The sequence below is a fragment of the Leuciscus leuciscus genome (assembly GCF_965113295.1).
Source record: "Leuciscus leuciscus genome assembly, chromosome: 10".
NCBI lineage: Eukaryota > Metazoa > Chordata > Actinopteri > Cypriniformes > Leuciscidae > Leuciscus > Leuciscus leuciscus.
In genome coordinates, this window is record NC_138734.1 from 7947934 (window position 1) to 8020022 (window position 72089).

A 72089-nucleotide genomic window follows, 5' to 3' on the forward strand; every position below is an offset into this window, starting at 1 on the left:
AACTAAGTTCCTACACGCCTTTCCCTTCCACAAGGGAAATGATCTGAACTTTCTCGGTAACGTTAAATTCAAGTGAGCCTTTACATCGTCTTGCGAAACGACCCAAAAGACGAAGCTAGACCCAAACCAGCCGGACACGCGCACACACGCCTCTTCAGCACCGCACTGAAAGAGCACAGAATCTTGCAAGTAACGTAACTCTCTAAACGCTGATTTCAGGTGTCCAGTTCTTAGGTCTGTGAATTAAGTTACCCTCTATCTCTTCTCTCTGTCTTTCTGTCTTTCTTTCTTTCTTTCTTTCTTTCTTTCTTTCATTTATTCTGACCATGCGATGTTTTGTTTGGTTAAATGTTGTCTGTTTTACTGTTTGCATTTTTACGTACGTTTATATTGTAGCTCATATAATCTCTCTAGTGTACATTTATTAAAAATTCATTTATACTTTAACTGTCTCTGTGTTTGAAAACCCACCTTGTAAGTCAATGAAACTAAAAGATCTAAGCTACAAGCTCGATATCGACTACCTTGAGTAGTTTTAATTCATAAACTCAGGAAGTTATGTTCGTGGCCAGAAGATAAACTTTCTTGGAGTTTGTAAACAGGAAAACTCCTTCTTAACTGATAATCTTACATTTATTCGCTGGACGAATGACTGATGTCGAGATCAGTTACAGAACGAGGTATTTCCGAAAATTAATAAAGTAGGGGAGAGCAGGGGCGAAAGTACCATTTTTCAGAAAAACATAATTTGAAAAGATGATGTTTTAGACAGAGATATATTTTTGCTGTGGTCAGTCACTCACAAGTGTGGTCTATCAATACCAGGTGGTATTTTGTAAAAATGTAGAAGGACTTCAGTATAATTTAACTTTGAACTTAAGACTGCTCATGTTACTTTCGACCCCGTCAGTTGGGACGAAAGTAACACACAGGTGGGTCAAAAGTAACACAACAATATACAAGCTAGATTGTTTGTGTTACTCTTGTTTTTTTTGTTTTTTTTTATTAGCCTAAATATACCTGAGTATATGACCTTGTTAACATGTAACTGCAAACATATTTTGGCCTTTATATTTGCAAAAAAAAAATTTATTTACATTTTCATTTTAAATTTCAGTTTCATCAATGTTTCAAATAACCCAACAGTACAAACTTGAATTCTTTAGAATATTTTTTTTTATTGGCAATGTCAATCTATTTTATAAAATGTGTTTTCAACATGAACAATATGAAAATTAAATTAAATTACCATAATATAAATTCTCAACATAATGTAACAATAGTCATGTTTCCATCAATTTTTTATGCATAAATTTAAAATCTGCATTAAAACATCAGGATGGAAACCCTGCAAATACATAGGTGGAGGTGGAAAAGCTATAAGGTATGGCTAAAACCTAAATGTGACTAAGGTAAATGGAATGGTGACAGAAATCAGCTGATTTAAATGTGAATGCACTCTCTTAAACATCTGGCTGAATCAGACCTCTATCTGTCTTACTGACCCTCACTCTTGCCATGTTCTGTTGGTATAACATGACATAAACATGTTTTAATAAATGCTGCAACACAGAGAAAGTCACCACATTAGCAGCGCGACAAAAGAAACACTTGTTTTCACTATAGCGGGACAAAAGTAACAAGTGTTACTTTCGTCCCGACAGGAACTCCTGACGTTTAAACCCGATTTACTTTTATAATGAAAAACTCTAACAAGGCAAACTTCAGGATGTGTTACAGCACTCAATAACATGTAGATTGATCATTACTGTTTGACATGAAACGAAAAACACATCTTGTAATTAGAAAAAAAGTACCGCTTCAGTAATTTACTTATCGAACTCGAAAACTGCTTACTGGACCTAACTGCGGGAAACGATGACGAAATCACGTGATATTTGGCAGCTCCGTCAAGGGTTGCGTACTGAACGTGCTGTCATAGCTTGAAATGCTAATATAGTCAGGGCTCTGAGAAAATCGCTTTGTTACTTTCGTCCCGCGTTACTTTCGCCCCGGTTCTCCCCTAATGTATATGCGATTTATGAATTATGACCATGAGTTATGATTAGTAATATTTCCCAAATTCCCTATATTCTTGAGCTAATTCGCATTGACCCAGAGTCGTTTACGTTACAACGCTGAGGGCCAGAGTAAACCATCACTGCTTTAAATAACGCAGAACATAAGCTGACCTGACTGTCCATTAAACAACTTCATTTGAATGGTTTGTGTTTTTTGTTTTACTTTCAGACCAGCACTGGAGAACGCCTGACAATGGGATGTTGAGACTTCTTCCTCTGGTTGAGAAAAAGCTACACCACATCAGTGATCACATCTTCTGTTCTTCAACTGAACAAACTGTTTAGACGAGGAAGAAGAACACGAACCTGATAGGGACGTACAGGGAAGAGCAAGAAACCAGTTTAGCTGTGATAATGAATCATTATTTTCCAACACAATATCAAATCTGTTTTCTGTAGGTGACTGAATATGATTCTCTGGCACGCGTTTTGTGGCTTCAGCAGCTGTGAATGGATTCATATGATGTTGACGTATTTTTGAAGACACATTTTTATTTATCTTGAATCTCATTTTTCTTTATGCTACTTTATCAACTTTATGCTTTGTCCTCCAATAAAGTGTTGTTTAATAAAGTATGGTGACTATTGTGTATTGAAAGTGGTGTTTGGTACAGTAAATATAAATTTTTATTTGAGAAATTTTAATTTCTTATTTCTTTAGTTTAATTAGTTTAAAATAACTACATATAATTAATAACTTCTAAATAACTACATATAATTAAAAATAATAATAATTAAATAACTGGCCTGTTGGAGTATGCTTTTACTTCTACAAAAAGGGCAGATTAGGTACCTAGTCTTATTTTTTATTGCATAAATTAATCAGATGATTTAGATTAATTCACAAATAACACACACGTAAATGCGGTGGACAAAAAATAAATAGGGGTGCACTATCTAAGCTTTCACATTGCCTTTTAAGTCTAGTAATTTACATAATCATAGCAGATGCTTTTGTCCAAAGCAGCTTTAAAGGAGAACTCGGTAACTTTTTTAACTTAATAAAACTGTCTAGAATTCATTTGGATGGTTAAACAACCTGTTCTGGTGATATTGGTGACTTTCCCCGCTGGAAAACCAACCTTGCAACTTGGGGACTACCGTCCCGGCAAGATAGAAATTGGAAGTCTCGTGAGAAGCGAGAACGAGAACGAGCGCGAAACACGAATTGCTTTACGGCAATTCGACATAAACACACACGCATGTATGATGTATTACCAGATGACCCACCTCGGTAGACATAGCTCCACACGATACAGTTGGCTTGCTCCGATCAAAACAAATGCACATGAGCAGCGGTAGAGAGGGGGAGGAGGCCGCCGCAAGTGAGTTTTTTACGACCGTGTTGTGAAATATACGCCCCCCCACAGCTGTAGGGGGAGCTCGTGGGGAAAACATGCGACAACAAAAGGAAAAATCAGCGAAGAAGTGACTAGAGTTCGCTAGAGTTGCCGAGTTCACCTTTAAAAGTGAGGAAAACAACGAAACCGTTATAAAGATAAAATAATAGGCTACATAGATACGTTTCAACCGTTTTTAGAAACACACACACAGTGTGAGCAATGTTCTTATTAGGTGTTTACGCGTTTGTCACAGAAACGATAAATATTTAATCATAATCACGACAAATATTAGAGAAAAATACAATATGATGTATGCCAGCATCTTGCGCATCAAAACAAACTTGTCCTTCCTCCATCACGGTTGAACTCGCACTAGATCCAGCAAGGGTGAGCTAGAACTCTAGCTCCTCCCATTTGACTCTGCATCGAGCATTGGTCAATGACGTCACCCGCCTATTACGTCTCGTCTTTCCATTGGACTGGTTATACACGTGCTTCACGACGCAATCACGCAGGGCGTTCCCACCGCGTCTCGACGCAGCTCGAGTTCCCTTGAAAGGGAAGCTGATGTTTCGCCATGTAATCAGACAGTCGATTCCTAAGTTCCGATACAAAATATTAGTAAGTATTTCAAAGGAAACTTTTATAAAACCGTAGACAGGAATGTGTGTACTAGCTACTTGATGGAAAAGATGGAGGAGTTTGTGAATCGGTTGGATATCTAGACTAAATTTGGATCAAGGGGACTTTTTATGTCTTGAGGCCCTTTACAGGTGACGTCCACATTAATACTTTTTTTCTGAAAGGACGTGTTTGACATTTTTCATCCTGTAGTAAAGGAACGGGGTTTCTTTTGTGTATCGTGCTGTAAGTTAGGCTATGTGATGATTTTTCAAATTACTTTTTTGAGTGAACGCATCGATGTCATTATCTATTTACCTCCAACTCTCATGATCAGATCATTGATAAAGATGTTTAATTAAGTTTAATTACTTTAGTTTTGTGTTTGTTCGTCATTTACATCCAGTGTCAGTGGAGATCAGACTGTTTCAACTGTTCAGCTTCATCATGGATGACAGACAAACATCCAGAGATGAAGATTTTTCTCCAGTTTGCAGGTACTTTAAATGAATACATTAAATAACCCTTTATAGACCCATAATAAAAGAGATGTCTGTTTTAAATGAATTTCGTGAAAACAATGTCTAAACCCTCCTCAAGTGCTTTTCATCCAAACAGTATGAAGATCTTACATATGATGATTATCATCAAAAACTAATTAAATCTGTTCTGTTATAGTTCAGTTCAGCAGGAGAGATCAGAACCAGCGCCCAGCTGTGTGTCTTTGAGGAGTGACGGGTCTATGGATTATCCAATACATTTTAAGAATGACAATACACAGACTGATCTCAGGTAGGCTACAACATTTCTTAAAGACATGATTAACATTTTAATATTATGGTGTTTTGTATTTTGTATTTATGATATTCATAATAGACATTGTCTTCACCTGATGCAAGAGAGACATATCTATGAGTGTTCCAATTTCATGGCTTGGAATCAGATAAATAGCATTTTATTGAAAGAGATGCTTATAATATTTGAAACACCCAGCTTTTGTGGTCATTTTAAATGGACTGCAGTCCTTTTTGTTTGTACCTGGGCGTTGTGGAATTGCAGGTAATGTGCAGCAGTGCTGCTGTGGCCTTACATGTATATTCAGAGCTCAAAAAAATACCCTATTCTATATTCTGACCTCAAACCCATTATAACCTCCTCCAAAATGACTCCTCCAAAAATGACCAACAGATGGTATCAATGTAATACAATTAAAGGGGTCATATGACGGTTCTAAAAAGAACATTATTTTGTGTATTTGGTGTAATGCAATGTGTTTATGCGGTTTTAGGTTAAAAAACAAACAAACTCATTATTCTACACATACTGTACATTATTGTTGCTTCTCTATGCCCCGCCTTTCTGAAATGCGTTGATTTTTACAAAGCTCATCGTTCTGAAAAGCGCAGCGTGCTCTGATTGGCCAGCTAGCCAGTACATTGTGATTGGCCCAATAACCTTAAAGGGGTGGTATAATGCTCTTTTCACAAGATGTAAAATAAATCTTTGATGTCCCCAGTGTGTGTATGTGAAGTTTTAGCTCAAAATACCCCACAGATATTTTATCCTTTTACCTCACACAGACATGCACTGAAAATGTCAATGTTTATGTTCAAACCAGAGTCAGACAATAATGGAGAGACTCAAGAAGTGACAACATGTAGAATGCAACAGTACATTTCTGAATGGTTAGTTGATGAATTTAGGTAGCTTATGTGTTATCTTCTATTCATTGATTAGCATTTTTTAAGGACTTCAACATTACACACTAACTAAAGTTAAAAAAGTGAAATCATAATCAACCACCCCTTCAAGCGTGTGACGGAAATGTCTCGCCCCTTACCATATTTGGAACATCAGCTCCAGAAGCAATAATGGCAGTAGGCCGCTGTCGGTAGCCTAAAAGAGGCCTAGAAATAGGGTTTCGTTCCACCAAGTGGGGCACTACCTACTTTTTTTTATATTTAACATCAGAAATATATAGAGATTCCTTAGGAAAAAGTTCTCCACACACAACCTTGCAGTTTTTGAGAAAAATGATGCTAAAGGTGCCCATTTAAAAAAAAAGGGAAACCATAGGGAATTTTGCACTTTCAAACCTGTTTATCATATAAACCCAAAAATGCCGAATTACCACTTGAAATACAAAATAAACCAGTTTGAAATGTGTGATATACCTGAAGTTGCTATCTAGGGACAGTAAACATTATAAGATTATCAAGAAAATTTCTAGTGTAGCATTAACATTCTAATTACTTCTCATTATGTTGTTCCAATTCAAAGGTAATATTTGAGGTAAAATCTGAATAACAAATAGAATTAAGCCAAAATATAATAACAGACTATAAGCTGTAAGCTATAAGCTGCCAACTCTCATGCATTCACCGTGAGACTCACGCAATTGACACTTTTCACACGCTCTCACGCCACACATCCATTTTCTCACGCACAGAAAAATCGCGAAGCAAAGAGGACACGGAGACCGACAGACAGAGCAGGTCAGCCACGCCTTCCTAAAACTCTTCTTTCAAACACGCCCCAACAAATCTAGGTCAGAGAGTGGGGGCAGAGTTTCATAAATAAATTTATACGCAAAGAAAGAAGGCGTAACTTTTGTTCTCGCTGTATTATTGTTGCCGCCAGCGCCGCCATGTCGTAGAGACACTGTGTTTTTCGCTGTGAAAGCCAAACTAAATGAGTTTGGCCTTCCAAAAGAGGACACAATTAGAAAACAATGCTTAAACTTTATTTACAACTGTTCCAGAACAGTACAACTAAAATATTCGACTGTGTGCTGCGCAATTTTCGGAGGACTGTTTCCAGACCCTGCGAGAGTACAAGGCAGGCTGTGCACAAAGCTGATTCTAAAAAGTGGGGCAATTCCATATTTGCATGTACATTCTGGCGCTTCTGACTCACACACAGCCTGTAAGTATGTTTTCATATTTTAAGAATTTGCTACTGACTATTCAAAAATCTCTTTCATTAAAATATTTAAATGTCTTTAAGAAATGTTGTAGCCTACCTGAGATCAGTCTGTGTATCGTCATTCTTAAAATGTATTGGAAGACCCATAGACCCGTCACTCCTCAAAGACACACAGCTGGGCTCGGGTTCTGATCTCTCCTGCTGAACTGAACTATAACAGAACAGATTTAATTAGTTTTTGATGATAATCATCATATGTAAGATCTTCATACTGTTTGGATGAAAAGCACTTGAGGAGGGTTTAGACATTGTTTTCAAGAAATTCATTTAAAACAGACATCTCTTTTATTATGGGCCTTTAAAGGGTTATTTCATTTGGAAATATGTTCAGATGATATGGTCCCATGAATTGTCTGAGTAGAAACAATGTCGTAACTTTTGTTCTCGCTGTATTATTGTTGCCGCCAGCGCCGCCATGCAAAGATGATCGCTCATCTTGGACATCTGCATTTTCCGGATCAGAATCGAGCTTGAATTGATAAGGTAGTTCTGACATGATCACCTGCCATTATTGCTTCTGGAGCTGATGTTCCAAATATGGTAAGGGGCGAGACATTTCCGTCACACGCTTGAAGGGGTGGTTGATTATGATTTCACTTTTTTAACTTTAGTTAGTGTGTAATGTTGAAGTCCTTAAAAAATGCTAATCAATGAATAGAAGATGACACATAAGCTACCTAAATTCATCAACTAACCATTCAGAAATGTACTGTTGCATTCTACATGTTGTCACTTCTTGAGTCTCTCCATTATTGTCTGACTCTTAGGCCGCTGTACGTGAGCTGTATCGTTCAGTTTCGTTCCGACAAACGGGGCACTACTTTTTCTTTTGCTCAATATGTTCAACGTAAATAAAAGGTATCCAAGCAAAAAGTTCTCCACGCATTATCCTGCAGTTAATGAGAAATTGTAATTTATTGGCGCACTATATTGACTGCGTATTGAGACATATAAAACTGTTGAGATTGATTTTCAACCAATCAGCATAGAAAATGTAAGTAGGTCCCAGCCGAAATCAAGCCAATATCACTACGCACATGTAAACATGGAGGAGGACGTAAGCAGCGCATCTTCATCTGATAGCGGCGATCAAGCTCGATTAACACCCGTAAAGTGTATTCTTCATGTCGGAAAAGATGGTGGGAAAGGTCCGCAGCCCTTTACTGAAGTCCGATGGGGAAAAAAATCAAGCAATGTGCGTAGGAATGGCTCAAAACGTCGGACACTTCAGCTATTGCTAATAAACATGTTTCCCTCCTGGACAAACCGGTCTCTGATGTCCCAACAACTACGGGTTTCACCCGGCCTGCTATCTGCGTTTTATAGACAAAAAAAACTTTTTATTTTTATTTGCAAAAAAAACTTGCATCACAATAAGTGTATTGTGATTGTCAAAACATTTTAGTAACTAAACTGAATTTTATTAGGTTTAGTGACAACATGTTACAATGTTTATATGGTACAATTTCTGGAAAGCTACTTTTTTTTTTTAAAACAAATTTCTTGAAACAAATGTCACGATTTCAATTCAATTCTTGCGATTTGATTTAATATTGACTCATTTGGATAAATGTTAGGTACACAAGATAGGCGTTCATTTTTCTCAAGAAAAAAAAATACATAGGCTAGACAGCCCTATCAGCTGGTAGTAGGCCTATTATTTAAGGTTAAAAATAACTCAAATTAAATATAATGCGTTTTTATTATAATAACAACTTTATTTAATGATATAAGTACAAATATAATAAATATGTAATATAGTACACATATTTAGCAAAATACTCTCTATAGCTCTTTTTCTAGCCAACTAACGTGCCTATATTATGGTCATTAAATGGCTTTCCTGAGGTAAATGTTATGTGACATAATTGTTTCCAGCTGTTTTATTGACCCCTTTGTTTGATTGATTGATCGATATTATGTATGAAGAATATAGGCTACATTTTGGTAAGCTGTACTGTTTCTTTCAACATTGTTCATTCGTGTTTATTTACTATAGCTAGTAGAGATGATCGGGTCACGTGCCGCTAGGGATCTGTCGCGTCACAATTACAAGCACCAAAACGGTATTTATTGTTTGAATTTCGTAATAAAATTGACAGAATCTGAGAGCTGAGATTTTTTTTCATATCATAACTAACAGGGCCGGATTCAGCCAGCCCCACTAGGGGGTGCAGGTAGAATATCAGGGGGGGCAAGTCATTTAACGGAACATTTAAATTTGACAAATATAGTGATTTGATTTTATATTGTGATATATATCGATATGGCCAGAAATGAAAAAATATATTGTGAAATGAAAAAATCCTATATCGCCCAGCTCTAATCTATCAGCTCCTTTGATCCATTTGATTTGTCTTATCAGGTTTTATGTTGGATGCCCTTCCTGACACTACCCTCTGCATTTACCCGGGCTTGGGACCGGCACAAATAGGACACTGGCTTGTGCCCTGTTGAGGCTGCATTTATCTTTTTTTTTTTGTCTGTCTGTTTGTCTTCCTGTCTGTCTGTCTTTGTCTGTCCTTTCGTTTTTTATTTCAATCTTTTTTATTTCTTTTTTGGGGGGGTTTTGTTTTCATTTCTTTAGCTCTGTACACAGCATGGCTTATATCAGTCATTATAGCATCAGTCGTCTGCTTTTCTGTGCAAAAGTCCTAACAAATGCGTCCATATCTAGACCTGTTGTTATGGCCTTCTCGTGAGCCAGAATTGAGGCTGCATTTATCTCTTTTTTTTTTTTTATCTGTCTGTCTGTCTGTCTGTCTTCCTGTCTGTCTTATCTGTCTGTCTGTCTGTCTGTCTTCCTGTCTGTCTTGTCTGTCTGTCTGTCTGTCCTTTCGTTTTTTATTTCAATCTTTTTTATTTCTTTTGGGTTTTTATTTTTATTTTTTTTATCCGCAACAGCCACGGATGGGCTGGGAACGACGGGGGCTGCGGGTCTTGTGCAACTAGAACTAGGTGTACTGGTACTGGACTGGGCACGGGGGTTAGAAATTGTAGCGAGTCGAGGAGCAGTATCACCCGACGAGCCGGGTGATTCGGTCTCTGCTGCAGCTAATGCCCTAGCAGCCTCGTTGCTGCTGCCAGTGCTAGCTTTAGCAACCAGAAATCGGCGCATACTCGACTCGTCACTCGGTGCAAATTACAAGAGAAAGCGATAGAGAGATATGGAGGGAATGAGAACGCTTACAGAAAGAGTAACCAAATAATTTCAGTGACTGACGGCGAAGGAAACTCAAAACAGGGGCTGAGCTCAGCTGACGACAGTGTGTCTGCGTACTCCGCTCTGCAGTGACTGACTGAGACGTGAAGCTCAGCAGGTTCACCACAAGCCGGTGAAGCGACTGGCCACGCCCTCCCTATGCATCTACCAATCAGTAGCTACTTTGAATGAGGGATAGAGAGCAGAGAGCGCTCACTCTGACCATTTTTCTTGAAATATTTTTTAAATTTGGGATCTTTACATGCCATCACGTTTGGGGGGCAGTCACGGCATTTGGGAGGGCATTGCCCCTCCTTGCCCATGCCTATATCCTGCCCTGTTCTGACCTCTGCGAGAGTGGTTAGATGAAGTGGACGGACGTCCAACATCTGGGTTCTGCTTCGCCCTCGTCCCGTGAGCCTGACCTGTGGACACAGAAACAGAAAACTCAGAAGACAGAGATGGTAAATATCCAGGACGATCCTGGCTCTGTGTCTGGGTCGGGTCTGGCAGCGGCAGAGGTGGACAGTAACAAAGTACATTTATTTGAGTACTGTACTTAAGTACACTTTTTGAGTATCTGTACTTTACTTGAGTACTATTTTTTCTGGAAACATTTTACTTTAACTTCACTACATTTGAAAGACAAGTATCATACTTTTTACTCCACTAACGTTACATTTATGTCAAGGTCCTTGAGTAGAAAGTAGTTGGATTCTGACATCAATCTGACTTTCATTTTCAATGTTGGGTTTGGTCTTTTAAATGCTCATTTTGTCATTGTTTTGGAGCACACTAGCTTATAACAGTGGCTGACATATTCATCCTAAAAGCCAAAAATCTTTAAATAGGGCACTATTTGAGGGAACAGCCCGAAACTATTGTGGACGTTATTGAGAGCACTTATTCAATCTCACATTCAATCCCACTACAGGAACTGTGTTCTAGAAATAAATTATATATTGATATGAGGGTGGGTAGGTAGGCAGGCATAGATTCAGAGGCATAAGGTACTGTAAGTATTACAAACAATAATAAAACAGTGCATTGACATTTACTTTTAACTTTTGATACTTAAGTACTTTTAAAAACAAGTACTTCTGTACTTTTACTCAAGTAAAAATCAGTCTTTTCAACTTTTACTTGTAACTGAGTAATATTTGACCAAAAGTATCTGTAACTTACTTTCACTCAAGTAAGGAAATTGTGTAACTTACTTTGTCCATCTCGGGGCAGCGGATCCTGATCACGGTCATCAGAATCGGACGTCCAAACCTCCCGACCAGCCGTCTGACCGAAAGCAGCTCTCCTGGATCTGGAGTGCTCTAAGGATGGAATATTTCACATATCACATAACGTTAGTTTAATCATAATAATCAATAATCAATGTCTGTGGTCAATTACAGATTTTTACTTCAGTTAAGTTACTCAAATTCAATTCAAGTTTATTTCACATGCAATGAATCAAATAAATGGGATCAAATGGGATCAGTCAGTCATTGTACAACACACCATAACAAATAAATTAAAAATTAAAGCACTCACTTCCTCTTCCACCCGTAATCCACTTCATGCGATTACGAACCATCGACAACCTGCAAGAAAATCAGTACAAAATACAAGACAAGACAATAGAAATCTCCTCAGAAATAGCGTTACTGTTTCATTTCATTAGCCTCCAGACTTGCTTAAAAAAAAACAAAAAAACAGAACCATTAAAGCTATTTTTGTGACAGTAACGTCATATAATATATAATATTATAATATTGAAAGTATTGATTTTAGAAATACATCTTATTACTACGTATGGTATACATAACATATTGTGCTTTTTATTTATTTAGTTAAATTACAAACATTTCAAGTAGCCTACAATGCAACAGAAAAACAAAATGAATACAAGGCACTGTAAATACAATTCAAAATGTATAAACCAAAGAATAACAACAACAACTAAAGTATAAATGTACATAATAATAATAAAATAAATAATAAATGCAGAAATTAAAGTTTATAATATCAGGGCAGTTATATGTATTTGAAAAGCTTTAAAATTTGTATTGTTTTTATAAGCTTTTTGTTTTGTGATCTCATGTTTAAAAGATATTCTAAGTATATTGTGAGATCAGTGTTATAAAAGGTAATATAGGAGGGTTTCTTTTGAGTTATTTTTGTCTTATGGATTTAAAACTTTGCCAAAATAATTAAAAGATTAATGATATAATTTTGTTTTTCAGAAAAAGAATTCACAAATCTAATGACTAGGCAATTTTAAATATTAATATTACACATATTAATTCCATTGGCTGGTCCAGCAACCAATCGCATTGCATCTCGCGTGGGCCGAGGTTCCGTATCTGCTTTACTTTTCGAAATGGATGATCCCCATGGAGAGAGAACCTGGATTTGTAAAGTTGGGACGGTTGTTTTATTCTCAACGATATGAAAAGTGTTGCCACTCCCATTTATTGCACATGTTCCCCCCGAAATGATATTGCACGACACGTAAATATGCAGGCAAACGCGGTTGCCTACTATATCAGTCGAGCCAATAGTGCGGCAAGATACTGAAATAGGATTATTATTAACCAATCATATGTAGCTTATTTAGAACAGCTGTGATTCAGCTTTCGGATACGAGCAGCAGCAAATTGACCATCGCCAAGGACATTATTTCTGTGATTGTAAGTATTCATTTAATTAGAATATGATATCTATATAAAATGTTTGTTTTGTACGCTGTGTTGTTAAGCGTCTCGTTAGTGTCGTTTTAACCCTTGTATGGTGTTCGGGTCTGTAGGACCCGGTTTCATTTTTTATCAAGAGAAAAATTATACGATTAATTATTTTTTCAAACTCAGACTCATTGGCCTTGGCTCATTTTCTGTGAAGAATATATATCTGAACACATTTTCAATGACCACACCACACACCCACACCCACACAGGCTGTCCGGCTAGACCCGGGGCTAATAAAAAAATATAGTGTGTTATTGTGTGTGTGTGTGTGTGTGTGTGTGTGTGTGTGTGTGTGTGTGTGTGTGTGTGTGTGTGTGTGTTCTTGTATATGGTTTATGAGGACACAAATGTGTATAATGACATGGGTATTACAACGTAAACATGGTTTATGAGGACATATGTGTCCTTCTAAACCAAACGGCTTAAAAAACATACTATCTGTGATTGGTAGGTTTAGGGGTAGGGTTAGTGTAGGGGGATAGATTATACAGTTTGTACATTAGAAAAACCATTACGCCTATGGAGAGTCCTCATAAACCACATATCTGTGTGTGTGTGTGTGTGTGAGATTGTAAGTGTGAGTGCAAGAGTGAGTTCTGTGTTTCTTAAAGGTATACTCCACCAGACAGTTTTAGATACCATTGACTTCCATAGTAGGAAAAAAATATATACTATGGAAGTCAATGGTATCTAAAACTGTCTGGTTACTGACATTCTTCTAGATATCTTCCTTTCTGTTCAGCAAAAGAAAGAAATTCATACAGGTTTGAAACAACATGAGGGTGAGTATATGATGACAGAATTTTCATTTTTCGGTGGAGTAACGTTATACCTTTTAAAGGGTCAGTAAGAAGCCAATATTCTAACCGGAGAGCTAAGAGCTCAAGTTAGAACTGCATGTAATAGAAACAAAATTATAAGTATAACTATCAAACATAGTATTTTGGTTATTTAACTTTAAAATATATATTTTATTAGATATATTTAATTGTATTTTGGTTATTCAGGGTGGCCGCGGGTCCTTAAAAAGTCTTAAATAAAATGTTCCTAATAAAAGGCCTTAAAGTATTAAAATGTCCTAAATTCAGATTCGATAGGTCTTAAATATTTCTGGTCACATTACCGCTAAAATTTCTCCAGTCTGACGGACCTAATGTCCGTCAAATAACCAGTGAAGCATCGAATCGCGAGAATGATTCAGATTTTATTACTTAAACAGCTATTGATAATGATAATGTAGGCTTTTTCTGGTAACGCTGTTGAGGCTCGCTCTGCTTGTCTCTGTGATAGATTTTATAGTAAGAAATCAAAACAAATGAGCATAACGGCACACATAAAAAAACTCACAGAAGAAACATACTGAGGTAAAAATTCTAAATGTTGTTTTTTTATTTATTTATAACATGTGATATAGTTAAGTAACATAACATGGCGGGAGCTATTTTGCTGAATATTCTCACGATTGCAAATGTTACATTGATTTTAGTTCAATAAACAAGTAGTTAATATTAAATTATTTCAATTACTTAGGTTAAATATTACATATACGTATGCAATATAATGTGTATTTCCATCACAGGTTTGGTCTTAAATTTAATTCAAAGTGGCATTAAAAAGGTCTTAAAAAGTCTTAAATTTAACTTGTTATCTGTAGACACCCTGTATTAACTGGCCGGAATTTTGAGATCGCAATAGACGTGAAGGACTATAATGCGTTAAGAGCTCGCTCAAGTACTGCGGAGCTAAACCATTTAGTGCTTTGTAAGTAATCAGCAGTATTTTAAAATGTATACAATGTTTAATAGGAAGCCAGTGCAGTGTTGACAGAACCGGGCTAATATGGTCATACTTCCTGGTTCTGGTAAGAACTCGAGCTGCTGCGTTTTGGACCAGCTGTAATTTGTTTATTAAGCGTGCAGGGCAACCACCCAGTAGAGCATTACAATAATCTAGCCTTGATGTCATGAACGCATGAACTAATTGTTCCGCATTTGTCATTGAGAGCATATGACGTAATTTAGATATATTTTTAAGATGGAAAAATGCGGTTTTACAGATACTAGACACGTGACTTTCAAATGAAAGATTGGTATCAAAGAGCACACCCAGGTTCCTAACCAACGATGAAGACTTAACAGAGCAGCCATCAAGTGTTAGACAGTATTCTAGGTTATTACGTGAGGGAGTTTTTTGTCCAATAATTAGAATCTCTGTTTTTTCAGAATTAAGTAGTAGGAAATTACTAGTCATCCAATTTTTTATATCAGGTATGCATTCCGTTAATTTTGTGAATTGGTAAGTTTAGTCTGGGCGTGAAGAAAGTCCTACTATTATTCCTTTCAATAATTTGTTACATTAAGATATCACAATGCAGAAGAAAAGATCTGTCTATACTTCCGTTTCATTGTGACTTTTAAGGCCCTGTTCTAAACGGCACACTTCATGTGCATCTGTGGTGTACCACAAGACTGCAGGGTGTCCCATTTGTCATTTTAGGTTTCAGAAGGAAGCAGACTTACACCCGACAGACAAAGCAGCGTTATGTCATGAAAGCGTGGAACTGGAGAAAGACGTCGAAGGCCTAGGGTTCCATTGGGATGGGCTGTGTCTTTATTAAAACAAATCTTTACATAGATTAAACCAATAGGCCTTTATCTCATTTCCTGGTTTTGGAACGTTCAAAATCACCAAGCAGTGTACTCGCACTTCCGGTGGTTAAGTAGTTACACCTTTAGATGAAAAGCAATTTAATCAAACCATTAAAATGGAATCAAGAAAACAAAACAAAAAAAGAAACTTTTGGCAGATGCTAGAGCGAAGTAGTCCAGTGCAATAACCGGAAGACGCCGTACACTGCTTCACGGCTACTTCCAGCGTTCTATTGTGTTGCGATAAAGGCCTATACAATATCCCTCAGTTTCACAGACAAGTCTTAAGATAGTCCCAGACTAAAATGTATGTTTGAGCTGTTTTAACTAAAAGCATCTTGCACTGACATATCTTAAAATATGTCAGTGCCATTGTTTTGTTTCAAGATGCACACCAGTCATGTTTTTTCTAAGACACGTTTATTAAAGCTACTCAAATGCTCTAATTTAACTAAGGCCTAATCCTGGCTTACTCTAAGCCCTGTCTGTGAAACCAGGCCTAAACATTACATTTTGTATTTTAGCAAATTATCTGTAATCTACTGACATGATTTTAATTCTGAAACATATTTCTGCTTCCTAGATTATTTGATCTTTTTTCCAAGATGATCCCTGCAAGTTTCGGCCAGCTGTTGGCTAAAGTGAGCAAGCTGAGGACCCACCTGCTATTTGCTCCTTCATACTTCACTACAGCACGGCTATCAAATCAAAACTCTAAACCGCATGAAAGAAACATTCTCCTGATGGGTCCTCCTGGAGCAGGGAAGACCTGTGTAGGGCGGATTCTGGGACACAGACTAGGTATGCCTGTTATTGATATAGATGACGATGTTCTCGAAAGGACGTGGGGAATGAGTGTGGCAGACAAGCTCTCTGAAATTGGTGGTGATGGTTTTATTGAAGAAGAAGGTAAAGCAGTGTGCAGGTTTGCAGCCACAGGAAGTGTCATCTCTCTGACCGGCTCCAATCCCCTGCATTCGGACGCCATGCGGCACCTGAAGCGCTCTGGACTGGCCGTGTACCTGGATGTGGACACAGAAGATATCATGCAGAGACTCTCTCGAATGAAGGTGAACAGGATTGTGGGTCAGGATGCTGGTGTTTCTATGAGAGAGATATTACATTACAGGAAGCAGTTTTATGAGAAATGGCTAGATGCGAGAGTCCTTTGTGGGACGGGAGACTCCGTGGAGGACGTGGCTGATAAAGTCCTGAGGACCCTGCTCAGATATGAGGATTCAGAATCAGAGGTGTTTGTTTCAACGAGGAGCCAAATGTCAAGTGACCCCAAGTTCTTCAGTGATGTCGTCATAGAGGGTCTTGCACCAGATGGAGGGCTTTATGTCATACCTGTCAAGTATCCCGTTTTGGCTGGGAAAGTCCCGTATTTTACCCTTCTTTCCCGCCGTCCTCCCGTATTAGTATTTACCCGTAAATCTCCCATATTTTAACCTGCGTTATTAAAAAAAATTTGTTTACGTTTTTAAAAAATACTTTTTTAATAATTATTAAAAAATAATAATACCCCGGGCCCGGGCGGAGTAAAAAAAAACAAAAAAACATTACCAATCTGAGCTCTGTCACTAGTCTCGCGATAACTGCCACCTGCAGTAGCCTACTGTAGGTGGCAGTTGTCGCGAGGTTAGTGTGTGAGGTCAGATGATGAGTGACAACGCGGGAAAAAACAGAAAAAAAAATACAACTGAGACGAATGATGGACGCTACGACCTTCTCGGAAGGCACTCCTGCCAAAAAATCTAAAATCGCATGTAAATACTGTGATCAATGGGACGGCGAATTTAATTTTCTGAAGAGGAGCAGGGTGGGGGACAGTCACGCGTTTTGCAAGTTTTGTAACTGTGATTTTAGCATCTCACACGGGGGAAGGAATGATGTTTATCAGCACGAGAAATCCGCCAAGCACAAGCGCGGGCTAGAGGGACAAAAACATGCCCAGGCGATGTCAGCATTCGTGACGAGAAATGCCACCGATGCAGACCAGGTCATACGTGCAGAGGTAAAAATGGCAATGCTGTGTGCCAAAAACAACATTCCTTTCTCCTTCCACGACGACTTCAACAAGTGTGTAGCTGACATGTTCCCGGACTCTGCTATTGCACGAAAATACTCAACGGGAAAAACTAAGGCTACTCAAATCATCAAAGGTAAGTTAGCTAACATACCTATCTTTCTTACTGCTGGGCTACTGTACGTTTGCTAAAACGGTATCAAATGGGTTTGAAATGTGTTTGAATATTCTAACATTTGAGCATAGGCGTTGAGTTCGGTGGGGACATGGAGGCGCCGGCGAGTGAACTGGAGTTTGTCTCATAAATGAACCGAAACTCAGCGTATAATGCACATTCCCATTCACAGCGTATTTAGACACATTTAGACGTCTTATGAATGACTTAAATGAACAACTAGCCTACTAGTCGACTAGAAAAAAAACTTTTAGTCGGAAGCAGCCCTTATTCCACATATTTTCTGTGTTGAGCGAGCGACCCTGCGCGAAAGAGAGAAAAAAATGAATGCGTCATTGTACCCAGCACTTCTGAAAATGCGCTTCCGAATGCGTCTCTGTACCCAGCACATTTCAAACCAAACTGACGCCCATGCATTTGAGCATTAACCCATGGCATGTGTTGTAGGCTAACTTACTAGCTAATTACTGGACACTCAACAGGTGCCATAGCAGCAGAACTAGAGGACGAGTTGGCCAAAACATGCCGATCTCAGCCCTTTTCACTGATGTGCGACGAATCGAACAATAGAAAAACAGAAAAAGAATTCGTCATCCTGACTAGACTCTACGATGAGGCCAGTCTGCAGGTCTCTACAAGATTCCTGGAGATGCCTACATGCAATGTAGGAAATGCAGAAAATCTGTATGAAAAGCTTAGTGAAGCATTAAGGTAAGGGGAACTGCACTGTGTTGTTGACATGTTTAGTAGATTGTATTTAATTACAACCTTACATTTTGTCTGAGACGTTTTGTGGCATTTTTTTCCTGTTTCCAATAGAAAAAGAGGCATCCCATGGGATAACCTGATTGCCTTTAACTCTGATAATGCGAGTGTTATGAAAGGCCGCCATAACTCGGTCATCAGCAGACTGAAGACCAGCCAGCCCCACGTCCAGGACCTTGGCTGCATCTGTCACCTGGTACAGCTGGCCACTGGCTGTGGCATCAGAGCAGCCCAGGTACCAGTGGAAGACATCCTGGTGGGGATATACACCCACTTTGATAGAAGGTAAATGCATACATATAGGCCTGCTATTTCTCTCACCTAATGTTGTGTGTTACAATGTAACAACATTGCATGTGGCTAACTCATGCACAAGGTAGCCTTGTAGGCCTGCAGTTCATATTCTTTACACACACACACTCACTCACAATTCCAACCACTAACAGAGTAATTTTCTCTCTCTCAGTGCAAAAAGATGTGAAGTCTACAAAGAGTTTGTAGACTTCACTGATTCAGACCACCTGAAGCTCCTCAGGTACTGCAGCACCAGATGGCTGAGTCTGTTAACCTGCATCCAGAGGGTGCTGAACCAGTGGGATGCACTACAGGTAGGATGGTAACTCCACTCAGCAGATATCTACACAGTTTACTATGCTATATTTCAATTTTAACCATGTATTGCCACCCTGTATCTCTATGTACTGTAGGCCTACTTTAACAGTCATGAAGAGGTGGAGAGGAGTGTTAAAGTGCGTGATCTGGCAAGCCATCTGCGTGATCCAATCGTGAAGACCTACTTCCTGTTCCTGAGTGCTGCCCTTAAGCCTTTATCTGAATTTAACATTGCCTTCCAGGTGGGTGTCAATGATATTGAGTGAATGAGTGAATAATAGGATATAACTAAATGTTTGTGCTTATTGTAGCATTCTTATTTCACTGTTATTTTGTTGTGACCATTGATATTATCTGCAGTCAGAGGGAATACAAATTCACAGACTTGAAGAGGAGATGTGCAGGCTGATGAAGAGGATCATGGGCTACCTCATACCAGCCAGAGCAATCGTGGCTGTACCTCTCAGGGAGGTGGAGTATGGAGATGGACATCAGTTGGCTGATGAAGATCTTTTTATCGGAGCAGACACAAAGGCATTCATGAGAAGCGCTGAGCTCCCTGTGTCAGCCGAGAAGAAAATCTTTCAGTGAGTATATTACCCAGTAGTTATATTATGATATCATCTTTTAACAGTATGAGAGTATAGGCTGTAGTGTGCCTAAAATATTACCACTAATGCATTTTTTTCACTCTTATGCTGTTGTAGAACTGTGAGAAGCTTCTATGAGGCAGTGCTTAAGAAGATGTTCTCCTCCTTTCCCCTCGACCATCCACTCCTGAGGGACCTGAAAGTGCTGGACCCTGCAGCTCGTCTTAACATAACTCCAGGGACAGGTAGATAATAAAAACAGTTTCCAATAGGCTTTATGCCCAGCTCCACTACTTACCCTAGCAACCACCCTAGCAATGGTCAGACACACCTGGATTAATCAGTTTGTCCAATAATGTAAGACAGGAAATAAAGGAGCTGGCTTAAGTTCAGGAAGTAATGCAGTTGTGCATAAAGCCTATTGATATTAGGCAAGGCAAATTTATCTGTAAAGCCCATTTTTTTCAAACAATTTGTCTCAAAAGGCTTTACATCGCATCATAACAACATCCTCTGGGGACAGTTCCCCATTGATAACCAAACAATTAATTGGCACAGTATACTTGATACTTGTTTAGATCTGCAATGTTCAGTCAAACACTTGTTTTACTTTACAGTGGAAAGGCTAGGGGCCCTGTTCCCTCAGTTGAGGTTGAAAGAGGATAAGATGAGAGAGGAATTCACAGACTATCAGGTGACAGATAGTAAGCAACTCCCCCAAGAAGAAAGAATCGACAGATTCTGGGGCCTGGTAGGAAAGGACATGAGGTTCAGTGAGCTGCCAAAACTTATGAAGGCTTTACTATGCATTCCCCATAGCAATGCAAGTTCAGAAAGGGTGTTTAGCATGGTACGAAAGATTGTTACAGAGAATAGGATGACGTTAGACAACAGAACTGTTTGCGCTCTACTCTCATGTAAAATTAACCACTCTGGCCCAGCCCACAAATACACTCCTTCCAAAACAGTCTTAAAGAATGCAAAGTCTGCTACAAATTTGTACAACAACTCACTAAAAGACTAAAGAAAAGTTATGTGAAATGAAAAGGAAAAACTGTAAAACAAAAACAATATGAAATGAAAAGAATGTGTGGAATGAAAATAAAATGTAAATGTAAAGACAAGCAATGTTAAATGAACAGAAAATATGCAAATAAGCCTTTCAATAAAATGCTCTTCATATATACCCTTTTGTGTTTTCATTTAGGATATAATGAATGTTCACAGCATGTCAATGTCAACAAAGGTAGGCCTATCATTGGCTTCATGCACAGCTGCACTACTTCCTGAACTTCAGCCAGCTCCTTTGTTTCCTGTCTGCCATTATTGGACAAACTGATTAATCCAGGTGTGCCTGACCTCAGTAGTCACAACAACAATAATCAGACACACCTGGATTAATCAGTTTGTCCAATAATGGCAGACAGGAAACAAAGGAGCTGGCTGAAGTTCAGGAAGTAGTGCAGCTGTGCATAAAGCCAATTGTAGTTTAAAAGTGGTGATTTTAGCTTTCTTGTACACCTGTCTTAAAATGTAAGGGATACTGGAGCTTGGTTGGGGTGGTGGGACTGCTCGCGGTGGGCGCCGGAAAATTTCCCTTATTTTCATATCCAAAACTTGACAGGTATGCTTTATGTACCAAAAAAAGGTTTCCCCAAACTGGAACCTTCAGAATGGTTGAGAATATCCAGCCATGCCACGAGAGCTGTGGCCATACTGGAAAACTGTATCCATCCTATGGATGTGTCCCCTGTAGAATTGAGCACAATGGTGTGTCGTGCTTACGGCCAGAACTTCGCCGATCAGTCGGTTGTGCCTCTAAAGCACCTCACTGATCATCAGTATCTTCTAGAACTCTTTCACGGCCCAACTGCCTCGTTTAAAGACCTGGCACTGCAGTTGATGCCTCAGCTGTTTGCCCACTGCCTGCCACAGATGTGCAACTACCTGATTCTAGTGGCCACATCTGGAGATACCGGAAGCGCGGTGCTGAACGGCTTCAGAAATCTTAAAGACAGTGACCGGGAGAGGATCGGCGTGCTTGTGGTTTTCCCTGAGAACGGAGTGAGTGAGATTCAGAAGCTACAGATGACAGGATTTCAGGAGGGCAATGCCAAGTCCATCAGCGTCCTGTCCAATTTTGACTTCTGCCAGAGGAGCATTAAACGAATGTTTGGGGACTCGAGCTTGATCGGACATTTAGCTGTGGAATATGCCACGGTTCTCAGCACCGCAAACTCGATAAACTGGGCCCGACTGCTCCCTCAGGTGGTCTATCACTGCTCGGCGTACATGGACCTGCTTAGAAATCGCACGCTGACTTTCGGAGACCCCATTGACGTGTGCATCCCTACCGGAAACTTTGGCAATGCCATGTCAGCCCTGTATGCCAAACAAATGGGAATACCCATACGGAAGGTGATCTGTGCATCCAATCATAACTGCATCATATCCGACTTCATCGCTAGTGGCAAGTATGATCTCCGCAACCGGAAGCTGCAGGTTTCAAACTCTCCTGCCATTGATATCCTGAAGTCTTCCAACCTTGAGAGGTTCATCCATCACGCTTCCGGTGGGGATGGAAGTCTTGTCAGAGATCTGTGTTTGAATCTAGAAAGAGAGCGCATCTTTAAAGTGTCGGAGACTTTACGGCAGAAGATAAATCTGGAACTTCAAGCTGGTTGGTGCTCTGAAGAAGACTGTTTGAGGGCCATACAGGAGGTGCACACTACAACAGGCTTCATAATGGACACTCACACAGCGGTTGGGAAAGTAGTCGCCGATCGTATACATGACAAAACCTGCGATATGCTCCACTGCACCTTGTGATATGCTCCACTGCACACCACGGGAAGTTTGCTCCGGCTGTCTTAAAAGCCCTTCAGTGTCAAGATATCCCACCGGATCCTGTTGAGCAGTTGGATAAACTCTGCAGCATTGGAGGCCGAGAGCAGATGCATGACGCTCTGCTGAAGTGCATGGGAAACAGTGGACATCATCCACATAAAGTATGTCAGGCTGACTATAACAAGCTCACAGATGAAGTAGAAACTATGATACAAGACTCATTTCTGAGAGTCCAGTGAAACCTGCAGTACCTGCACATGTCCACTTGATGGCAAAGTCTGTCAAGAAACCCCAAACATTATACTTCCGTCAAATCTAAAGTCATGAGATATAGTTCAAATGCTTTTCATGTAAGTCCATAAACTAGTCTTAATTGTATGCAGCGCCGGCGGTATGGGGGGGCATTAGGGGGCAATGCCCCCCCAAATGTCTTTTATGCCCCCCCAAATTGAATTATGATATAATTTACAAAATAATATCAGTTTAATTTACATTTTAGTGAGAAATAATAAAAATATGTCTACAAACTGCTCATTAGCTGAAAATATAATAAAGCTTAGCCAACATAAAACCACAGTGAGGAAACCCCCCTGCCGCCCCCCCAATCACTTGCACGTTAATACATGAATGAAATGAATTTCAGTTGGCGCAATATTCCTGGCTGCATTCAAAACAAAGCAAACAGATGAAAACTGTCCAAAAATGGACATTAGAAAATGGTTCAAAACCACAGTTTCTCCTTCCACGTCGATTAACGATTCTGCTGACCCCATACAACAAGACAACGACAACAGCCCGGCTAACATTTGTGACTCCGTGGCCGAGTGGCCGGCGGCCGTGAATGGAAGGACGCTGTTCTCAGGAAGTTCCAATCAGCTCACAAGCGGCGTCTTCAGCTCTTCTAACTGCAAATTAAATGTAAAGTTTCATGCTGGCCGGTTGTTAGTGTATTTATCTAACTGGCATTATGTACTGTCAAAGTTCACTATATTGTGTGTGTTGTCACGTTATGTTGTGATGATGAGACTAATAATAGTTTAGTAGGCCTATTTAGTTCAGTTTTGCGCTGACCATTGTCCTGAAATGTCACTCCCGCCGTGGAGAAACAGTTGTTTTAGCCTATATTTTCTTGTAAATGGAAATTGTAGAATAATCTCTGTGTATGTTGTTGGTGTTTTTAATTTGTTTTGATGAAGGTAACTAACGTTACATGATGCTTTTTTAATAGTAGGCTACTGTGAACGCTTATGTTAGAGCAAAGCAGAATAAAGATGTGTAGCTTTTTTTCTCTCTTCCGCCAGTGAGATAGCAGTTAAACTACTATCCTGACCTGTCAGTGAGAGACTGTGAGCATGTTCGTTAGCTTTGTTTATAATAAAGCTGTGGTCAGAGTCGGTCTTGTAATTTTTTTGTATAGGCCTATTTAACCCTTATTTAATCAAATTTCTTAAGAGTTGCACGTCTTGCAACAATGTGTAATGGTTTATGTGTTTATTGTATGGGTTGCATCACTTCATGGTAATAGCTAACAGAAAAGGCAGTAGCAATAATAAATATAGGATATCTGATATCCGAAAAAAAGTCCCCATACCTAGTGCCCACCCATTGAAAATAAATGCCCCCCTGCTGAGCGCAGTCTGAAGCCGGCTCTGATTGTATGAATGAATGAATGAATGAATTCATTCATTAATTGTACTTTATCATAATCTCTCAGATGTTTTATTAATTTAGTGTTGATAACTTTATTAAAAAAGCCTGTTTATACTGATAGTGGCTTAATTGCTGGCAACAGCAAACAGTCTACAGTTACATAATGAAATATTACTTGGTGGAATTATTCTTTTTGAATATTATTAATAAAAATAATTTATTGATCATTTTTATTCCTATTGCTGTTGTTGACATGTGTAGCTTATTTCTTTAAGGGTTGAAATACAAATAAATAAACTGACAAGGCAAACAAAAAGTTTTTCCCTCTTGAAGAGATAGTTCATCATCATTCACTCAAACACTCATGTTGTTCCAGACCTCAATTACTTTCTTTATTCTGTCAAACACAAAAAAAATACAAATAAAATAATAATATTGAGAAATTAATCCGTTTTTTCCCCTTCATGTAGTAGAAGTCAATGGTAACCAAACCGGTTTGCTTTATCAACATTCTTCCCAATATCTTTATATATATATATAATGACTGAGCATCCTGGATTGAATCCTGTTTGTTTAAACGTGTATTCTCTTCAGAATGCATACATTTATCGAGCCGACTGTGGAACCTTACCCTGGTATTCCAGAGTTCTCACGAGAGCACAAGTTGAGTTTGCTCAGCGAGTTAGATTTAGGTCTGGATTTCCAGGCTAATGGAACCTTGCGTCTACGTGGAATTGTACAGTAAGTGTCGATAGTGTTTTTAAATGTTATGTCAAGTTTTTATATTTGATTAAAGTTTGAAAATTTTAATGCAGGGCTATATAATATAATAATATATTTACATCTACAATCAACCTACACATACAGAATTATGTAATTATGTAATGTTACTGTACATGTAAATGAATTTTTTGTACTTTTTGTATGTATGTGAAAAGCCCTTCTAGGGACGGACATTGCAAATTAGCCTTGGCTATAAATGTTGTAGTGTGGTACAGGTTTATTGTTCACACGTGTCCCTATTAAATAAAATTAAATAAATAAAATTAAATAAATACTGACTGCACAAAAGTAAAAACTTAGCTATATTCTGAATTGCAACCATGAAATTGACAACACATATGGCAGAACAAACTTAATATTTATTAATATCACAATACACTCTGCAAATACAAGAAAATTATTTCACAATTTGTATAAATAATTAGTGGATGGATCTTACTTTATTCTTGTAATTAAATAAACATTGCCGATTCTACAAAACCAATACATACTGTAAACAAACTAGTGAATATTTGACATTTTATATACAATAGTAAGAAATAACTTCAGGAGTCTTCATAGAATTATAAGAAAGCACAAAATGAAGCATAGGCTGTGCTATAACAAAACAAAGACATTGCTGAAAAATAAAGTACTATCTGTACATGTGCCTGTGTTTTAGTCGTTACAGGTTTCTGGCATATCGCTCCTTTGTGAGCTGGTGCTGGGGTTTCCTTGGCCGTCGGGTACGTGTCGTGATTCCAGCCTGTGTGGTGATGAGGGTTCGCCGTGAGTTTCCAGATGATCAGGGCAGATATGTTGGTTTCCTACCAGCTGATGATTGAATCTGGACACCATGGTGGAGATGACCTCCTCCTTGTCTGGCCGCTCATACTCCGCACAAAGGTCTGATAGTATGGGTATCTTAAGTACCTCATCCATGTATGGAGCAGGGTCCACAAAAACATGCTCAAATATTAGGTCCTGCAGGTCATCTAGGTACTCTGTGCAATAAAACAAAATGTATTTATAAATGTATATCCTGTTGATGATGTTGCTTGTGCACGACCAGCATTTTCATTGTAATGAAAGGTTCAGCCAGGTTTAGTCTGCAAGTGCACAGACACAATTCAGGAAAATAACCTATAGTGATGTAAAGTTATTTTAACAGCAGTTCAATTACCTGCACAACATTCCAAGAAATGGGAACACCACATTTTTTGGGGAAAACCGTAGAATGTCACTATGAAATGACTCCAAAGATGAAGTCTGGTGATGTGGACTTAGTTTGGTGATGTCCCTCAAAATCCGCGTGTTTGTCATCACTTTCTCCAGCTTGTAGAATGCCTGAGTTCCTATGAGAAATGATACAAAAATTGCATTAATTACAACTAATAACTTTAATTTTAGGTTATTTACACTTCGACTAACAGTCCCTTTTTTACATTTTGTCGTGTTGCATAAAAATAATATTTGTTTACAGTATCATACTGGCAACAAGCCACTTGTTTCTATCTCTGCTTCCCTTTAGATGATGTAGACGAGCAGGAAAGTTTGGATCCTCTGTGTACGTTCCTGACATGGTTCAGAATCGATTTCCATTTTGCCACTCTTTCTGGTCCAGTGGTTGAAGATGATGCAGTCCAGTAAATGTGGTTTTTAATGCTTCTCTGCCAGTTCCGTAATTTTTCATCTTGGAAATGTTTTCAAGTTTCCTCACAATCCCTGTAAATAAAAATATAGACAAGCATTTTACTGCTGAGAATAAAAACAGTGATGTTCACAGTTTGCCACTACTAAATATTTGTGATATGCCTATAAACTGTCACAATTTCTTAATTTTCATATTATACCCACTTATAAATCTATGTTATTGAATAAAACCTTTTTCGATGTGCCACACATCATAAAACTGGTTGATGTTATGTTCTCTGAGGCAGAGTGTGAATTACCCCACCATAATTGGGGGGGGTACTGCTCCTTCACTTCTTCTATGACCATCATGGTCCACTACCATATCAATCCCCACCGTGATCGCCAAGTGCAACATGTGTTGTGCAACACACATACAAGGTCTAAACATGCGACAAACTGATAATCAGTATAGGCTACAGAATATCTCATTGTTATTATATATCCAAAAGAGAACTGTTTTGATCAACTCCCAAAAGTTAGAAGTTAAGTGCACTGAAATACCATTCTAATTACTAGTAAATAGTAATACCTTTACAAGAAGCCTATTGCCTATTTCAGGGTTTTCCTGCCTCAAAATGTGGCGCAGGTGGTAAAATCATAATAATTTATTTTAATAATAAGATAATAAAAATGTGTATTTTTTTGTAGATCATCATATAGCCTAATGTGTTTTCCACAATTTTTTCTGTTGGTGGATATTGGTACCTCTAGGGGGGTCCGGGGGCATGCCCCCCCGGAAGAAAATTTTGTACATTTTAAAGATAAATTCATTAATCTGGTGCACTTTGAGTCGCCCGAATCCACTATTAAAAATAAAAAAATCCACCCGCAAACCGCCTATATTCTTTGATTTAGATATCTGCATCTGATCATCACATTACAATTATTCAAATTCTTAGTGTTAAGCATGATAATCTGGTAACATCACACTGAAGTAGGCTGATTTAAAATGAACATTTATTTAAAATAAAAGTTCTTCTTTTGGCAAAATTACATTTCCTTAATAGCCTAAACAGAGGCTTTACTCCCTTCAAGCTTAAATTGTCAATGTTTCATTACATCACTGTTTGAAAACACTCAGAATCATTTTTTTTACCTTTATAAAGGGCATTTTCCCCTAATTTTATTAAATGTATGCTCCATCTTTCATTTCAAATTCTTAAATTTGATAAATATATTCAATTAAAATAATTAGACACTAGTGTTGCGATTCAGGAGGCAGAGACAGATCCATATGCAACAATGTTTATTGACCAGTTAAGCCAGGCAAAACGAATAAGCCGAATGGCCAGAATCCAGGAACGGGCAGGGGTCGGGGCAGGCGGCAGACGACGGAATGAAGAGACGGGCAGAAGTTCAGGGCAGGCAGCGAGAATCAGAGTCCGGGGAACAGGCTTGGGTCAGAAGTCAGGCTGCAGACAATCGAGGAAACAAGTAAGGCAAGGATAATTCAGGAAAACGCTCAGACATGCAACACAGGGTGAAACAATACTTCGCACAGGACGCTGAGTGAGTGAGTAAGATATAGTATGAGTAATCAGTGATCATTCAGAACAGGTGCAGCGTAATCATAAATGATCCATACTAGGAGAAGTATGCAATGCTCTTAGTATTCTGGAGAGGGCGCTCGAGATTGAGTACAGGGAGAATCACGGAGACTGGATGCCGTAACAACTAGGCTGTTACCAATAAAATTAAATCATTTACATTGAAAAATGATAACTATTAAATTAGATTATTTTAAATATTTTTGAATATACAAATAAGGAATGTTGAAAAGAATGATACTTTATGAAACTAGCGTTTTGTCATTCAACGTTGACACTTGCTTGAGAAGGTGAAGTCGTTCTCTATCTCCTTCTAGCCACGGTGGTTAAAAATGGTACGGTCCACAATAGGGGTGTCTGAAATCGCTTTACATTAAAATGTTCCTACAGTGAAAATAGGAGTTGACTTGTATTGTAACTGTAATTATATTTTTTTCACAATATCAGAAAAATTATCTGACCCCCCCAAAACTGATATTTCTGTCCCCTACTGGGTCTTCATTGGGGGGTATAGTACCCCCCAGTACCCCCTGTAATTCGAACTATGCTCTGAGGTACTTTTGTATTTGTGGGTGGCGGTCAGTTACAATACACTCCAGAGTAACACCACGAGCTTCCAACAGGGCAAGGCTCCTCTGTAATCCTTTTTCCATGTGGTAGCTTCCTCCCACTTCGTTACTCTGAAATAGACAAGAATAGGGAACGAAACAATCATCTTAGACAAACCAGAAGTTTTAAACTTCTCAAAATGTACTTTTTAAAAATACTGATATTTCTTCTCTCCCACCTGAACCAGCTCTGGTGTGTCCACAACGGTGTTGGTCTGAAGGTCCATCAATGTATAGCTTCCAAACTTTGCAGAGTGGCCTTTGAAAGTAATATTACACAAAGCATTATTACCACGAGTGCATTGAATTCAGTTAGATACTACCTATGCATGTTATGCTTCATGATCCGGAAAATACCCGAGCATCCATGCATCCTTCTTATTTACAACTATGTACCTGGTGAGTCAGCCCTCATGTCACCTCCAACGATGACCCTTTCCCTTTCACTCAGGCGATCTAGCGTCTCATTTTGCCATTTTGCTTGAGCACTAAGAAACAAAAACTCGTACTGGTTAACAAATATTAAATACAAAAGTAACAAAATATAATAATAATAAAAATAATACAATTCTGAACCAGGGGTGTTAAACTCAGTTCCAGAAGGATCAACTTTTTTAATGAGCCTTAGAGAGTTGATTAGCTGCCTCAGGTGTGTTTAATAATGATTAGAGGTAAACTCTGCAGTGCTGTGGCCAACAAGGAACTCAGTTTGACACCCCTGTTCTAAAACAAATGCACAGTTTTGAAACTTACGACATGTCTGCTCTGCTGTCTCCGTTAAAGTTGTGTCCGTCTCTGCTGGATCAAATGTATAATCTTGCTCTTCAGGTGCTACTACAGATGATGTGTCCATTAGGGTTTCTTCGTCATCCTCTTCCTCCAGTTCCACACGAGGTCTCTTTGATGGCCACTTTATAGGTGTAGAGGTCCTAAATATTAAACCAGCTGCTGGTGACAAACTGTCAATGTCTGAAACTGTATCTGTCGTCTGGACACCTGTAATATACAAAGTAGTTGTGTGTTACTGTTATGTGACACTTATTGTGTAACAAGACTAGTTATAGGTCCTCTGTATAAGCAGTATCATGTAATACATAAACATACCTGAACTCCTGTAGCGAACATGAAACGTCTTCATTGATGACTGAGTACCAACAGACTTGGTCAGCGGTTTTGCGTCTGTCTGGCAAGCAACATCTCTGGTTTGGCTGCTCTGTTCTGATGTGCTGTCCTTAACAAATCAAGATTCCACTATCAGCGCGATAAAAAAATAACAACATAGCTGGACTCATGGTGCTATCACATGCTATCACAAACTTTATAAGTCTAACATGTTATTATGAACTTGACAAATTCAAAGGCAATTTGGAAAACCAACGCGTAATACATACTTCTAGATGTGTAGCTGGATCACGAACAGTTGGCACTGCTACATCCTTCAGGAGCCATTTTTTTGCAAAACCTGCTTTATACTGAGCCTCATTCAAAAAGCTGTCCGGTGTAAAATGATTCGAGCAGACATAAACGAATTTTGGTAGAGTTGAGGGAGCATTTTCTTCAAAAACAAACTTAATCCACCTCGTCTTCAGCGGTTCAGATTTCGGGAGTAAATAGAGAGAGGCTATGTGGATTATTACATCCAGCCCAACGCTTGGGAGACATTCTCGTCAGTGCAGCGATGGCGGATGTGATGCCCGGAGAAAAATCTGTGGAAGCAGTTTTCCAGGATCTGGAGTGGCCTGAGGATGGAACATTTCAGATATCAAAAACAGTTTTTGTTTTATTTATTTTTTTATAATATTAATGATCAATGTCAGTGGTCACATCAAATTGTTACTTTGGTTTCACTTTATCTAGATCCATTGTTTTATTTAAAAAATGTCAGCGCTGGTCGAGAAAATAATATTATAATGGGGGAAATAATTTTAATATTCTGTAAAAACAAGCCTTATTTTTTTGTGGAAAACAAGATAATACTTTTTAAATAATGTTGGAGAAATAATGATTTACCATTATCATATAGTATCAAGCGCTATATAAATGAAGGTGATTTGACTATAACAAGAACATTACAATGAACACAAATTTGAAAATCTCACTACAAATAATCCAGAATTTAAGACAAAAGATAATAATCCTACTCTGCTTGTTACACTTCCACACACCTGAAACTGATCGAGTGAATCTCCTCAGCTTCTCCAATCTAGCGTAGTGTACGAACAAACCATGGATGTTGTAACATCTGCTCCAAGCTGGGGCGTTCAGCTGGATCCAGAGCAAGACACTGTCCAATCAAATCCCTGCAGTCTGTACACATTTTAATAAGGAGAGAGCTGGTTAGTCATGACCATGTGACCTGGCATTTTTGAAAACAGCGATGCTCTCGGTGTACGTTGAGCTACAGTATATATAAAAATTCTGACACACTATAACCTTTAACTTTCTGTACAACTCGTTTGCTTTATGTGTGTTTATCAATGTTATCATCATTATTCACTCACGTTTGGATAAGTTGGGGTTCTGAAATGTAACTTCGGCTTGTGTGATTTCCGTTCTATTACGAAAAGGAAGACAAAAGTTCGACAACTCGTACAGCAACACTCCTAGAGACCAGACGTTTGCTGGGACGGCGTGGAATCGAGGTTCTGTAATGACTTCAGGTGGGCAGTATTCCCGAAATCCTGTAAGGAAGACATTTGCACATTGTTGAGCTTTTTTTTTTTAAAGCATCATCAAAAAATTTGTAAGTCACTAGCTTCAGGTTTCCACACTCCCAAAATGCTCACCCCTGTATCTGTTGCTCTCGTAGCCTTCACTACTAAATAGCTGACCGCAGCCAAAGTCTATCAGCTTGAGATCTAGCGTGTCTTTCTCAAACAGGAAATTCTCAGCATGAATGTCATTATGGAAAACACCATGATGGATGCAGTGTAGCACTGCCCGCACAGCCTGTCTCATGACGACCCGTGAGAAGCAGTCACTCCAAGGTTGACGAGTGATTATGTCATACAAGGTCTCGTAGGCCTCCGGATACTCCATAACCAGAGAGAATTCTTTAGGATGTTCAAACCACTCGTACAGTTGTATGACGAAGGGGCTTATGGGTTCTCGCCTCATCATCATCAGCAGCGCCACTTCTGTAACGAGAGGTTCGCGATTCCCAGGCTAGAGAGAAGAAGCAGACAGAAGGTTAGCTGGGTAAAAATCTGAAGAAAACATCATTTTGAAATGTACTATTCTTTGATCTTTTTAGATGCGTTCAAAAGAGCCTTTTCAGCTCAAAGTTATTTGGTGCCTCTAGGCTTATTTGTTGATCACATTTATACCTAATGCTTCCTACGGGTGTATTAACTAAAGTAATCTGCACTTAAACAACTCAATACACATTCAGGTTTTGGCCAACTTACAATATAAAGATAACGATCATTGTCAATCTTGCGTATCCGCTTGATGGCAACCTGCACAAAAAAAAACAAAAAAACAGTTTCAATAACAGTAACAGTTTTCAAGCACCTGGCTTTGTATTAAGTATTAAACCATCTGTAAATTGTTTTAAATGTGTTTTGATGCATGCAAGAGCAAAATGTTTGTACAATTCAGTAAGATTTACCTTTTTGCCATCAAATTTGCGTGTTCCCAGGAAAACCCTGCCAAATACTCCGGATCCAATTAACTTTTCCACGTTATAGAGAGACTCAAAGGACTCTGAAAAACAAACAGAAAAATATGAGACAATTATTAGCTTGCTAGATCCATTGTTTTATTTTAAAAATATCAGTGCTGGTCGAGCAACAGTAAATGTGATCGGACGTGTTAAAAACTTGACTCAGTTATGCATGAAATAGCTAAATCTCTATCTGTAGACTTTGCACTGCCAAGCCTTATTTCAGTCTCACCTGTTGAGCTCTCGTTCACAGGAGAAGCGTCCACGGCACGCCGAGCAGTTCGGCCAGTTGATGTCTCTGTTGGCTCGACAGGTACTTGACCCGGCAGCGGAGGACACAGAAACCCTTCGAAGCTGTTGGACCTGGACAAACCCTTGTCGCTTGGGCTCTCCGATCCATCGCCACTCCAGCTCCCCTCGACGCTGTCCGAGCCTCGGCTGCTCAGACTCAACAACTCTCTACTTCCTCTCTCGACATGGGCCTCAGGGGGGGGTGAGGACCAGGGTGAGGACCAAGCTGAGGATGGCGTGATGCCCGGAGAGGAATCTGTGGAAACAGTTCTCCGGGATCCAGAGCGACCTGAGGATGGAACATTTCAGATATCAAAAACTGTTTTTATTATTTTTTTATTTTTATTATATTAATTATCAATGTCAGTGGTCACATCAAATTGTTACTTTGGTTTCACTTTATTTTGGTCCCTTTAAAACATTCTATAAGTCTATCAGTAACATTGCACCTACATGTCTACTAACTCTCATTAGAGTATTAGTAGAGTATTAGTAGACTTATAGTTAGTAGAGTGTCTGTTGCTAGATCCATTGTTTTATTTAAAAAATGTCAGCGCTGGTCGAGAAAATTATTTTATAATGGGGGAAATCATTTTAATATTCTGTAAAAACAAGCCTTATTTTGAGTGGAAAACAAGATAATACTGTTTAAAATAATGATGGAGAAATAATGATTTACCATGATTTGGCTTGACGCCGGAGTGATCTGGAGAAGGTGACGATGATGGTTCAGAAACAGGATCTGCTGGAGGAATAAAAGGCTCCACAACATTTCTGCTGAAAAAACCCCTCCAGCGCTTACGGAAACGACCAGGTTTCTTCATTCGTTCTGGAGCTTTTTCTGAAATGAAGAAAAAACAAATGAAAACAACTATTAAACCCATCTCTGACGTCAAATTAAGCAATGACATAATGATATAACTTACATTTTACTATTCAAATCTTATCTGTAAAGTTACAAATCTAAAGTAATGGGAATTGTTCACGCTATCCACCTGACTTCTGCTTAATGCCTGCATAAATGTCCCAACATATTATTTCACAATATTAATAGTAATTTTATTTCACTATTATCACGATTACGAGGTGATTCCGATTCAACGCTAAAGTTATTTTTCTTATTTTATCTGATCTTTAATTAAAAAGAAAACATACATTTCCAGGCTTCATTTGGCCAACTCTGGCACATGTGGCTCAGTTCTTGTAATGGTAAAGATCATATGGGCCATATCTAAATATAGATATATTTTATTAAACACATTTATTAAATGCATAGCAATGTCTTATTTATGACATAACTGACTCTGTAATACTCGGCACGACAGCCATTTTGACAATTTTGCATGTTTTTGACAATTCAAGAGCAATAAGTGGTGAAATTGAATTCTTTTCTGGATCGTATGCTGTCTGTGAAGCGGCTTTCTGTGCGTGTGTTTCTGGTGTGTGTCAGACAGCCATCGAGCTCATGCCTTATTGAGAACGTTTTGCTAACATTCCCATTCAATTAAGAAAACATTATTTCTAAATGTTCCCTGAACGTTCAAAACGTCCAGTTTTTTCAACGTTTCAAAAATGTTTTATCTTGGTTAAAGGAACATTCTATTTTATAATTTGTCATTATGGGAACGTTACTTTTGAATGTTCTCGGAATGTTCCGAAAATGTCAGATGAATGTTGGAAAAAATTGGTTTCACTTTATTTTGGTCCCTTTAAGACATTCTATAAGTCTATAGGGGAATTATCACCCTACGTCACACGGCGTCACGCAGGTTCTACTGCGCATGTCGGGACCAAAAGTGGTCAAAAAAATATGCGGAGAACATTACGAAAATTAAATATGAAATGTTTTAAATCGAGCTATTAGTATTATTCTTATCCGTATCCGTGTAAGGATCAGCTGTTAAACGGGTCTTTCTGCAACCACGATGCGCACGCATCCCGGATGTTTACAAACCTATAATTGGTCTATAAGTAACACTGCACATGTCTACTAACTCTCATTAGAGTATTAGTAGAGTATTAGTTGACCGTTAGGGTTAGAATAAGTTGACATGTAGTTGAAAAGTTACTTATAGTTAGTAGAGTGTCTGTTGCTAGATCCATTGTTTTATTTAAAAAATGTCAGCGCTGGTCGAGAAAATAATATTATAATGGGGGAAATAATTTTAATATTCTGTAAAAACAAGCCTTATTTTGAGTGGAAAACAAGATAATACTGTTTAAAATAATGTTGGAGAAATAATGATTTACCATTATTTGGCTTGACGCCGGAGTGATCTGGAGAAGGTGACGATGGTTCTGGAATAAAACGCTCCACAACAGTCACAGCACTACCGGAACAGCAGCTGAAAAGTCCCTTCGTAGCCTTCCAGATCCTGAGGCTAAGACGTTCTGGAGCTTTTTCTGAAATGAAGAAAAAACTAATGAAAACAACTATTAGACCCATCTCTGACATCAAATTAAGCAATGACATAATGATATAACTTACATTTTACTATTCAAATCTTAATAGTAAAATGCTCCTCCCAACAGACATTCAGTTGTCTACAAGTAAAATTGCACCTACATGTCTACTAACTCTCATTAGAGTATTACAGGGTACCTGCACAATTTTTAAAGTCAAATTTGAGGCTTTTTAAGACCTTTTTAAGACCTGAAGAAATCAAAATGAATACCGTACATTAGGGGTGCGCAATATTGACAAAAATATGTCTCGATATTTTCAACGTTTTGTCGATAATAATTAGATGATATTTTTAAATTATTTAATGATTTACTGTACAGTTTTTTTATGTTTTAATTAAAGAATACTTTAAATATGAAACTAAAACCACCAGTAGGTGGCGGCAAGTCACTGTCTTAATAAGCGAGTTGTTGGAGTCATTTATTCAACCGATTTGTTCAAACCATAGATATTATATAGAGACTAGATGCCCTATTGGCCGCTGGGCACTGAGAAATGCGGCCGCCATCTTAAACCGGTCGTGTTCCTAGTTTCGTTGCGTGGCAGCAGTGAAGATGCTAGAGCACTGTGGAGTATTTTCCTGTTCTAATCGGCGGACCATCGCAAATAGGGCCCGGGGGATTACTTTTAACATTACCGTACTATTGGTTGTATTTTGTGAATAGAATATTACCAGATAATTGAGAAGGAGCAAGGATCTTTGATATTACTGTACTGATATCGTAGCCAGCTAACGTTAGCTAGGCAATGTTTACTGCACCAGCCGGTGTTCACCTGACATGGAGAGGTGGGGTAAAGTAATAATTACAAGAGCTTCTCGGTTATTTTAGTCCCGTCCGAATGTGCCATCTCAGTAATCATTTCGGACAATGTCAGTAAAGATTACGGCGACTTTTACCTTCTGTAAAAAGGTCCAGGAAAATTACCTCAGGTAACGTTAACGTTTATAAACGTGCGAATAGACCCTCTGTAAATCAAGTAATTTCGTGTTTAAAAGTAGTTTCCTGTGGTTTTTCAAGTATTGAGACGCTTGAAAAGGCATTCAGTTGCGTGTTTTCTCCCTCCCTCAACTCAAGTGTTTTCCACATACCATTCAGATCAGAAAGAAGTTCGAAAGCACTTGTAAGAGGCACGAAACTTACTTTTACCGCAATCCAATCTTAAGTTAATTCATACATTGTTCGACCGGACATAACTGTTTTATATATATATAAATATAGGTTATTTGTGTTTGCGCACGTGATATCAGGAAGCAATGTAAATGTAAAACACACACGTTTCTTCAACTTATTAAAATATCTTACTTTACTGCAACTATCTGTTTCTGCTTCTTTATCATATTTATAGTGTGTGATTTATAAAATAGCTTATATCCTACATCACATATTTTGATTTTGGACGTCTGGTCACTTTATATCTTATATCAGAATATTATATTACTGTTAAGCCTACTATGAATATTAAAATACGCCGAACCATGTGTCCTGTATAATAGCTACATGAATGACCTTTGCAGCAAACAAACCCGCGTGAAAATCAGTTCGGTATTCAGTGAGGTATGATTAATTAAATGCGCTGACAGCTCATTGCACCTGCCATACAGATTACACTGAGTGGAGCGGGTGACCGGTCTAAGATGGCGGCCCCACGGCTCGCCCGCGCCAGTAGGCAGTAGCGGTCGATAGGGCGTCTATCTATATGATGTCTATGGTTCAAACGGCTGATTCATTCAGAAAACAAGTGATTGTTTGTTCATTGAATCGTTAAAATTATTCGTTCAAAACGCGGATTTCAGTAAAAAACAAATCTGTCTGTTGGACTACGGCTTCATTATGAAATTCTCGTCGGCGATATAAAGTGAAAATTGACAATATTGTGTCCAAAAAGTAACTCACAATGTTAACTTTATTGTTCATTTAACTGTTGTATAAAATAAATAGCACATTTGCAATTGTGCAAAGGAAAACGGCACTCTTGATCATGTGATATTCTAATATAACAACATAATATGATATAAATATAAGACAAAAACTAATTTGGGGACATCTATAACTGCACTGACACATCACGCAGTGAAAGCAAGCCTGAGAGACAAACGTGATGTCAGCTCGCACTCGCAGTGCCTCGTACATAGTTAAAACAATGATTAAAATATCATCATAGTTCATAGACAATATTGCACACTCCTAAGCACATAAAGAATGAACTTACAATCGAACTGACATTTACTCGTTTTCTTCTCTCCTCTCGCGTGCAGGAGACAGACGTAGGCTAATATACTGCCGTAAGTGACGCGAATTGTCACGTGAACAAGCAAATCCACAAAGATGACAAAGATAGAAATAAAAATAATAATACGTAGGCCTACGCTAATTAGATAGGTTTAATTTCGAAAGCATTTAGATAAGTCTAAGTCAAAGTGTCATCTGAAATGTAAGACCTTTCATAAGTAAAAATAAGACTTTTTAAGACTTTTTATGGCCTTAAATAAAAAAAATCGAATTTAAGACCTTTTAAGACTTTTTAAGGATCCGCGGGGACCCTGTATTAGTAGAGTATTAGACTGGTAGGGTTAGAATAAGTTGACATGTAGTTGAAAAGTTACTTGTTGTCAGTACAAGTGTCTGTTGGTGGAGCATTACAATAAAGAGTTTGCAGATATTAAGGAGAGAGTCAACTGATACTCTAATGAGAGTTAGTCGACATGTAGTTGCAAAGTTACGTATAGTCAACAGAATGTTCAAAAGGGACCATCAAAATAAAGTGTTATCGTTACTTTAGTTGGTTTAGTTGACAAATCAGCCATTGTAAATAGAAATAGAAACTAAGCCATTACATCTTTATTAAAAGCCTATTCTGACCTCTGCGAGAGTGGTTAGATGAAGTGGACGGACGTCCAACACATGGGTTCTGCTTCGCCCTCGTCCCGTGAGCCTGACCTGTGGACACAGAAACAGAAAACTCAGAAGACAGAGATGGTAAATATCCAGGACGATCCTGGCTCTGTGTCTGGGTCGGGTCTGGCAGCGGCAGAGGTGGACAGTAACAAAGTACATTTATTTGAGTACTGTACTTAAGTACACTTTTTGAGTATCTGTACTTTACTTGAGTACTATTTTTTCTGGAAACATTTTACTTTAACTTCACTACATTTGAAAGACAAGTATCATACTTTTTACTCCACTAACGTTACATTTATGTCAAGGTCCTTGAGTAGAAAGTAGTTGGATTCTGACATCAATCTGACTTTCATTTTCAATGTTGGGTTTGGTCTTTTAAATGCTCATTTTGTCATTGTTTTGGAGCACACTAGCTTATAACAGTGGCTGACATATTCATCCTAAAAGCCAAAAATCTTTAAATAGGGCACTATTTGAGGGAACAGCCCGAAACTATTGTGGACGTTATTGAGAGCACTTATTCAATCTCAAATTCAATCCCACTACAGGAACTGTGTTCTAGAAATAAATTATATATTGATATGAGGGTGGGTAGGTAGGCAGGCATAGATTCAGAGGCATAAGGTACTGTAAGTATTACAAACAATAATAAAACAATGCATTGACATTTACTTTAAATTTTTCATACTTAAGTACTTTTAAAAACAAGTACTTCTGTACTTTTACTCAAGTAAAAATCAGTCTTTTCAACTTTTACTTGTAACTGAGTAATATTTAACCAGAAGTATCTGTAACTTACTTTCACTCAAGTAAGGAAATTGTGTAACTTACTTTGTCCATCTCTGGGCAGCGGATCCTGATCACGGTCATCAGAATCGGACGTCCAAACCTCCCGACCAGCCGTCTGACCGAAAGCAGCTCTCCTGGATCTGGAGTGCTCTAAGGATGGAATATTTCACATATCACATAACGTTAGTTTAATCATAATCAATAATCAATGTCTGTGGTCAATTACAGATTTTTACTTCAGTTAAGTTACTCAAATTCAATTCAAGTTTATTCCACATGCAATGAATCAAATAAATGGGATCAAATGGGATCAGTCAGTCATCGTACAACACACCATAACAAATAAATAAAAAATTAAAGCACTCACTTCCTCTTTCGCCCATCATGAAATTACGAGCCATAACCTCCTCCAACCTCCTCCAAACTGCAATAAAATCGGTACAAACAAAATACAAGACAATACAATACAATACAATAGAAATCTCCTCAGAAATAACGTTACTCCCCTGAAAAAAAATATCAAACAAAAGTATTATCAGAAATTATATGAATTATATAATATAATTAAATTATATATCCTTTTTCAAAAAGTATATATCCTCCGATGTCCTTCAAGAATATAAGTCTCCTCTCAGCAATCCGGAAAAGCTTCAAAGTAGCAAGTTTCGGCCAGAAAATTCTCCGCAAAAGTCAGTCTGTTAATTCGCCTCGTCTCTCAATCAACAGACAGCGGTCGATCGTCGAGCAGAGAGATACATGCAGATCGCAGAATTCATAAAACGCGTCGCCATAGCAACTAACATTCGAATCATAACATGCACGCACGCCCAGACAGCGACCGGTTCGAGTGTAAATATATATGCAGTCAGAATTCATAACCTACATAGCAACTAAAATTCGAACCACGCATGCACGCGCACATCGACTCTGATTTATTAAATAATTGCAACCTTAATGTTGACGTTTTCTTTAATATGATTTTTATTCTTTCAGACCAGTTTTATTATTAAAACCCGTGGAAAATGCGCGCAAAAAGGCACAAGAGAGAATAAATCGGACATCATATAAATTAATAATTAAATTGGCCCTTTTCTGCATATATATCAAGGCCAATCAGCTTTCAATATCACTAATACACCATCCAACCGGTTAGTAGTAGTGGTGAAGAAATCCAAATTATTTTTGAATTCTCTATTAAAATTGTTCACAATTGCTACCCAGTTGAGTTAACTATAAACGTGCTAAATTTGCTCTGCAAGTGAACGTCGTCTTGTGGTGCCATCTTATATATTTTTTAAATAATATTTATTATCAATGTCAGTGGTCTGGTCACTTCAAATTGTTACGTTGGTTTCACTTTGTTTTGGTCCATTTTAAAAACAGCCTAAGCGAATGTTTATATATATGTTTATTTTTCTGATTCATCAGAATCATCACATTACAATAAAATCAACTGTATTTAGATGGGAAAATGATTCTCATCTGTTTCATTTCATTAGCCTCCAGACTTGCTTAAAAAAAACAAAAAAACAGAACCATTAAAGCTATTTTTGTGACAGTAACGTCATATAATATATAATATTATAATATTGAAAGTATTGATTTTAGAAATACATCTTATTACGCATGGTATACATAACATATTGTGCTTTTTATTTATTTATTTAAATTACAAACATTTCAAGTAGCCTACAATGCAACAAAAAACTAAATGAATACAAGACACTGTAAATACAATTCAAAATGTATAAACCAAAGAATAACAACAACAACTAAAGTGTAAATGTACATAATAATAATAAAATAAAAAATTAATAATAAATACAGAAATTAAAGTTTATAATATCAGGGCAGTTATATGTATTTGAAAAGCTTTAAAATTTGTATTGTTTTTATAAGCTTTTTGTTTTGTGATCTCATGTTTAAAAGATATTCTAAGTATATTGTGAGATCAGTGTTATAAAAGGTAATATAGGAGGGTTTCTTTTGAGTTATTTTTGTCTTATGGATATAAAACTTCGCCAAAATAATTAAAAGATTAATGATATAATTTTGTTTTTCAGAAAAAGAATTCACAAATCTAATGACTAGGCAATTTTAAATATTAATATTGCACATATTAATTCCATTGGCTGGTCCAGCAACCAATCGCATTGCATCTCGCGTGGGCCGAGGTTCCGTATCTGCTTTACTTTTCGAAATGGATGATCCCCATGGAGAGAGAACCTGGATTTGTAAAGTTGGGACGGTTGTTTTATTCTCAACGATATGAAAAGTGTTGCCACTCCCATTTATTGCACATGTTCCCCCGAAATGATATTGCACGACCCGTAAATATGCAGGCAAACGCGGTTGCCTACTATATCAGTCGAGCCAATAGTGCGGCAAGATACTGAAATAGGATTATTATTAACCAATCAGATGTAGCTTATTTAGAACAGCTGTTACACCACGTATGATTCAGCTTTCGGACACGAGCAGCAGCTGCGGCGGCAGCAAATTGACCATCGCCAAGGACATTATTTCTGTGATTGTAAGTATTAATTTAATTAGAATATGATATCTATATAAAATGTTTGTTTTGTACGCTGTGTTGTTAAGCGTCTCGTTAGTGTCGTTTTAACCCTTGTATGGTGTTCGGGTCTGTAGGACCCGGTTTCATTTTTTATCAAAAGAAAAATTATACGATTAATTATTTTTTCAAACTCAGACTCATTGGCCTTGGCTCATTTTCTGTGAAGAATATATATCTGAACACATTTTCAATGACCACACACACACCCACACCCACACCCACACAGGCTGTCCGGCTAGACCCGGGGCTAATACAAAAATATAGTGTGTTATTGTGTGTGTGTGTGTGTGTGTGTGTGTGTGTGTGTGTGTGTGTGTGTGTGTGTTCTTGTATATGGTTTATGAGGACACAAATGTGTATAATGACATGGGTATTACAACGTAAACATGGTTTATGAGGACATATGTGTCCTTCTAAACCAAACGGCTTTAAAAACATACTGAATCTGTGATTGGTAGGTTTAGGGGTAGGGTTAGTGTAGGGGGATAGATTATACAGTTTGTACATTTAGAAAAACCATTACGCCTATGGAGAGTCCTCATAAACCACATATCTGTGTGTGTGTGTGTGTGTGTGTGAGATTGTAAGTGTGAGTGCAAGAGTGAGTTCTGTGTTTCTTAAAGGGATACTCCACCGAAAAATGAAAATTCTGTCATCATATACTCACCCTCATGTTGTTTCAAACCTGTATGATTTTCTTTCTTTTGCTGAACAGAAAGGAAGATATCTAGAAGAATGTGAGTAACCAGACAGTTTTAGATACCATTGACTTCCATAGTAGGAAAAAATATTTACTATGGAAGTCAATGGTATCTAAAACTGTCTGGTTACTGACATTCTTCTAGATATCTTCCTTTCTGTAGGGGGCGGGGCCCGTCTCAAACCCCGCTGTTCGATCCATTTGCGATCCCCAAGATGCGCGTCGACGCCGTGCCTCGGCAGCAGGATGAAACCCATGAAAAAAAAAAAAAAAAAAAAAAAAAAATATAAATATATATATATATATATATATATATATATATATATATTTTTTTTTTTTTCATGGGTTTCATCCGGTCCCTTTCCACAGGTGTATAAAATCAAGCACCTAGATTATGAATGCAGACTGCATTGTGCTTGATTAATACACCTGTGGAAAGGGACCGGATGAAATTCATGAATATTGGTACTCGATGCAGCGCCAAATGGGAGGAGCTAGAGCTCCAGCTCCTCCCCTCGCTGGAGCTCCAGCTTCACCACGCTGGATTTAGTGGGCGGGGCCGCGCATGCGCAGGTTAACTTTCTCGCTATCAAAGAGTTACGTCACGATCGGATTTTTTTTCCTGGAATGGGATCAAATATGGACTTTTAATGAAAAATAAAAAAGTAGAATATTTGATAAATAATATTATACTGTTTGTTAAATTCTATATCCAGAAATGTCGTTTCACAAAATCTCTTCCAAATGTGAATGCATTAAAAAATGACTTTTATTTGATTTTGTAAATCCTTAAAGAAAATTGATACAGTCCCTGCTATTACATTCTTCTTACTTATATTAGAATATCAGTTTATATAAACCCCTATGTTAGGGAATTTGAATTGTTCTTAAGTTTGCTTATTTATTTTTTAGAATATTGCAATCAGTATTTACTCATCAAATGTTCTCTCCTGAATTGTATGGTAAATGAACTTATTTATAACTGCCTTAATTTATGTTTCAAGAACAATAGTTATTGCACATAGAGTAAGTCGAGACTTTCTTATTTTACAGCAGAGAAGGAAGACCAGTCCTATATCAACGCAAGCTAATCGAATAAGTCCTTTGTTTCGGGTGAGGAAGGAACATCTGGTGCCCAAAGAAGACAGAAAGGTGCGCGAGTCCATTGGTATGTCTTGTATTGAAACAATGCTGTAATATGTAGTACATAATTTGATCACAGTAAATTTGAAATCCGGAAATCAACACCAATAGAGTTAATTTCAACACTTTGAAAGTGTATATATGGGAACCACCCACAAAGTGTTAGTTCAACACTTTCAAAAGTGTTGCCTCTCGTAACACCGACACAGTGTAACAATATGAACACTAAGAGAGTAAAATTTTAACACCAATGCAGATCACAACAACACTGTTACAGAGCTGGGTGCAGCTTTGTAGCAAACACTGGCAGAGTTAAAATTCTACACTGTTCTGGTGTTGACCTAACACTTTAAAAAAATGGAAATGACAATCTTCTCAACCTTATAGGAGTCAAATTTGACACCATCCTGGTGTTGATGGAACACCTATTTACAAATAAAAAACAACACTAAAGGAGTTACCAGTTTTTCTTATTAGGGTTTTGCATTACCTACTTTAAAGAACTGTAAAATAAACTTAACAATTATTTAATCTGAAAAGAATAAATTCACTTTGAAATAAACACATCAGTCTGTATTACTCTTTCAAAACTTTATTCCAGCACAGAGCACCAATACATCTAGCCAGTACTTTAAATTACATGAATACATTTTATTTTATTAATTTTTTTTACAAATAACAGTCCAAAACGATGTAAAATAGACTGTCATTTCCATAGGACATTTGTAAATCAAACGGCTTGTGGTAAAACAATTCGTCAGGTTTTTTGAGCACAAGACTGTTCTCTTGTGCAAAAACACTGAAAGCATGAAGATGTTCAACAAACTCTGATTCCATACATGATGCCAAAAAAAAAAAATCCATCCATAATAAAAATGTTAACAATTTTTCCAAAGACAGGTGCATCATCAACCAAGTCTAAGCACACAACAAGACCACTACGATACTCCGTACCATGACACTTAACCCACGGTGTGACCGTTAATTCACTTGAGAGATCAATGTGGAGCTGCTCAGAAATAAAATCACCGTTTTCAAGGTCGGACAACAATTCTTTTGAAACAGGGCCAGACTCAATACCTTTGATAGTACAGTGCTCCCAGTGATAGGCAATGGCTAGCTGGTGTTTTTTGGCAAGTGATTTGGTCAGGTTTTTGATTTTTTTTTTAGATTTTTCTTAAAAAACCTGTGTTTTGCTTCATACCTCATAGTCCATACATGAATTAATGGGCCAATTTGCCTGATGCATTCAGGGTAGTGAATCATAAGGTGGTGCTTTGGAATCAGATTCCTAGAAGGGTACAACTCCTTGAACAATCGATGATGCTCCACTATCAGATGCTTCAAAAATATTGTCATTCCTTCAGAGATGCAAGGAGAAAATATAATGTTAACAATATGTAAGAGGAGCAACATCAAATGCCAGTGCTTATCCCCTTCTGGGACTACATCTCCAAATATGAGAGGGATGTTCCTAATGAGACACAATGTCTGACTTGCGTTGAGTCCAATGCTGTTTCCAGCTTGTTGAAGGTTAACCTTGGTTGGGCGATTTATTTTTGTCCAAATAGCCATAGTTGAAGGCACACAATCTTTGAGGAATGGAATCGCAAGAAATTAGATTGCAACTCATGTATTCAAAAAGCAGTTTCACTTCATACTGTGCAACTCCCTCCAGGATATCATGCATAATATCCAGCACAAAGTTCTCTGATACATTAAAGTAAGTCAAGGTATTGAGTACAGAATTTCTTTTAATACCATAACAGGAGTTTTCATTAGGGTTGTCAGCTAGATACTTATAATGTTCCTCATTTAGGTTTCTGCTACGCAATATCACCCGCGGATCATCCTCACTAAATACTTCCTGTGCTAACACCTTGTCAGTGAGGCACAGTCTGCAGTAATGTTTCGCAGAAAAAGATTCAACGTAACCAAGAATACCATTTAGACCAAGGTTATCGCCGGTAAATTGCGCAATAGTACCAAAGATGGGCTCCTCAGAAAATGACACCTTCATTCCCTCCTGCTCAAGTATTTTCACATCATCAACCAATGGGCCAAGTATTTTGTCCATGCCATACTTTTTTCCATCCTCAGAATGGAACAAAGAAATTAGATGTATGTTCATTAAGGAAGAATTTATGTGTGCTGGCAGGTTACGAAGCACAAAATATAAACAGCCAAGTTTATGAATCCCATGTTGAGATCCTAATGGGTTTGCCGTTTCGAAATCATCGTAGTAAATTTGGATCTGAAGGGCATTGCTATGGATGGAGTACAAAGGATGGTTTTTGTAATACTGTCCGTCACACAAATCTCGATACGTGTCACTTTGCCGTTTCTCTTGAATAAGATTACACACCTCATTATTCCTAAAAATGAATTCAAGAGTCTTCAGAAGAGGGATATATATGAAAGTGTCATTAACTGGAATCTGTTCATACATTCCAGAGATCTTATTCTTTCTTGTATCGTATCTGACACCTAAGTGTATTTCAGTAGGTTCAACAACCCCCCATTTCTCACTGAAATATTTTCTCCATTTTGTATCGGTATTAAAATCGGAGAACGGATTATGAAAACTATTAAAAACATCTTCAACTGAACTTCTACTTGTGCTGTCAACAGGCACAACATTTAAAATGTTTTCCCTTAAACTTGTATGGAAATCAGTGACCAAATCCTCCATGCTTTCAACAACTGACATAATATAACACTGTTTGCAACACCGTTACCCTACAATTTAGCTATTATGGATGCACACATTTCTTTGGAACAATCCCTTGAAACAGAAGAACATTCATGCAAACTTGCATCATTATCTGACCTTTGCTCTGTGTTAGACACAACAAGTGATGCTGCTTCACCGGGATTTGGAGCTTGTTGATTTTGTAGTGATACATTCTCACTGCTTGATGCTACACCACTAAAATGAAATCTAGTTAAATGTTTTTTAAAACCTGCATAACTTTTAAATTGCAAGCAACAACCATCCTGAGCACAAACCAGCTCAAATTTCTTGCCAGGATACAAACCATGTACAAGTTTAAGGTGCCGAATTAATTTTACTGTTGTAGCAAGCAGCGTTTTACAGATGTAGCATCTAAACATCATTCAATAACTTAGCTCTGAGCTCCTTTACCCTTGGGCTCTCACTTGTGGTGCCAACATCAATTCCGTAGATTGTAGTCTGGAGAAAAGTGTACATATTTTTGAGTGGAAGATCATAACTGATGCTGAAAACAAAATGGACCTTGAAGAGTTCATCAATTGCTGCAAGTAAAGAGGATTCTGGACAGGGGATGAGCTTTTTATCAACCACAATGAAGAACTGACTGATAGCTTCCTTGCTGCTCCCTGTGGCAGGAATGTATGGTTGACGATTCTCTTCCGCCTCAAGATGTTCCTGTATACTCCGGCATGCCTGAATGAAGAAAACAAACAAACAAAAACACAAATTTGATTAATAGTAATGACAAACAAGTGCAGGTTTATCAGTTAGCATCAATTTTAGTCTTTTTAGCTTGATTGAACATTGTACAGAACAAGAGACACTCCAGAAGAAAACAGTATATGCACCAACTAGCTGTTAAAGGTGATTTTTAAGCATGACATTTTTTTCTGAAAATTAGATTCTGACCCAAAGAGGAGCGTGAAGTCCTGAAGAATCTGAAGCAGTTTGCAGAAAACATGTAAAGAAATTACCATAAAATATTACATTTCTTAACAAGCTAAATGTGTTTTCAACAAAGCAGACTATTTGACAATTCTCTGAAACTAGCATTTCAATTTGGTCAAAAAAAAGGAAAGACAAAATCCATACCAATCCTTTAGTATCCAGGAATGGAGGAAAAACTGAGAGAATGGTGGTGGATTTCTCTGGATCATGGATAAGGTGCTGTCTGTATTCAAACGTGGTCCTCATCTTCTGCATGATGACCTCACGGTCACTTGTATGATTCATCAAGGAGATAGCCTCTAAACTTTGGTCATTATCTAGCTGATCTTCACGGTGACACGGCTGTCTGTCAAGCAAAGGGCCTCCCTTTTCCTCTGTTTTTGGATCATCCTTATTTGCAGAAGGTTTTGTCCCCCGTTGTACTGTTTTGAGGCGCCATGACAAGAACCCAGTGTTTTTTTGGCCATCATAAAAATGTTCCTAATGAAATGACACAAATTAAAACTCAAAATTGTAACCCTCCATCGAAAATGACAACTTCTTAGAAAGACATTTCTAAATGATCACAAAAATACTGAATGTTCTAATCTCACATAATGACTTACATATCCAGTCCTCCCTTGGGGATCTCTGAGTGAGGGAAACAAGGTGATAATTCCCAAACCATAGTTCTGTTTGGTAAGTCGATGTGGGACTCTCCTGAAAAATGGAAACACTCAATGTTACTTCACAATGATGAGAATTGTTTAAAAATATATAACTAAACTACTCTTATTTTCAGAACAATCAACAGCTTATTACTTAAAATTTGTAGCACCCAACTAATATAGTTCACAATTTATATACTATCATAATCACTAACAAATTAAATAACCCAAGACTATTACATTTTGATAATTACCCTTCTGTCCCAATCATGTGTGCAACCAAGATGTTCACCATCAGTTTTCTCATGTCATCGCTAATTGTCCCTGTATCTTCACACTCCTTCAGCACATTTGCTCCACCTGGTCTTGTGTGTAGAATTTCTTTTATCAACTATAAAAAGAGGAACATTAACCAATTATGTAAGGGATGAAATACATCCAGCCAGTTGTTATAGCAGAATAAACTCCGACAGGCTGATCAGGACATGAAGCGGTGGGTTCTTGAAAATTTAAAATATGAAGGTGTTTTACTTTAGCTCACCTGCCCTCCATCTCTCAATTACCATGACAAAAAAATAAATAATATATATATATATATATATATATATATATATATATATATATATATTTGCACAGATTAACTGTTCACCAAAAGACTAGTAATGTGCGCTAACGAAGTAAATAGGGTCAATTGACCAATCAGAATCAAATGTTCCACAGAGCCATGTAATAAGAGAGTAGAAAATGCAGGAATATTTAAATGCCCTGAACGATGGTCCTGAACTGGAAAATTACTATTGTGTATAAAAAAATAAAAAAAAAGATCTGAATTAAACTTTTAGCATGTAAAGCTCAAGGTTATGATAAGTAAATCCCCCAATGTCTGTGTAAGGCTACTGGGACTCACATCTCTGGCCTCTCACATTATCATCCTTCCTGAATCGTTTTGGACTAAACCAGTCACTGTCCTCACTGCTTTTTGAAGTTAGAGACAGTGTATCTGTATCCAAGCTGACTGAAGATTGAGGTGTGGAAGGTCCTGTTAATGTTCAAACTAGGGTTAATAGACATATTTGGAATACATTTATCCACACATCATCAACACTAGCTACAACATTTAAAATACTGTACATATTAAACACTACCAGCATTCATTCAGATATTGGGATTTGATATCATTCAATAGCTCCTGTTATCACTCACCAATGTCATTCAATTAATTTATGACAAAAACCAACCCACTGGTGGTCATTAGATCAGGAAACACATCTTTATCCACCTCTGTGCCAGTGTCATCTGTAACTGTAACTGCAAGATCTTCCAAAATTGAGAACTTCTCTTTCACTGCACAACAAAAGTTTGATCAAATTTAGGCAATGCTTTATTCACAATTTGACACATAAGGATAGCAAGATTTTTAATGTTTTTTTTTTTTAAGTCTCTTTTGCTAATCAAGGCTGCATTTATTTGATTAAAAAAATAATAATAATATTGTGAAATATTATTACAATTTAAAACAGTTATTTTCTGTGTAATATACAGTAATAGTGTAATTTATTCCTGTGATCGCTGAATTTTCAGCATCATTACTCCAGTCTTCAGTGTCACATGATCCTTCAGAAAACATTCTAATATGATGATTTGATGCACACCAAACATTTCTGGTTATTATCAGTGTTGAAAACAGTTTTTTACATTTTTATTTCAGGATTTTTTTGAAAAGAAAGTTCAAAAGAACAGCATTTATCTGAAATGGAAAGCTTTTGTAACATTAAACACTACCGTTCAAAAGTTTGGGGTCAGTAATAATTTAAATTGTATTTTTTGGGGGAAAATAAATAACAAATCAATAATTTTATTCATCAAGGGTGAGTTAAATTGATCAAACGTTACAGTAAAGACATTTATAATATTAGAAAATATTCTATTTTAAATAAATACTGTTCTTTTGAACTTTCTATTCATCAAATAATTCTGAGAAAAAAGTGTACACAACTGTTTTCAACATTGAAAATAATAGGTAATGAATGTTTGAGCATCAAATCATCATATTAGAATGATTTCTGAAGGATCAGACACTGAAGACTGGAGTAATGATGCTGAAAATTCAGCTTTGATCACAGGAATGAATTACACTTTACTATATATTACATAGAAAACAATAATTTTACATTGTCATATAATTTCACAATATTAATGTTTTTTATTTATTTTTTTATCAAATAAATGCAGCCTTGGTGAGCAGAAGAGACTTCTTTTAAAAACATTAAAAATCGTACCGATCTAAAACTTTTGACCGGTAATGAATATATACACATAATTATTAATAACGACTTCATTACTTACTTTCTGCTATAAATATATCAAAGCAAGCCTCTGGGATTTTTATGAACTTCTTCTGATGTCTAAATTGTGCTTTGACTATCATAGTGATTTTACCTCTGAACTCCTGTGGGAGAGGAATAAACATCTTACTGGGTTGCTAACTTGCTATAAAGAAAATTTGATTCAATATGAAACCATATTTTTTTTTTTTAAGTGATAAAATAAATTACATTTCAAAATATCAAAACATCAAAGATGCCATTTTCATTTTCTCCATGTAAACGCAAATTTGTGTAACCGACGTCTTACGCACATTACGAGATCAATATATCGATTGACTACTGTCCACGTCTGACTTTGCTCCATTAAATATGAGTAAAATGTACAAATAAACAAAAATAAATCAGCTGCATGTGAACAAATCTTTTTTTTTTTTTTTTTTTTTTGTCCGTCGACTCTTTTTTTTTTTTTTTTTTTGCAGAACTTACACATAATTACAAGCTCAGGGAAGTGAAGCAAGGTTGTATCTCTTACAATGAACAAACAATGAAACGAGGAGAAAAAAATAAAAATACATAAATATCCTGGATTTGCATGAAGCACATTATGTAATTATACATACAAAAAAAGAAAAGAAAAGCATAACAACAAGGTTAAAGCTGCCGTCGGCAAGTCTGGCAGATTGGGCAGATTGGGTCGATTAGCCAAAATTTTGAATGTTTACAACTCTCATGCCCCTCCCCACTACCAGCGAGCACCCTCCCATCGAGGTCGTGCTCGTCAGTGCGTCACTGTGCGTGTGTACCTGATTTTCTGTGAACGCGTCCGTCTCTTCAGCATCTATCAACACCATGGACTCGGAGGTAGGCTGCCCTGGCTAATCTATCCATAGATAGCAATAACCGAGGAATTGGAAGCTTGTTAGTAGATTTTCTCTCCGCCATCACACTTCATGCAATCTCCAGGCGAACTTCAGGCGTGGCGTGTGCATGTGATATTAACGTGCGCGAGTGAGGGGGGATCTGCGGCGTGTGCACGACCTGTGATTGACAGTCAGATCTCACACCCCCCTGCGCTGATTGGACCTGATGAAGCGGGAGCGCTGGATTTTTGCAAAACAAATAACACGCTCCAGGTGGAGTTAGAAGCTCGGGTTTTTTTCTAAAACCACCTTATTTATGTTGTTCTGTCGGATTATAGTGTCAATTTCACTGAATATGATCAGAAAAATGTTGCCGACGGCAGCTTTAAGTCATATCTTTGAATAAATCATCATAATGCATCAAAAATGTTGCACTTTTTTTGTTATTTATAAGTCTAAGGGAAGAAATAAAATAATTAAGGTCAGCAAGAAAAAGAGGGAAGCTCAAAGGAGACTTAAGCCATTTTTGCTTGTGGATGAAGAATTTTGCATATAAGATAAGGAAATTAACAACATGTTCAAGGGACATCCGCTTTGGGTTTTCATAATAAAAGATAATCTCTTTAAGAATGAAGCTGTGGGTCACATTTGTAGGGCCAAAAACAAAAGCACTTAAATTAGCCCAAAATCGATTGGTTACATTACACTCACAAAATAAATGGGGGACAGTTTCCTCAACAAAACCACAAAAAGAGCAAGTCTCATCAATATCAGAATATTTAGAAATGGAAGAGTTAACAGGATAGATTTTATGAAGGATTTTATAATGAATTTCCTTAACTTTGTTGGATACACAAAATTTACTAGGCAAAAGCCAGGCCTTTCTCCAAATTACATTTGTTACAAGGGATCCCCAATAGAATTTACCCCTTGGAGTAACCTTTCTCTTCATTTGAAAAATTGAGCGAATATGTCTGTTGTTGCATTTTCGATCTAAAAAATCTATCTCTGCCAAGCGTAAAGCCGGATATACACTATTACCTTGTAATGACAATGACTATGACATGCGGTCACATGCTGTTCAAATTAGTAAATCCTGATCTCCAAACACATCCTTCGTTGTCTCCTTAGACAACGAGTTTATTCATGGTGCCTCAGTCTGCTTGAACGGTCAAAATTGCATCTTTGTGGCTCCCCAGAGGGATATTTGAGTCACATAGGGAACCCTGTTTTGGAGAATCCCCTCTAAAACCCCCATTTCAGCATGGACTCCCTGTGACTTTTATAGACTCGTGACATTCCAGATACTACACACACACACACACACACACACACACACACACACACACACACACACACACACACACACACACACACACACACACACACAAACATCCTTTGTGTTTAACTTAACATCCTTTAATGTATGTAACTCAGACTTGTATCTGAACTTCCTGTATGCATATGTGATTAATGTTGTTTTGATCATATAGTTATGATCTTCGAGTGTTTGGCTCTGAAATGTATTTTTGAAGAATGTTCTCCCAGTAGAATCGCATCCCGTAACCCGATCTCATTGGCAGGTCATAAAAGTTGACCACCAAGCTCATTCAGCCCTATGCAAAGGAGACCACGGGTGCGCAACATTCCAACACACACACACAAACACACTCTGGACTTTGAAACAGAAACCCCCTACAGAAAAGGACTTTTACCCATAAAGTCACTCTTAAATGTACTAAATATATATATTTGTGTGTTAAGAGGTGTGTGTAAACCATAGGAAAGCATATGTCCTATTTGTAACATTAATAGAACTGCAAATGCCTATACTAATGCATAATAATGTATCTTTGCATTGCTACAACGTCTATATTCTATTTTTGATATCTCTGTAATCCTCTCCAGCTAACGGAGTTGAATTCCGATAGCAGAATTCAGTGATGCGCATTGTTTTATACAGTTCATATGCCTGGAGAAAAACCCTCTCAAGTTAAAGTCAATCATGACTCATTCGAGTGGGCGTGTCTAACCGGACAAAGGAATCTTCCCGCTCGAAAAATCTCGACAGATGATTTGCCCTTCACGCAAAAGGAGGCGTACACGAGACACTGTTAAAAGTCCGAACCTTCAGTTTAAACTCTCTCTCAACTCTCAACGCAACTCAACCCTCTTCTGACCTTCTCCTCCACGCGCAGCGCTTCCCAACGCAACCAGCGGGACAGGCCTTGGCTTCTCCTCTGGACGCATGCCCGCGTCATGTAGAAGCTGCCGTTCTTTTTGCAACTAAGTTCCTACACGCCTTTCCCTTCCACAAGGGAAATGATCTGAACTTTCTCGGTAACGTTAAATTCAAGTGAGCCTTTACATCGTCTTGCGAAACGACCCAAAAGACGAAGCTAGACGCAAACCAGCCGGACACGCGCACACACGCCTCTTCAGCACCGCACTGAAAGAGCACAGAATCTTGCAAGTAACGTAACTCTCTAAACGCTGATTTCAGGTGTCCAGTTCTTAGGTCTGTGAATTAAGTTACCCTCTATCTCTTCTCTCTGTCTTTCTGTCTTTCTGTCTTTCTGTCTTTCTTTCTTTCTTTCATTTATTCTGACCATGCGATGTTTTGTTTGGTTAAATGTTGTCTGTTTTACTGTTTGCATTTTTACGTACGTTTATATTGTAGCTCATATAATCTCTCTAGTGTACATTTATTAAAAATTCATTTATACTTTAACTGTCTCTGTGTTTGAAAACCCACCTTGTAAGTCAATGAAACTAAAAGATCTAAGCTACAAGCTCGATATCGACTACCTTGAGTAGTTTTAATTCATAAACTCAGGAAGTTATGTTCGTGGCCAGAAGATAAACTTTCTTGGAGTTTGTAAACAGGAAAACTCCTTCTTAACTGATAATCTTACATTTATTCGCTGGACGAATGACTGATGTCGAGATCAGTTACAGAACGAGGTATTTCCGAAAATTAATAAAGTAGGGGAGAGCAGGGGCGAAAGTACCATTTTTCAGAAAAACATAATTTGAAAAGATGATGTTTTAGACAGAGATATATTTTTGCTGTGGTCAGTCACTCACAAGTGTGGTCTATCAATACCAGGTGGTATTTTGTAAAAATGTAGAAGGACTTCAGTATAATTTCACTTTGAACTTAAGACTGCTCATGTTACTTTCGACCCCGTCAGTTGGGACGAAAGTAACACACAGGTGGGTCAAAAGTAACACAACAATATACAAGCTAGATTGTTTGTGTTACTCTTGTTTTTTTTGATTAGCCTAAATATACCTGAGTATATGACCTTGTTAACATGTAACTGCAAACATATTTTGGCCTTTATATTTGCAAAAAAAAAATTAATTTACATTTTCATTTTAAATTTCAGTTTCATCAATGTTTCAAATAACCCAACAGTACAAACTTGAATTCTTTAGAATATTTTTTTTTATTGGCAATGTCAATCTATTTTATAAAATGTGTTTTCAACATGAACAATATGAAAATTAAATTAAATTACCATAATATAAATTCTCAACATAATGTAACAATAGTCATGTTTCCATCAATTTTTTATGCATAAATTTAAAATCTGCATTAAAACATCAGGATGGAAACCCTGCAAATACATAGGTGGAGGTGGAAAAGCTATAAGGTATGGCTAAAACCTAAATGTGACTAAGGTAAATGGAATGGTGACAGAAATCAGCTGATTTAAATGTGAATGCACTCTCTTAAACATCTGGCTGAATCAGACCTCTATCTGTCTTACTGACCCTCACTCTTGCCATGTTCTGTTGGTATAACATGACATAAACATGTTTTAATAAATGCTGCAACACAGAGAAAGTCACCACATTAGCAGCGCGACAAAAGAAACACTTGTTTTCACTATAGCGGGACAAAAGTAACAAGTGTTACTTTCGTCCCGACAGGAACTCCTGACGTTTAAACCCGATTTACTTTTATAATGAAAAACTCTAACAAGGCAAACTTCAGGATGTGTTACAGCACTCGATAACATGTAGATTGATCATTACTGTTTGACATGAAACGAAAAACACATCTTGTAATTAGAAAAAAAGTACCGCTTCAGTAATTTACTTATCGAACAACAGCTCCGTCAAGGGTTGCGTACTGAACGTGCTGTCATAGCTTGAAATGCTAATATAGTCAGGGCTCTGAGAAAATCGCTTTGTTACTTTCGTCCCGCGTTACTTTCGCCCCGGTTCTCCCCTAATGTATATGCGATTTATGAATTATGACCATGAGTTATGATTAGTAATATTTCCCAAATTCCCTATATTCTTGAGCTAATTTGCATTGACCCAGAGTCGTTTACGTTACAACGCTGAGGGCCAGAGTAAACCATCACTGCTTTAAATAACGCAGAACATAAGCTGACCTGACTGTCCATTAAACAACTTCATTTGAATGGTTTGTGTTTTTTGTTTTACTTTCAGACCAGCACTGGAGAACGCCTGACAATGGGATGTTGAAACTTCTTCCTCTGGTTGAGAAAAAGCTACACCACATCAGTGATCACATCTTCTGTTCTTCAACTGAACAAACTGTTTAGACGAGGAAGAAGAACACGAACCTGATAGGGACGTACAGGGAAGAGCAAGAAACCAGTTTAGCTGTGATAATGAATCATTATTTTCCAACACAATATCAAATCTGTTTTCTGTAGGTGACTGAATATGATTCTCTGGCACTCGTTTTGTGGCTTCAGCAGCTGTGAATGGATTCATATGATGTTGACGTATTTTTGAAGACACATTTTTATTTATCTTGAATCTCATTTTTCTTTATGCTACTTTATCAACTTTATGCTTTGTCCTCCAATAAAGTGTTGTTTAATAAAGTATGGTGACTATTGTGTATTGAAAGTGGTGTTTGGTACAGTAAATATAAATTTTTATTTGAGAAATTTTAATTTCTTAAGTTTAATTAGTTTAAAATAACTACATATAATTAATAACTTCTAAATAACTACATATAATTAAAAATAATAATAATTAAATAACTGGCCTGTTGGAGTATGCTTTTACTTCTACAAAAAGGGCAGATTAGGTACCTAGTCTTATTTTTTATTGCATAAATTAATCAGATGATTTAGATTAATTCACAAATAACACACACGTAAATGCGGTGGACAAAAAATAAATAGGGGTGCACTATCTAAGCTTTCACATTGCCTTTTAAGTCTAGTAATTTACATAATCATAGCAGATGCTTTTGTCCAAAGCAGCTTTAAAGGAGAACTTGGTAACTTTTTTAACTTAATAAAACTGTCTAGAATTCATTTGGATGGTTAAACAACCTGTTCTGGTGATATTGGTGACTTTCCCCGCTGGAAAACCAACCTTGCAACTTGGGGACTACCGTCCCGGCAAGATAGAAATTGGAAGTCTCGTGAGAAGCGAGAACGAGCGCGAAACACAAATTGCTTTACGGCAATTCGACATAAACACACACGCATGTATGATGTATTACCAGATGACCCACCTCGGTAGACATAGCTCCACACGATACAGTTGGCTTGCTCCGATCAAAACAAATGCACATGAGCAGCGGTAGAGAGGGGGAGGAGGCCGCCGCAAGTGAGTTTTTTTACGACCGTGTTGTGAAATATACGCCCCCCCACAGCTGTAGGGGGAGCTCGTGGGGAAAACATGCGACAACAAAAGGAAAAATCAGCGAAGAAGTGACTAGAGTTCGCTAGAGTTGCCGAGTTCACCTTTAAAAGTGAGGAAAACAACGAAACCGTTATAAAGATAAAATAATAGGCTACATAGATACGTTTCAACCGTTTTTAGAAACACACACACAGTGTGAGCAATGTTCTTATTAGGTGTTTACGCGTTTGTCACAGAAACGATAAATATTTAATCATAATCACGACAAATATTAGAGAAAAATACAATATGATGTATGCCAGCATCTTGCGCATCAAAACAAACTTGTCCTTCCTCCATCACGGTTGAACTCGCACTAGATCCAGCAAGGGTGAGCTAGAACTCTAGCTCCTCCCATTTGACTCTGCATCGAGCATTGGTCAATGACGTCACCCGCCTATTACGTCTCGTCTTTCCATTGGACTGGTTATACACGTGCTTCACGACGCAATCACGGAGGGCGTTCCCACCGCGTCTCGACGCAGCTCGAGTTCCCTTGAAAGGGAAGCTGATGTTTCGCCATGTAATCAGACAGTCGATTCCTAAGTTCCGATACAAAATATTAGTAAGTATTTCAAAGGAAACTTTTATAAAACCGTAGACAGGAATGTGTGTACTAGCTACTTGATGGAAAAGATGGAGGAGTTTGTGAATCGGTTGGATATCTAGACTAAATTTGGATCAAGGGGACTTTTTATGTCTTGAGGCCCTTTACAGGTGACGTCCACATTAATACTTTTTTTCTGAAAGGACGTGTTTGACATTTTTCATCCTGTAGTAAAGGAACGGGGTTTCTTTTGTGTATCGTGCTGTAAGTTAGGCTATGTGATGATTTTTCAAATTACTTTTTTGAGTGAACGCATCGATGTCATTATCTATTTACCTCCAACTCTCATGATCAGATCATTGATAAAGATGTTTAATTAAGTTTAATTACTTTAGTTTTGTGTTTGTTCGTCATTTACATCCAGTGTCAGTGGAGATCAGACTGTTTCAACTGTTCAGCTTCATCATGGATGACAGACAAACATCCAGAGATGAAGATTTTTCTCCAGTTTGCAGGTACTTTAAATGAATACATTAAATAACCCTTTATAGACCCATAATAAAAGAGATGTCTGTTTTAAATGAATTTCTTGAAAACAATGTCTAAACCCTCCTCAAGTGCTTTTCATCCAAACAGTATGAAGATCTTACATATGATGATTATCATCAAAAACTAATTAAATCTGTTCTGTTATAGTTCAGTTCAGCAGGAGAGATCAGAACCAGCGCCCAGCTGTGTGTCTTTGAGGAGTGACGGGTCTATGGATTATCCAATACATTTTAAGAATGACAATACACAGACTGATCTCAGGTAGGCTACAACATTTCTTAAAGACATGATTAACATTTTAATATTATGGTGTTTTGTATTTTGTATTTATGATATTCATAATAGACATTGTCTTCACCTGATGCAAGAGAGACATATCTATGAGTGTTCCAATTTCATGGCTTGGAATCAGATAAATAGCATTTTATTGAAAGAGATGCTTATAATATTTGAAACACCCAGCTTTTGTGGTCATTTTAAATGGACTGCAGTCCTTTTTGTTTGTACCTGGGCGTTGTGGAATTGCAGGTAATGTGCAGCAGTGCTGCTGTGGCCTTACATGTATATTCAGAGCTCAAAAAAATACCCTATTCTATATTCTGACCTCAAACCCATTATAACCTCCTCCAAAATGACTCCTCCAAAAATGACCAACAGATGGTATCAATGTAATACAATTAAAGGGGTCATATGACGGTTCTAAAAAGAACATTATTTTGTGTATTTGGTGTAATGCAATGTGTTTATGCGGTTTTAGGTTAAAAAACAAACAAACTCATTATTCTACACATACTGTACATTATTGTTGCTTCTCTATGCCCCGCCTTTCTGAAATGCGTTGATTTTTACAAAGCTCATCGTTCTGAAAAGCGCAGCGTGCTCTGATTGGCCAGCTAGCCAGTACATTGTGATTGGCCCAATAACCTTAAAGGGGTGGTATAATGCTCCTTTCACAAGATGTAAAATAAATCTTTGATGTCCCCAGTGTGTGTATGTGAAGTTTTAGCTCAAAATACCCCACAGATATTTTATCCTTTTACCTCACACAGACATGCACTGAAAATGTCAATGTTTATGTTCAAACCAGAGTCAGACAATAATGGAGAGACTCAAGAAGTGACAACATGTAGAATGCAACAGTACATTTCTGAATGGTTAGTTGATGAATTTAGCTTATGTGTTATCTTCTATTCATTGATTAGCATTTTTTAAGGACTTCAACATTACACACTAACTAAAGTTAAAAAAGTGAAATCATAATCAACCACCCCTTCAAGCGTGTGACGGAAATGTCTCGCCCCTTACCATATTTGGAACATCAGCTCCAGAAGCAATAATGGCAGTAGGCCGCTGTCGGTAGCCTAAAAGAGGCCTAGAAATAGGGTTTCGTTCCACCAAGTGGGGCACTACCTACTTTTTTTTATATTTAACATCAGAAATATATAGAGATTCCTTAGGAAAAAGTTCTCCACACACAACCTTGCAGTTTTTGAGAAAAATGATGCTAAAGGTGCCCATTTAAAAAAAAAAGGGAAACCATAGGGAATTTTGCACTTTCAAACCTGTTTATCATATAAACCCAAAAATGCCGAATTACCACTTGAAATACAAAATAAACCAGTTTGAAATGTGTGATATACCTGAAGTTGCTATCTAGGGACAGTAAACATTATAAGATTATCAAGAAAATTTCTAGTGTAGCATTAACATTCTAATTACTTCTCATTATGTTGTTCCAATTCAAAGGTAATATTTGAGGTAAAATCTGAATAACAAATAGAATTAAGCCAAAATATAATAACAGACTATAAGCTGTAAGCTATAAGCTGCCAACTCTCATGCATTCACTGTGAGACTCACGCAATTGACACTTTTCACACGCTCTCACGCCACACATCCATTTTCTCACGCACAGAAAAATCGCGAAGCAAAGAGGACACGGAGACCGACAGACAGAGCAGGTCAGCCACGCCTTCCTAAAACTCTTCTTTCAAACACGCCCCAACAAATCTAGGTCAGAGAGTGGGGGCAGAGTTTCATAAATAAATTTATACGCAAAGAAAGAAGGCGTAACTTTTGTTCTCGCTGTATTATTGTTGCCGCCAGCGCCGCCTTGTCGTAGAGACACTGTGTTTTTCGCTGCGAAAGCCAAACTAAATGAGTTTGGCCTTCCAAAAGAGGACACAATTAGAAAACAATGCTTAAACTTTATTTACAACTGTTCCAGAACAGTACAACTAAAATATTCGACTGTGTGCTGCACAATTTTCGGAGGACTGTTTCCAGACCCTGCGAGAGTACAAGGCAGGCTGTGCACAAACACAAAGCTGATTCTAAAAAGTGGGGCAATTCCATATTTGCATGTACATTCTGGCGCTTCTGACTCACACACAGCCTGTAAGTATGTTTTCATATTTTAAGAATTTTCTACTGACTATTCAAAAATCTCTTTCATTAAAATATTTAAATGTCTTTAAGAAATGTTATAGCCTACCTGAGATCAGTCTGTGTATCGTCATTCTTAAAATGTATTGGAAGACCCATAGACCCGTCACTCCTCAAAGACACACAGCTGGGCGCTGGTTCTGATCTCTCCTGCTGAACTGAACTATAACAGAACAGATTTAATTAGTTTTTGATGATAATCATCATATGTAAGATCTTCATACTGTTTGGATGAAAAGCACTTGAGGAGGGTTTAGACATTGTTTTCAAGAAATTCATTTAAAACAGACATCTCTTTTATTATGGGCCTTTAAAGGGTTATTTCATTTGGAAATATGTTCAGATGATATGGTCCCATGAATTGTCTGAGTAGAAACAATGTCGTAACTTTTGTTCTCGCTGTATTATTGTTGCCGCCAGCGCCGCCATGCAAAGATGATCGCTCATCTTGGACATCTGCATTTTCCGGATCAGAATCGAGCTCGAATTGATAAGGTAGTTCTGACATGATCACCTGCCATTATTGCTTCTGGAGCTGAAGTTCCAAATATGGTAAGGGGCGAGACATTTCCGTCACACGCTTGAAGGGGTGGTTGATTATGATTTCACTTTTTTAACTTTAGTTAGTGTGTAATGTTGAAGTCCTTAAAAAATGCTAATCAATGAATAGAAGATGACACATAAGCTACCTAAATTCATCAACTAACCATTCAGAAATGTACTGTTGCATTCTACATGTTGTCACTTCTTGAGTCTCTCCATTATTGTCTGACTCTTAGGCCGCTGTACGTGAGCTGTATCGTTCAGTTTCGTTCCGACAAACGGGGCACTACTTTTTCTTTTGCTCAATATGTTCAACGTAAATAAAAGGTATCCAAGCAAAAAGTTCTCCACGCATTATCCTGCAGTTAATGAGAAATTGTAATTTATTGGCGCACTATATTGACTGCGTATTGAGACATATAAAACTGTTGAGATTGATTTTCAACCAATCAGCATCGAAAATGTAAGTAGGTCCCAGCCGAAATCAAGCCAATATCACTACGCACATGTAAACATGGAGGAGGACGTAAGCAGCGCATCTTCATCTGATAGCGGCGATCAAGCTCGATTAACACCCGTAAAGTGTATTCTTCATGTCGGAAAAGATGGTGGGAAAGGTCCGCAGCCCTTTACTGAAGTCCGATGGGGAAAAAAATCAAGCAATGTGCGTAGGAATGGCTCAAAACGTCGGACACTTCAGCTATTGCTAATAAACATGTTTCCCTCCTGGACAAACCGGTCTCTGATGTCCCAACAACTACGGGTTTCACCCGGCCTGCTATCTGCGTTTTATAGACAAAAAAAAACGTTTTATTTTTATTTGCAAAAAAAACTTGCATCACAATAAGTGTATTGTGATTGTCAAAACATTTTAGTAACTAAACTGAATTTTATTAGGTTTAGTGACAACATGTTACAATGTTTATATGGTACAATTTCTGGAAAGCTACTTTTTTTTTTTTTAAACAAATTTCTTGAAACAAATGTCACGATTTCAATTCAATTCTTGCGATTTGATTTAATATTGACTCATTTGGATAAATGTTAGGTACACAAGATAGGCGTTCATTTTTCTCAAGAAAAAAAAATACATAGGCTAGACAGCCCTATCAGCTGGTAGTAGGCCTATTATTTAAGGTTAAAAATAACTCAAATTAAATATAATGCGTTTTTATTATAATAACAACTTTATTTAATGATATAAGTACAAATATAATAAATATGTAATATAGTACACATATTTAGCAAAATACTCTCTATAGCTCTTTTTCTAGCCAACTAACGTGCCTATATTATGGTCATTAAATGGCTTTCCTGAGGTAAATGTTATGTGACATAATTGTTCTCCAGCTGTTTTATTGACCCCTTTGTTTGATTGATTGATCGATATTATGTATGAAGAATATAGGCTACATTTTGGTAAGCTGTACTGTTTCTTTCAACATTGTTCATTCGTGTTTATTTACTATAGCTAGTAGAGATGATCGGGTCACGTGCCGCTAGGGATCTGTCACGTCACAATTACAAGCACCAAAACGGTATTTATTGTTTGAATTTCGTAATAAAATTGACAGAATCTAAGAGCTGAGATTTTTTTTCATATCATAACTAACAGGGCCGGATTCAGCCAGCCCCACTAGGGGGTGCAGGTAGAATATCAGGGGGGGCAAGTCATTTAACGGAACATTTAAATTTGACAAATATAGTGATTTGATTTTATATTGTGATATATATCGATATGGCCAGAAATGAAAAAATATATTGTGAAATGAAAAAATCCTATATCGCCCAGCTCTAATCTATCAGCTCCTTTGATCCATTTGATTTGTCTTATCAGGTTTTATGTTGGATGCCCTTCCTGACACTACCCTCTGCATTTACCCGGGCTTGGGACCGGCACAAATAGGACACTGGCTTGTGCCCTGTTGAGGCTGCATTTATCTTTTTTTTTTTGTCTGTCTGTTTGTCTTCCTGTCTGTCTGTCTTTGTCTGTCCTTTCGTTTTTTATTTCAATCTTTTTTATTTCTTTTTTGGGGGGGTTTTGTTTTCATTTCTTTAGCTCTGTACACAGCATGGCTTATATCAGTCATTATAGCATCAGTCGTCTGCTTTTCTGTGCAAAAGTCCTAACAAATGCGTCCATATCTAGACCTGTTGTTATGGCCTTCTCGTGAGCCAGAATTGAGGCTGCATTTATCTCTTTTTTTTTTTTTATCTGTCTGTCTTCCTGTCTGTCTTGTCTGTCTGTCCTTTCGTTTTTTATTTCAATCTTTTTTATTTCTTTTGGGTTTTATTTTTTATTTTTTTTATCCGCAACAGCCACGGATGGGCTGGGAACGACGGGGGCTGCGGGTCTTGTGCAACTAGAACTAGGTGTACTGGTACTGGACTGGGCACGGGGGTTAGAAATTGTAGCGAGTCGAGGAGCAGTATCACCCGACGAGCCGGGTGATTCGGTCTCTGCTGCAGCTAATGCCCTAGCAGCCTCGTTGCTGCTGCCAGTGCTAGCTTTAGCAACCAGAAATCGGCGCATACTCGACTCGTCACTCGGTGCAAATTACAAGAGAAAGCGATAGAGAGATATGGAGGGAATGAGAACGCTTACAGAAAGAGTAACCAAATAATTTCAGTGACTGACGGCGAAGGAAACTCAAAACAGGGGCTGAGCTCAGCTGACGACAGTGTGTCTGCGTACTCCGCTCTGCAGTGACTGACTGAGACGTGAAGCTCAGCAGGTTCACCACAAGCCGGTGAAGCGACTGGCCACGCCCTCCCTATGCATCTACCAATCAGTAGCTACTTTGAATGAGGGATAGAGAGCAGAGAGCGCTCACTCTGACCATTTTTCTTGAAATATTTTTTAAATTTGGGATCTTTACATGCCATCACGTTTGGGGGGCAGTCACGGCATTTGGGAGGGCATTGCCCCTCCTTGCCCATGCCTATATCCTGCCCTGTTCTGACCTCTGCGAGAGTGGTTAGATGAAGTGGACGGACGTCCAACATCTGGGTTCTGCTTCGCCCTCGTCCCGTGAGCCTGACCTGTGGACACAGAAACAGAAAACTCAGAAGACAGAGATGGTAAATATCCAGGACGATCCTGGCTCTGTGTCTGGGTCGGGTCTGGCAGCGGCAGAGGTGGACAGTAACAAAGTACATTTATTTGAGTACTGTACTTAAGTACACTTTTTGAGTATCTGTACTTTACTTGAGTACTATTTTTTCTGGAAACATTTTACTTTAACTTCACTACATTTGAAAGACAAGTATCATACTTTTTACTCCACTAACGTTACATTTATGTCAAGGTCCTTGAGTAGAAAGTAGTTGGATTCTGACATCAATCTGACTTTCATTTTCAATGTTGGGTTTGGTCTTTTAAATGCTCATTTTGTCATTGTTTTGGAGCACACTAGCTTATAACAGTGGCTGACATATTCATCCTAAAAGCCAAAACTCTTTAAATAGGGCACTATTTGAGGGAACAGCCCGAAACTATTGTGGACGTTATTGAGAGCACTTATTCAATCTCACATTCAATCCCACTACAGGAACTGTGTTCTAGAAATAAATGATATATTGATATGAGGGTGGGTAGGTAGGCAGGCATAGATTCAGAGGCATAAGGTACTGTAAGTATTACAAACAATAATAAAACAGTGCAATGACATTTACTTTTTACTTTTGATACTTAAGTACTTTTAAAAACAAGTACTTCTGTACTTTTACTCAAGTAAAAATCAGTCTTTTCAACTTTTACTTGTAACTGAGTAATATTTGACCAAAAGTATCTGTAACTTACTTTCACTCAAGTAAGGAAATTGTGTAACTTACTTTGTCCATCTCGGGGCAGCGGATCCTGATCACGGTCATCAGAATCGGACGTCCAAACCTCCCGACCAGCCGTCTGACCGAAAGCAGCTCTCCTGGATCTGGAGTGCTCTAAGGATGGAATATTTCACATATCACATAACGTTAGTTTAATCATAATAATCAATAATCAATGTCTGTGGTCAATTACAGATTTTTACTTCAGTTAAGTTACTCAAATTCAATTCAAGTTTATTTCACATGCAATGAATCAAATAAATGGGATCAAATGGGATCAGTCAGTCATTGTACAACACACCATAACAAATAAATTAAAAATTAAAGCACTCACTTCCTCTTTCGCCCATCATGAAATTACGCGCCATCGCCAACCTGCAAGAAAATCAGTACAAAATACAAGACAATACAATACAATAGAAATATCCTCAGAAATAGCGTTACTGTTTCATTTCATTAGCCTCCAGACTTGCTTAAAAAAAAACAAAAAAACAGAACCATTAAAGCTATTTTTGTGACAGTAACGTCATATAATATATAATATTATAATATTGAAAGTATTGATTTTAGAAATACATCTTATTACGTATGGTATACATAACATATTGTGCTTTTTATTTATTTAGTTAAATTACAAACATTTCAAGTAGCCTACAATGCAACAAAAAAACTAAATGAATACAAGGCACTGTAAATACAATTCAAAATGTATAAACCAAAGAATAACAACAACAACTAAAGTATAAATGTACATAATAATAATAAAATAAATAATAAATGCAGAAATTAAAGTTTATAATATCAGGGCAGTTATATGTATTTGAAAAGCTTTAAAATTTGTATTGTTTTTATAAGCTTTTTGTTTTGTGATCTCATGTTTAAAAGATATTCTAAGTATATTGTGAGATCAGTGTTATAAAAGGTAATATAGGAGGGTTTCTTTTGAGTTATTTTTGTCTTATGGATTTAAAACTTTGCCAAAATAATTAAAAGATTAATGATATAATTTTGTTTTTCAGAAAAAGAATTCACAAATCTAATGACTAGGCAATTTTAAATATTAATATTACACATATTAATTCCATTGGCTGGTCCAGCAACCAATCGCATTGCATCTCGCGTGGGCCGAGGTTCCGTATCTGCTTTACTTTTCGAAATGGATGATCCCCATGGAGAGAGAACCTGGATTTGTAAAGTTGGGACGGTTGTTTTATTCTCAACGATATGAAAAGTGTTGCCACTCCCATTTATTGCACATGTTCCCCCGAAATGATATTGCACGACCCGTAAATATGCAGGCAAACGCGGTTGCCTACTATATCAGTCGAGCCAATAGTGCGGCAAGATACTGAAATAGGATTATTATTAACCAATCAGATGTAGCTTATTTAGAACAGCTGTTACACGTATGATTCAGCTTTCGGATACGAGCAGCAGCAAATTGACCATCGCCAAGGACATTATTTCTGTGATTGTAAGTATTAATTTAATTAGAATATGATATCTATATAAAATGTTTGTTTTGTACGCTGTGTTGTTAAGCGTCTCGTTAGTGTCGTTTTAACCCTTGTATGGTGTTCGGGTCTGTAGGACCCGGTTTCATTTTTTATCAAAAGAAAAATTATACGATTAATTCTCATTTTCTCATTTTCTGTGAAGAATATATATCTGAACACATTTTCAATGACCACACCACACACCCACACCCACACAGGCTGTCCGGCTAAACCCGGGGCTAATAAAAGTGTGGAAATTGTAGGTCCTGTGTACCTTTACTCTGTCCTCCTCCTCCTGTCAGAGCATATTGTTATTGTGTGTGTGTGTGTGTGTGTGTGTGTGTGTGTGTGTGTGTGTTCTTGTATATGGTTTATGAGGACACAAATGTGTATAATGACATGGGTATTACAACGTAAACATGGTTTATGAGGACATATGTGTCCTTCTAAACCAAACGGCATAAAAAACATACTAAATCTGTGATTGGTAGGTTTAGGGGTAGGGTTAGTGTAGGGGGATAGATTATACAGTTTGTACATTAGAAAAACCATTACGCCTATGGAGAGTCCTCATAAATCACATATCTGAGTGAGTGAGTTGTGTGTGTGTGTGTGTGTGTGAGATTGTAAGTGTGAGTGCAAGAGTGAGTTCTGTGTTTCTTAAAGGTATACTCCACCAGACAGTTTTAGATACCATTGACTTCCATAGTAGGAAAAAAATATATACTATGGAAGTCAATGGTATCTAAAACTGTCTGGTTACTGACATTCTTCTAGATATCTTCCTTTCTGTTCAGCAAAAGAAAGAAATTCATACAGGTTTGAAACAACATGAGGGTGAGTATATGATGACAGAATTTTCATTTTTCGGTGGAGTATCCCTTTAAAGGGTCAGTAAGAAGCCAATATTCTAACTGGAGAGCTAACTGTACGTTCACACCGCCGCCGACTTGAGCTGCAAAGAAGCTCTGGCCGCCCTGTCAAGGACGCTTGTCAAAAAGTACGGGGAAGCTTGTTGACGCTTTGGCCGCTCTGAAGTCTGTGTCACACCATGAAATGTTATAACGACAGCATTTTTATAACCGTTTTGGTCACATTTGGTCGGGAAAAAATAATAATTAGCTATTATTATTATCATTAACAGTGAGTGCGCGCGCGCGGCCGGGGCTCTCTCTCTCTCTCTCTCTGCTCGTTCGTATATATGCCCTGTCAAGCGCGCCCTGTTAAACTGACAGGACTTAAAAACACATGCAAATGATAAACTTTCACTCTATGGTTAAACTGTGCAATTAATCCGATAATGATAAGAAACCCAGCAACTTCTCCTCCATTTTCTCGGAACTAATGTTTTGGTAGGAACGAAAGTTTACATCGTATGTTTCTCCGGAATCAGCCATCGCGAAGGACGTCTATATTTTATTTTTATTTATTTTTTATTGCAATTTTAACAAACAGAACAAGTCGATACATACAAGAAATATAAACAATCTTTCAAAACAAAAGAGAAATTATGATTCAGTATACATTAAAAGAGGAAATGTGAAAGACATTTAAATCTATTCAACAATAGTCTTAAAAAGGAAAAAGAGAGAAGAGAAGAAAAAGAAAGAAGAGGGCACAAAAAAGAAAAACATATTAAGGGAGAATATTAAACATGGCACAAATTTTGGATGTTTTCATTGCTTTCTTGTTAACAGAAGTTGAAATTGTATTTAAATACATCTTCAATTCTTCTTTGAAAAAGCTAAAGTGGGGTTTACTTTTCATATATTTACATTTATGGATATGAAACTTTCCAATATATAAAAGAAGGTTTATACAAAAACTTGCATTAATTAGATTCTTGTCTTTGACATAAAACCCAAAAAGAATGTGTCTAAATGATAAAGAAAAGTTACAAAAAACCTTTTGGACAATCAGAGCATCAATATTATTCCAGAAAGACCGAGCAAAAGGACATTCCCAAAACAAATGATCAACAGTTTCAGAAGAGGCTTCACAAAAAGAGCAGGAAGTATCAATATCATTTCTACATTTCTTTAAGTATTTAACTGGATAAAATCTTTGAATAATTTTATAGGATATTTCTTTAACTTTATTTGTTAGAAAGAATTTCTGAGGAAGTGACCAAACATATGACCATTTAATAACATCAAAAAGGTTATTCCAATAAGAAATGGAGGAAGGAATTGAAGTAACAGGGTCCAAAAATAATGACCTGATTTTATAGTTGGATTTATGTATTGAAAAACAAATAGAACCAACCACAGTGGATTCAGGGCTAGGGGGATCAACAGAAGTCACTGTAGCACTATTGTTGTTTCTAAACAGCATACAGATTTCCAAAGAGATGGCCTTGAAAACTATATTAAATTCTTTACTAGATACTGGAAATTGGTATCCTGAAACAAAATCGGAATAATTCAATAAATTACCTTCGCTATCACATAGCTGGTTTACTAACATCACTCCATTATTGAACCAGTTTTCAAGAAATAAAGATTTCCTCTTATGTAGAATATTACAGTTGTTCCAAATTAAAAAATTGTGTGGCGAGAAATTATGCTTGTAAATAAATCTCCAAGCCATAAGCATCTGCTGGTGATAATTGGAAAGTTTGACAGGAAGTTTACTGACTGAATAATTGCACATTAAAAGGAAATGTATACCTCCTAATTGAGAAAATATATATCTTGGGATTATACTCCAAATAGAAGATTGATTGTGAAGGAAACGTTTAAGCCAATTGATTTTTAAAGTATTGTTAAGAGAATCAAAATCAATGAAATTTAAGCCACCTTTATTATAAGAATTCAAAATAACTGATTTTCTAATATAATGAGTTTTATTTTTCCAAAGAAATTTGAGCAACATTACATCAATCAACTTGCAAGTAGATTTATCCACAAATAAAGACTGAGCAGCGTAGGATAAGCGGGAAATCCCTTCTGCTTTAGTAAGCAGAGTTCTGCCTTTCAAAGATAGATCTCTTAACAACCAAAGGTTACATTTTTTTTTGTGTTTTCTCCACAACTGAACTAAAATTCATCTTACATCTTAGTTTAGTATCTTTTATTATTTTTATTCCTAAATAGGTGACACTTTCTTTGATGGGAATGTTTGAGATAGAAGTTGCAGCACATTTTTTTATCGGGAGTAATTTATTAACATTAAGCAAAAGGCCAGATGCATTAGAGAAAGACTGAAGAGAGGTTAAAGCAATTGGGATCTGAGAGACATCTCTTAGAAACAATGCTGTATCATCTGCCAGTTGGCTAATAAACAATTCCGTACCAGCAATAGAAATTCCCTTCACAGGGCTCTCTTTAATATGTAAATTAAAAAATTGTGTAGCTATTAGAAAAAGATATGGGGAAATGGGGCAACCTTGTCTTACACCACGCTTTAAAGAAAATCTAGGAGAAGTGCCATTATTGAGTCGGATAGAGCTATTACCATTACAGTAAAGCATTTTAATACATTTGCAAAAAAAATGACCGAAACACAATCTGTGCAGGGCTTGTAACATAAATTCGTGTTCTGAGCAATCAAAGGCTTTATAATAGTCAAGAAAGAGGATAAAACTATCAGTAGAAATAAGATCTGAATAATCCAACAAGTCAAAAATCAAGCGTATATTATTAGAAATATGTCTCTGATGTATAAAACCTGATTGGCACTCATCTATTATATTATTAAGAATAAGTTTTAGCCTTTTTGCTAAAACTAAGGCAATCATTTTATAATCGGTATTCAATAAGGAAATCGGGCGCCAATTTTCTAATAGAAGGGGATCTCTATTGGGCTTGGGAATCAAAGTTATTAGCCCTTGACATAAAGAGGAAGGAAGCGTTGTTTTCTCAATACTCTCTAAAAACATTTTATGTAAAAAAAGGTGCTAATTTTTTACTAAATGCTTTATAAAACTCTGCAGATAGCCCATCAGTACCTGGGGATTTGTTACTTTTTAAATTATTTATAGAATCAAGAATTTCTGAAAGACTAATGGGTGCATCACACAGACTACAATCTTCATTATTAATTTGTTTTATGTGAGATAAGGAATCAAAAAATTCCGTGTTCATTCAAAAAAAAAAAAAAAAAAGAATATTATTATAAATCTTTCCTTCAAAGGAATCCCTTAAGACTTAAATCTTTCAACCTTCTTTTAACCTTCAATCTTCTTACGACTTCCATCTATCAACTTTCCTTTAACTTTCTTTTCTCCCTCATTTACTCACACGTTCTTTCCACTTTCTTTAGCACTGCGTTCACATTCTTTCTCAGACGAAAACTTTAATATCGTCATTTAAATACTGTTCTACTTTCAGACCCACATTAATACACGTCACTTTCACATTATCACCTTCTGAGTGGGCATTTACAGTTGCGGGCTAAATGCCCTGCTGACATAGGAGAAATTAAAATAATTAAAAGAAATGAGAATAATTAAAACAGTTTAGAAAAATAGAATAAAATACAGTACAGTAAAAACAGTCGGACGAACAGCGGCACAGTGCTCATTCAGTAAATGCACAGCTAAACAAAAGTGTTTTGAGTCTGGATTTGAATGTGACCACTGTAGGAGCACATCTGATCTCTTCTGGAAGCTGGTTCCAGCTGTGGCTGGCATAATAGCTAAAAGCAGACTCACCATGTTTAGAGTGAACCCTTGGTATTTCTAGCTGATATGATCCTAATGATCTGAGTGATCTGTTGGGTTTATATTCAGTGAGCATATCTGCAATGTATTGAGGTCCTAGGCCATTGAATGATTTATATACCAGTAATAATACTTTAAAATCAATCCTAAATCTAACTGGGAGCCAGTGTAAAGACCTGAGGACTGGTGTGATATGTTCATATTTTCTGGTTCTGCTCAGAATCCTAGCGGCAGCGTTCTGTATGAGCTGCAACTGTCTTATGGTCTTTTTGGGAAGGCCAGTGAGGAGTCCATTACAATAATCCACCCTGCTGGTGATGAAAGCATGCACAAGTTTCTCTAAGTCTTGTCTGGAAACAAAGCATCTAATTCTTGCAATATTTTTCAGATGATAGTATGCTGATTTAGTTATTGCTTTGACATGACTACTGAAACTAAGGTCTGACTCTAGTGTCACACCAAGATTCCTGACTTGATGTTTAGTTGTTTGACCCCTGGAGTGAAGGTATGCGTTCACTTTGAGAACTTCATCTTTGTTTCCAAACGCAATAACTTCAGTTTTGTCTTTGTTTAATTGAAGAAAGTTTTGACACATCCAACTGTTGACTTCATCAATGCATCGGCACAAGGAGTCAATGGGGCTGTAATCATTAGGCGATAGGGCTAAGTACAGCTGTGTGTCGTCTGCATAGCTGTGGTAAGCAATTTGATTATTTCTCATTATTTGGCTCATTGGGAGCATATACAGGTTGAACAGGAGTGGTGCAAGGATTGAACCCTTGAGGGACTCCGCATGTCATGGATGTCCACTCAGACTTATGGTCTTCTATACTAACAAAATAACCTCTCCCATCTAAGTATGACCTGAACCATTTTAGGACTATCCCAGAAAGCCCCACCCAGTTTTCCAGCCTGTCAAGAAGTATGTTATGATCGACAGTGTCAAATGCAGCACTGAGGTCGAGTAGTACCAGCACTGATAATTTGCCTGAATCAGTATTTAAGCGGATATCGTTTATTATCTTTATGAGCGCTGTCTCTGTGCTGTGGTGCGGTCGGAAACCAGATAGAAAATTGTCAAAGTATCCATTCGAGCTTAAGAATTTGTTCAGCTGATTGAAGACAACTTTTTCTATGATCTTGCCTATGAAAGGAAGATTTGAGATCGGTCTATAGTTGCTTAATATGGTCTTATCCAGATTGCTCTTTTTCAGGAGGGGCTTGACAACTGCAGTTTTAAGGCAGTTTGGAAAACTCCCAGAGAGAAGTGAGGCATTTACCACTTCTAGAAGATCTGCTTCTAAACTGTTTAGCACACTTTTGAAAAAAGATGTGGGAAGTGTGTCAAGAGCGCATGTTGATGTTTTGAGGTGTTGTACGGTTTCTTCCAAAA

At 37.4% G+C, this 72089-nt stretch overlaps 1 protein-coding gene, 4 long non-coding RNA genes and 1 pseudogene across 8 annotated transcripts; 3 read left to right on the plus strand and 3 right to left on the minus strand.

Moving 5' to 3' along the window:
- Positions 1-3158: 3158 nt before the first annotated feature.
- On the plus strand, positions 3159-5915 carry LOC309508574. Its single transcript, XR_014209564.1, has 3 exons — positions 3159-4045; positions 4452-4542; positions 4724-5915. It is a non-coding gene; the product is annotated as an uncharacterized lncRNA (long non-coding RNA).
- A 9951-nt stretch (positions 5916-15866) lies between these two features.
- Positions 15867-22937, plus strand: LOC309508498 (threonine synthase-like 1; annotated as a pseudogene). Its single transcript has 2 exons — positions 15867-16961; positions 21425-22937. The product of its transcript is annotated as a threonine synthase-like 1 (transcript).
- Positions 22938-27599: 4662 nt separating this feature from the next.
- Positions 27600-30035, minus strand: LOC309507700 (uncharacterized protein). The gene is made up of 5 exons (XM_082182038.1): positions 29652-30035; positions 29295-29386; positions 29078-29157; positions 28849-28970; positions 27600-28155 (listed from the first exon to the last, which is right to left on the minus strand). The coding sequence occupies exons 1-5, from the start codon at positions 29654-29656 to the stop codon at positions 28119-28121; spliced, it is 336 nt and encodes a 111-aa protein (XP_082038164.1). The 5' UTR covers positions 29657-30035; the 3' UTR covers positions 27600-28118.
- Positions 30036-31085: 1050 nt separating this feature from the next.
- On the minus strand, positions 31086-31842 carry LOC309508638. Its single transcript, XR_014209629.1, has 3 exons — positions 31685-31842; positions 31400-31579; positions 31086-31205 (listed from the first exon to the last, which is right to left on the minus strand). It is a non-coding gene; the product is annotated as an uncharacterized lncRNA (long non-coding RNA).
- A 1170-nt stretch (positions 31843-33012) lies between these two features.
- LOC309507886 lies at positions 33013-35287 on the minus strand. Its single transcript, XR_014209281.1, has 3 exons — positions 35104-35287; positions 33533-33694; positions 33013-33142 (listed from the first exon to the last, which is right to left on the minus strand). It is a non-coding gene; the product is annotated as an uncharacterized lncRNA (long non-coding RNA).
- A 21833-nt stretch (positions 35288-57120) lies between these two features.
- On the plus strand, positions 57121-62184 carry LOC309508584. 3 transcript variants are annotated; one of them, XR_014209574.1, is made up of 4 exons: positions 57121-57190; positions 57597-57687; positions 57869-57982; positions 60587-62184. It is a non-coding gene; the product is annotated as an uncharacterized lncRNA (long non-coding RNA). The 3 variants fall into 3 exon arrangements; XR_014209575.1 differs by lacking the exon at positions 57869-57982 and having other exon boundaries at positions 60339-62184; XR_014209576.1 differs by lacking the exon at positions 57869-57982 and having other exon boundaries at positions 60354-62184.
- The last annotated feature ends 9905 nt before the right edge of the window (positions 62185-72089 follow it).

Bases quoted from the DNA above. Each gene is read 5' to 3' on its own strand.
- LOC309507700 (XM_082182038.1), bottom strand. The intron at 28,971-29,077 runs GTGGGAGAGAAG...TGTCTATTTCAG, and splicing joins ACACACCAGAGCTGGTTCAG to AGTAACGAAGTGGGAGGAAG. The intron at 28,156-28,848 runs GTACCTCAGAGC...GATTGTCTGCAG, and splicing joins CGCCACCCACAAATACAAAA to CCTGACTTCTGACCCAAGCC.